The 58,489-nt window shown below is 36.5% G+C and overlaps 5 protein-coding genes across 5 annotated transcripts; 2 read left to right on the top strand and 3 right to left on the bottom strand.

The window, feature by feature from the left end:
- Nucleotides 1–2,920: 2,920 nt before the first annotated feature.
- On the bottom strand, nt 2,921–3,397 carry LOC115994562. The gene has a single exon (XM_031118767.1). It carries the CDS (start codon nt 3,395–3,397, stop codon nt 2,921–2,923), a length of 477 nt encoding a protein of 158 aa, XP_030974627.1.
- Nucleotides 3,398–11,498: 8,101 nt separating this feature from the next.
- On the bottom strand, nt 11,499–17,816 carry LOC115994627 (pyruvate kinase isozyme A, chloroplastic). Its single transcript, XM_031118836.1, has 6 exons — nt 17,014–17,816; nt 16,134–16,224; nt 15,797–15,990; nt 14,299–14,420; nt 13,224–13,702; nt 11,499–12,224 (listed from the first exon to the last, which is right to left on the bottom strand). Exons 1-6 carry the CDS (start codon nt 17,575–17,577, stop codon nt 11,923–11,925), a joined length of 1,752 nt encoding a protein of 583 aa, XP_030974696.1. The 5' UTR covers nt 17,578–17,816; the 3' UTR covers nt 11,499–11,922.
- Nucleotides 17,817–35,976: 18,160 nt separating this feature from the next.
- On the top strand, nt 35,977–40,439 carry LOC115995002 (ADP-ribosylation factor-like protein 5). The gene is made up of 3 exons (XM_031119395.1): nt 35,977–36,131; nt 36,276–36,485; nt 39,788–40,439. Exons 2-3 carry the CDS (start codon nt 36,294–36,296, stop codon nt 40,145–40,147), a joined length of 552 nt encoding a protein of 183 aa, XP_030975255.1. The 5' UTR covers nt 35,977–36,131; nt 36,276–36,293; the 3' UTR covers nt 40,148–40,439.
- A 102-nt stretch (nt 40,440–40,541) lies between these two features.
- Nucleotides 40,542–45,354, bottom strand: LOC115995003 (guanine nucleotide-binding protein subunit gamma 2). Its single transcript, XM_031119396.1, has 4 exons — nt 44,674–45,354; nt 41,089–41,141; nt 40,942–40,986; nt 40,542–40,841 (listed from the first exon to the last, which is right to left on the bottom strand). Exons 1-4 carry the CDS (start codon nt 44,806–44,808, stop codon nt 40,757–40,759), a joined length of 318 nt encoding a protein of 105 aa, XP_030975256.1. The 5' UTR covers nt 44,809–45,354; the 3' UTR covers nt 40,542–40,756.
- A 7,312-nt stretch (nt 45,355–52,666) lies between these two features.
- LOC115994563 (vegetative cell wall protein gp1-like) lies at nt 52,667–53,302 on the top strand. The gene has a single exon (XM_031118768.1). The coding sequence runs from the start codon at nt 52,667–52,669 to the stop codon at nt 53,300–53,302; it is 636 nt and encodes a 211-aa protein (XP_030974628.1).
- Nucleotides 53,303–58,489: the final 5,187 nt, after the last annotated feature.

Genomic DNA, 58,489 nt, shown 5'->3' on the forward strand with positions numbered 1-58,489 from the left:
CAGAGTTCATAGGGAGTCTTCTTGGAATCAGGTCTGAAATACACCCGGTTTAGTGTATGGCAAGCAGTGTTAACTGCTTCTCCCCAGAAAGATTTTGGCAATTTTTTATTGTGCAACATCACACGTGCCATCTCTTGAACGACCCTATTTTTCCGTTCAACTATTCCATTTAGTTGCAGTGTCTTGGGTGATGAAAATTCTTGATGTGTGCCCTGTTCATTGTAGAAAGTAGCTAGCTTGGTATTCTCAAATTCTCTTCCATGGTCACTTCTGATTCTGGCTACCACTGTATCTTTTTCAACCTGCAATTTCTTACACAGATGTATTATCTTCTCAGGAGCCTCAGCTTTATCTTTCAAGAGCACAACCCAAGTATATCTGGTAAAGTCATCCACAACCACTAGAATATATTTCTTTCCTCCCAAACTCTGAACTCGAGCAGGACCCATAAGATCAATGTGCAATAACTCCAGAGGTTTTGAAGTTTGAACACTAGCCACAGACGGGTGTTTAGATTTTATCTATTTACCTATCTGACATGGTCCACATATGCACTTATCTATCTTCTCAAACTTAGGTAAACCAACAACAGCATCACATTTTGAAATCTTTTCTAACTGCTTATGACTTGCATGCCCCAGCCGTTGATGCCACAAATCAACTTGATCAATCTTTGCACTAAAACACTTGTTGCTTATGCTTGGTGTCAATCCATAACAGTTATCTGCTGTTCGTACACCAACACACATACAGTCACCTCCACCATCAAGTATCTCACATTCATGCTTAGTGAAGAGAACATTTAGTCCATTGTCACAAATCTGACTGATGCTGAGTAAATTTGCCTTTAGCCCATCAACATACCAAACATCTTCAAAGACCGGTAACCCTGGGATGTCCACAATTCCAATGCCTTTGATGACAGATTTGCTTCCATCTCCAAAAGTGACTGTCCCAATCTTTCCTTCAAAAAGAGTCTTGAATAATCCTTTGTTTCCTGTCATATGCCTGGAACAACCACTATCCAAATACCAAAGACAAGAATCACGTGCCTTTAAGGCGGTTAAGGCAGTATAACACAAATAATTATTACCACATATGATAAGACCAAGATGTTCAAGGAAAGATTTAGCAAACTCAACAAGAGACAAATATACAAAGTAAGCAAGTTGATGAATAAGCAGAAAGAATTTCCAAAAATCCATACCAAAGGGGTCAAGGATCAGCTCAGTGATCAAAAGATCAACAACAAAAGAGCTACCCGCTCTGATACCACTTGACAGTTTTTTGACCCCTTAAAACAATTGATTTAACCTAGGTAATTAGCCAAGTTGTTACTTAGTCCAATTAAACAAGTCTAAGTTATCACAATATCAAAGATCAAATCATGCAAAGCAACGGAAAATAAATAATACAAGATATGATCACCCAAGAAACCAAACCGGTAAAAACCTAGGGAGGATTTGACCTAGCCATCCTCAAGGTAAACTTGAATCCACTATTTTGAAAGAATCGAAGTTCATACAATAAGACTTACAAGCCCCCACGCTCGACTTCTTATTGCTACCAACCAGTAGAACTTACTGACACGATCACGTGCAAGCTCCGAATCCACGGACTCCTTCTTTCTTGGATTCCCACCAGCTACAAGCACACCCGCTTGTGTATTCTTTAAACTTTAATAACAACAACTGAATTGATCATCAAGGTGTAGATAAATCTTCTTCTTGAAAATCCTAAGTTTGTGTAAAGGAAAGCTCCTCTAGATCTCACAAGAGATTTACACAAACCGCAAATATGAGCAACACTAAAACGTGGCTAGGGTTTGCCTTTTATACTTAGAACAAATAAGAAACCCTAAAACGTTTTAAAACAAATAGGGCTGAATTGGAAAAATCTGCAGAAGCATTCTGCCCGAGCTTCGATCAGTCGAGCTTGTCGTTCGATCGATCGAGCCAGGCCAAAAGGCACAATGCTTCCTGCTTTAACTCGATTCCAACTTTACATTGACATACAACTTTGAGCTAGCTTTAAACACTTCTAAACACATTGTTTTGATCATGGTTTGCCAACAATACACATTAGAGTTCTAAATACATAAAATTCTAAACTTTAGAACCTAACACATCCTGGTCATCATCCTCTGGTAGGTCAATCCGGCATTCTTCAAGCCAAAGGGCATTACCTTGTAATGGAAGTTTCCGATGAGAGTGACAAAAGTCGTTTTTTCTTGGTCCTCGGCGGCCAGGGGTATCTGATGGTAGCCTTGGAAGGCGTCCAAAAAACTCATTCGAGGGTGTCCCACAGTTGAATCCACCAATCGGTCTATCCGCGGCATAGGGAAAGGATCCTTCGGGCAGGCCTTATTCAGGTCTGTGAAGTCCATGCAAACCCGCCATTTCCCACTCTTCTTCTTCACCATGACTGTGTTGGCCAGCCATTCGGGGTAGAATGCCTCCTTGATAGCCCCTACTTTCTTTAATTTTATAACCTCCTCTCTTACCGCTTCTGCATGCTCTTTCAACGGTCGCCAAGAAGGCTGCTTCTTAGGTGTTACGGCCGAGCTAACATTAAGGTGGTGGCAAATGAAATCTGGATCGACCTCCAGAGCCTCGTAGGTGTCCCATGCAAACACGTCCACATTTTGTCTGAGGAAGTCAGTCAGTGTTTCCTTCTTTTGGGGCGGTAGTTCTGAGCCGACCTGAAAAAATCTTTCCGGGTCGGGGCCAACAAGAACTTTCTCCAATTCCTCACAACTCGCTTCCTCGGTAGGTCCCTCACTACCCGAGGCCAGGGCCAGGGTCATTAATTGCTATAAGCCATTGTCGGTTGAGGTGGAGGGCTCAGTACTCAGTCGTTGCGAGATTGCTGACACCATGCATTGCCGTGCCATGGCTTGGTTCCCTATTACTTCTTTCACTCAACCTTCCAATGGATACTTCACCTTTTGGTGTAAGGTTGATGACACAGCCCCTAAGGCATGAAGCCACGGTCTTGCCACGATGGCATTGTAGGGGGAGTATGCGTCTACCACTATGAAGTCCACCTCCACCACGTCCGAGTCTGTTTGTATAGGCAGCCTAATCATGCCTTTCGGAGTGACGGTTTTTCCCTCGAAACTCACCAAAGGGGAGTCGTATGCTGTCAAGTCCTCCGATTTCAGCTTCAACCCCTTGTACAAATCGGGATACATCACTTCCACGGCGCTGCCCTGATCGACTAGCACCCTCTTCACGTCGTATCCCCCCATCCTGAGCGTGACGACTAGGGCATCGTCGTGGGGTTGGAGGGTTCCCAATTTGTCCTTATCTGAGAATCCTATTAGGGGCATGGCCATCCCTCTAGCCCTCTTGGACTCCCTATCGTCAGCTTCAGAGGGGAGCCTGCCCACCGACATTACTCTGAAAGGATGGGAGACGGTCCGTCCTGGTGCGGCGAGAATAACATTTATCATGCCAATGGGCGGTCTCAATGTGCTTTGCCTTGTCTCGATGTTTGACTGCTCCTGCCATCCGACAAGGTGATGCAGCAGATGTCGCAGCTTCCCCTCTCAGACCAGACGGTCTAAGTGGTTTTTCAGATTCCTTCAATCATCGGTGGTGTGGCCCGACTCCTAGTGATACACACAATACAGATTCTAGTTACGTTTCGCGGGATCGCCTGCCATCCTGCTTGGCCATTGAAAGAATGGTTCGTTCTTCACTTTCTCTAGGATCTTATATAATGGTTCTCGGAATACAGCATGGACTGATTGTGCCCCTGTGGATCCAGACTACTCCGAGTAATCCCTTATCGGCCGATTACTGTTGTTAAAGCGGTCCGACCTGAAGTCCCTCCTCTCCTGAGGGACAACCTTCGCTTTGCCCTTTCCCGTCTGTTGGTCTTCTTCGACCCTCTTGTACTTGTCGATTCTTTCCATGATTTAGCGCACACTCGTGACCGGTTTCCCTATCAAGGACTTCCTTAGACCATGCTCTGTCGGCAGGCCCCTCTTGAATGTACTAATGGCGACGTCATCGTAATTCCCCTCTATCTCATTATACATTTCCCAATATCTGTCTGAGTAGGCCTTCAGGGTCTCTCCTTCTCGCATGACAAGGACAGGAGGGAATCTAAAGGCCGAGGGACTCTGCTGCTAGTTACGAAGCGAGAACCAAAAGCCTACATCAGTTGCTTAAAAGAGTTTATGGAGTTTGACTTGAGGCCATCAAACCATCTCATCGCCATGGGTCCCAAGCTGGACGAAAACACTTTGCACATTAACGCTTCATCCCTGGAATGGACGGTCATCCTCTAGTTAAACTAGCTTACATGCTCTACTAGGTCCGTCCGACCATTATATATGGCAAAAGTGGGTTGATGGAACCGCCGAGGAAGCTCAGCCCCCTCTATCCTACGCGTGAAGGGCGACTAGGAGATGCGGTCCAGGGCCTTACTTATGGCGTCATTTGCTAGGCCCTGGTAAGATGGGCTTTTGTGGCCGCATTTGTGAGGTTGCTCTTCCTCGTAGGAAAAGGTTTCACTTGGAGGGGTTCTCGATCTTCGCTTGTACTCATTATCCTCTTCATCACTAATGTCTGAGCCGGGTGAAGGACGTTTTCGCTACGCTCGGCGTAACTTCCTCTTCAAATCGTCGATTTCTTGCTGTAGAGCCCTATGATCATTTCGCTTATGGGATGCGAGACATTTCCCTCTTGAGTGACTTCTACTCGTATGGGAGGTGTTTACACTACCCTCTCGTTGCTTATCTTGATCTCTCTCCCGTTCGAGGTTTAAGAAGTTGTCTTGCCATTGTGAGTCCGCATGTCCCGCTTGGTGCAGACTCGATCCTTCCATTTCTAACGGTTTCACTTGTCGAGGCACGAGTTCTTCCCACAGACGGCGCCAATTGTAGGGTTATGTTTTGGGGCCCAGACCCAACAGGTAGGTGGTTCTGGCCCAAGGAACCCTAGACAATGAATTTGTAGAGAGCGGGTTACAGAACTAGGCCCTAACAAAGTGAGTGTTAGTTAATTTTGGACCATACAACGATTGAACATAAGAAAATCTCCTTCATGTCCATTGGATATTCGGTCCGAGGAGACGTATGGGTGCACCTCTGTTCCTGATCAAAGGCTATGGTCTATCTCTCCTTCTTCTACTCTCAGTTCCTTTTTTTTCCGGTCCCTTCTTCATGGGGATTCCCTTCTCTTATATAGCCCCCTTGAAGTCATCAGAACCTTACACTTGTTGATCATCTGGACCTTCACTTGAGTGTCCATCCTATTGAACATCTCCCCTATCTTTCTGTGAGTTGTAGTTGCCAAGGTAACACTGTTCGCCAGTCCTATCCACATTAATGCAGTCAGAAAAGTAGTTGTCTTGCATTTAATATGGCAACTGTAGTCTCTCCCTTGACATCCTATACTCTCTTCCCTCTCCCGGGCTTGTGGGACTCATCCCTGCTACTAATACTCATTGTAGTGATTCTTTATTACTGGTAGGGTGCATGTTTGAGCCATACTTGGCACTTCCGAGGAAACATTTCTCCTCGGACCGCCTTTTAAACAAGTTTGGGCCCATAAGAATTGGGCCGGGAGCCCTTTTGGTGCCCACACTTTCTCCTCAGACGTGGTCAAATTCTATATGGGGCCCAAGCCCCCTTGTTTGATCTAGGGACTTTACCCCTACAAATATCAATGCACCTAGAGTGACTCACATAGCGAAAGTAGGTCACGTGACATATAATAGTTATCTTAAACTAGAAATTGCAAGCACAACATGTAATAACCAATTATTATTATTGTTGTTGTTGTTGTTGTAGGAACTGGATTTTGAAAGCCCAAGCTCACTTAGATTAATGGTACCTTACACTTCAACCCAAGCCCAAACAATATAATTGTTTTGATGTAGAGATGGGAAGGTAATCACCATACAATTGTACATTAAGTTTCAGGCTAATAATGCAAGTCACAGTTAAGGAAAAACAAGATTCAAATCAGTAAAAAAGCTATCCTCGGTCCTACTCGAGGATGTGTTCTTATATAAGTCTTTCTTAGGTTTTCCTGGTTTGTACACTGTTCTTCCTCCTTTTTTCTTGTTTTTTTTCCAAAAAGTCCCCTCATTTCAGGACTTCTTTCTTCTTATATATCCTACTTCTTTGCATCATGACCTTTCATGTGTACGTTCCAAAACTCTCCCTTTGATATTTGTCCCATCAAGGCTCTGCTAAAGGTGGTAGAAATGGTTGCTAGCTGTGAAAACACTGTTCAAATGTCACCTCTTCATTAATGCAACGGATAAGTTTGCTATAGAGCATTCAATGCGGGGTGATAGGTATACCCTTTCAAATAACTTTCTACAACTCCACTATTCCTCCCTCACCTCATGCCTATTTCCCATCCTCTACTCATGTAGACCACCTTCTCGGATCTAAGGCACTTTACAAATGGTTTGGTGAGGAATGCCATGCTCCTTGCCCTTCTTGGTCCTCGTACACCCCATAATTATTATCTGATTGGTGATCAAAATAATTTTTTTTTTGTATATAATTTATTGAAATTTTAATATTAAATTTTCATTTATAATAAATTATGTTAATAATTTCACTACACATATAATTCGGGACATGTTAAAAGAAGAAAAATATAAAAAATATAAAAAGAAATCTACTTGGCAGTTGACACAATTGAAAATATTAATTTTATTATATCGCTTCTCATTTGCACATGCATTTCCAAATCTATTGACTTTCAAACTAGATTTATTCAGTTAGCATGTTTGGACTGTGATCAACCGTGAAGAGCTTTGTTCGTTATGGTAGACGCTCTCTGATCAGAAAGATTTTCAATTTCAGACCCAGACATGGAATAATGATAATCAAAAAGGTATTATTACCCACTTGTTTGCTTCAATTAAAACAAAGTTGGTGTCTCAAATATTATATAGCAATTAAAATGACAGATCATGTCCTCCGATGAGGACAAAGGTATTTGATAGGGAAAGCTATGTATGAAATGATGGCTATTTGCTTTGCCAATCCAACACCAAAACCCACTCTTCTCTTTGGGACTATTGTGGTTTGGATTCTTGTTTTTAGGCTTCTGGCAAAGGCAGTAGCATTCTCTGTTCTTGTCTTTTCTCCCCTCCCCCATCCCCATGACGTTATTTGTTTCTTATTAAATGGTGTTTAATTAGATCACTGTACTAAATAATTGAATGACCAAGTGTTTTGTTTTGTAATGATTTTCTTTTTTCTTTTCTAATATATAGAATATAGATACATTAATTTTAAGCGAAGAAACAAGGATTCGAGAAAACAGTCATTAAGCTATAAAATTTTTAACAACTGTCTAACATATATGGGTTGACGGAGTCTTTATTAATGGACCAATGAGCCATCCATAGGGGTTAGAGAATGGGACCCATGATGATGATGCTAACTACTAGGATATCATCAAAATATATCAAATCCATCGCCGAATTTCTCACATCACACAATAACCCATATGAAGCAAACAAGAGATTAGGTGAATTAAAAACAAATTGATTCTCAAAAAAAAAAAAATTAATTAAAAAGGAGATTAGGTGACACACTGACAATCCAGTGGTCAATTTATGATATACTTCATAGAGAAATGACCTCAACCTAGCTCACCATGATTAGAACTATTAGTTTTTCCTTGACCTTTTAAAGCTATGGTTCACCATATAATATTTGAGTAGTTTGTTTATAAAATTTTATTTTGGATTCAATTGGATGGCTGTTGGGATATGATTTATACAATGGAAGATAATTTCTCTTTTTATATATCTTAGACTCAGGTAGAATACCCTACCCCAAAAGATTTTACTGGGTAATATTCAGGTGTCTTCACTAAACTTGATGACACATTAATGGATTATGTTAGATTGCTAGCTATTTATTAACTTCCATTGTTTGGGTACCATCTTGGGATTTGGTTTGGATCTAGCGTAATTATTGCATGTGGTAATCCATGATTGTGCCATCTACTTGATTTTTGCTAGTGTAGCAGGTATAGGGTTTTTAAGTTTCATGTCATCTTCAGAAACTTTTCAAGTTGAATCAGGCAGCAATTGGGGTTGGGGGTGGGGGTGGGGGGGTGGTGGTATCATCACAAAGTCACAACGGGTCCCATGAAATTATTGGATTGCATGCATTGCAATGCAGGTGAGGTCATGGTTTGAGCCCTCCCAGTGCACACCAGTAAGCTGATGGCTAGGAGCTAGGAGTCAGGGCCGGCCCTAGGCTTTGGCCAATTACGCCATTGCCTGGGCCCCATACAAGAGAAGGCTCAAATTTGGGGGCAAATTTTTTTATTTTTTATTTATTTATAAATATTTTTAGGAGATATTAAAACATTTTAGTTTATATTTTTTTTCACTATTAAGAAGGCTCAAAGAATTAAGTAATACTAAAAATAGAGATAAGACAAATTTAAATAAATCGGTCTTACAAATAGACGTGTTACTAATCACAAGTAATTCAAATAGGAAAATATATGTTAAAAATACTATAAATTTTACTACATAACTTTTATTTATTTAATTATTTTTATACAAAATAAAAATTATACTCTAATTTAATCTAAGTGTATATGTATGCAAAACTCTCTTCTAGAGACTTAAATCTCGACCATTGCCCCCCACACCCCATAAGAACTTATACTTGTGGAGTAATCACTGCACCAATGGTGCGTGGTGGTCTCTATAACTTTTATAATTTGATGTGACAATAAATATGATAGGTAGATTTTAACAAACTATTGAATGCATTTTTGAATGAATATTTGTGATTGATAATATATCTTTGTAATTCTCATGTTGTAAATTTTATAATATTTCTAATATCTTTGTAAGCCTCATGTCATTAATCACATTCATTACAACACCTATTTATAGTAAAAATTGTTATGACTTTAGCATTTTCTCAAAAAAAAAATCATATTAAAGAGTAAAAAGAATGGATTTAAAAAAATTATTATATAAAATGCTAGTTAAATATTATTTAAGTGATAACATAAAGGTCCCATTTGAAAACTTCGCCTTAGGCCTCCGAAACGCTTAGGCCAGCCCTGCTAGGAGTGTGTGGTTACGACTTACGAGTCATCGCCTCTTTCTAGCCAATATATATCGGCTAGGAGTGTGTGGTTACGACTTACGAGTCATCGCCTCTTTCTAGCCAATATATATCCATATGTGGACCATTTTCCATTAATAAAAATCTATGCCCTTTTTTAATTATTTATTTGTATTTTTCAGAAATATTACCACTGTCAAGAGGCCAGGTGTTACTTTTATGTGTCTATAATTCTATATATTATCATTTAATTTAAAATTATAGTTTTGTTATTTCGATAAATAAATAAGAGTGAAGAAAAATTGTTAAGTTACTTTTTGAAATAAATGTTATCTAGTTATAGTAGATAAAAATATAGAATAGATTTCTTTGAATTTAAACGTTAATGTTTATTTCGTACAACCATTTGTTTATATAATTTGATGTTGTTTATCTATATATATAATTTCAAAAAATATAATTATTAAAGTTTAGAGTTTGGACTCCCTTAATTTATTTTATCAAACTTGGAGGTCTTTTAGACTCCTATTCCCCTTTAAACAATCAATAAAAAAAGTTCTATACATAACATTGGGCTTTTGCACATAAAATTACTGTGCACTCAAAGATGTCAAATAATTATTCGTCCCTCTTATTTGGAAGTTTAGAGAGAGAATACAAGAGGGAATAAGAGGATAGGAGTGGAGAGTAGAGTGAATATCTCTCCCTCTTATTTGGATACTTTAAAAATTAAGAAGAATGAGAAAGTAGATATCCCCCCCCCCCACCCCATATTTAGTTATAGGGAGGTAAGAAAAGTAAATCATATCATATCTCATATATCATATATATTATATTAAAGTTGAAGCACAATTAGAATCCAAATTAGTTTCTAATTATTGTCAAATTTTTTGCCATGTATCTGAATTTTTTTTTTTTTTACTTTTGAAATCAAGAGACTCAGTCATAGTTCTTAGCAAGAAAGTCGAAATAACTACCTCATTCACCTAAGTAAAACCATCTCATCCTAATTATTGTTGAATGTTTTTGTTATAACCTAGTGAAAATGAATACAGAAAGAGAAAAATATACCACTCTAAACTAAAGATATTAAGGGAAAATAAAAAATAAAAAAATCTATAATTATAATTCATGAAACTGGGACTTCTTCCCTTTCAAAATTTAAAGTCCCCCAAATCAAGAATCCCTTCTAAACCCTCTCAAATCCTTACCTATCTTCTTAAAAACAAATATCTAGACAGGGAAAAATTAATCCTATCTCATTCCCCACTATTCTCCTCTCCTCGCTCTTCATCCAAACAAATTGTTAAACATTTTTTTTCTCCCTCTATATGTACTTTCGATACAAATAAAAGAATAAAGGTGTAGGTACTCAAGAATTTTTGCCTTTGGCTTTGGCTTTTTTGGCTTGATTGCCTTGCCTTGGCTTGGCTTGAATTCTTTTGTCCCACATTGGAAAGATAGCTTTCCTCCTTCTACCTTATAAGGGATGAACCAATGAATTCAACCCATAGGATTTCTCTTATGGGGGAATTAGAATGAGCATAATCATATTTGAGAATTACACCTTGTTTTGACTAGTAATGTTATTGGTATTTTTATCTATATTATAGAAAATTATATATAACTTTGGCATACAACAAACTGACCAACAAAAAATAAAAATTTTTAATTTTATAAATGAGGCCAATCAAATGAGTTGGATAGGATAAAAAATAGGCATGGATAAAAAAAAGAAATCAGATTAAAATGAGTTAATATTCTTAGTATCTATACTCCGTATAAATCAAAGATGACTCTAAATCAAAGAGCTCTTTAAATCTCAGCTGATAAACAGAAATGCCCACGATGGGCCCAAAGTACTTTGCATAGCATCCGAGCTTGCAAGAATCAAGATGGAAAGATAAATGAAATCCCGAAATTAATGGTTTGAAAAGTGAATGGACCCATTCAGATCCAGAATCAAGTTCTTGACAGAGGCCCAACACGTTTGACAGCGAAAACTTGCGACGTCACCGGAATGATAATTCTGAATCTACAGCGAGTAGTGTAGTTCTCGCAACTCACCATATAGCATGTTTTGACAGACAGCAGCAGTTACCTACTGAGATGGAGGCTAAGCATTACCAACTAAAATTTTTAACTACTTTATTCTTGAAATATTTGCATTCTACAGGGTAGTTTCACGCCTAACCTAACCTAACCTAACCCAACCCAACCTAAGGTGGATCCAATTCTATCTTATAGAAAACCACACCTTAGTGGCTCAGTACGTCATCCCCCATAAGAGAAATCCTAGTCTAAAGATAATAATCCAACCAATGAGCTACATTTCAGTTATATTTCAACAGGCACCTCCTCCCCCTTAAAACTTTTATGGCTTGTTTGGATTGAGGGGCAAAAAAAAAGTAGAGGAAAGTAGTCTGGAAATTATGCTTGATTCATATTTCAAATTTTTTTTAGAGTAGCTGAAAAGGAATACAATAATACAACCACTACATTGTTTCACAAACCAGAAAGGAAAAATTGAAAGGTGCAGGAGATCTACCTCGGGCATACAGCAATGCATTTTGTGATAAATAGCCTATGCAAAATTACTCATGGGGTACAAATAGAAGAGCTCAAGTGGAATATAACTCACAGCCCTAATCAAATTCTAATGCAGCCACTGGAAAAAGCAATGTTGGAGTAAGTCAAGGAAGGAGAGCACTGGATTCATGATTACACTCTTTTTCTTTCTAGCACTAAGCAACTTGTGGACCCAATAGTGAAGGATATAGAAGTTTAGACGGATACTATGATTTAGAAGGAACAGTGCTTGCAATCCAAACAAATTCCAGTTTTCACGGAACATTCATAACTTGGATAGACTGTAACATGTCTGAGACAGCAATGACAAGGTCGCCTGATTTGATTAAGTTCCTGGCCTTGAGCAATGAAAATGTTTTGTTAAGGTTGCTTTCCATATCATCAGAGAAGCTTAAACGGAAAGGTATCAGGCCCCACTGTAAATTCAGACGCCTCCGCACAGATGTTGTGGTAGTAAACGCAAAGATTGGGCAGTCAGGTCGGCAACGTGAGAGGAGAGATGCCATGTGGCCTGTCTTTGTATAGACAAAAAGTGCATCCACCTCCAAATTATTAGCTGCAAAATCAAAAACCATGTAAGTCCACTGAATTTTTTTATAAGTATACAAATTCATTAAGAGGGCAAATCGGTGCAACCCATTACACAGGAACCATACAAGAGATGCACCAAAAATCAACAAAGAAATCAAGAAATTCTAACAAGTTTGAAAAATAAAAACAGCCAGCGGCGGCTTTCCAATTATAAAGGGCCTTCAATAGTAGTGGCTTCAACTCTGAAGTTGTTTTCTAACTTTTCTCATAATCTTCAATAGGAATGACATATGCTTGCATTATGGTGCCCACCAAAACTTCCTTTTCAACAAGTGGATAAATCTACCGAGTCATCTGGGCATGACCACTGCACCCCCAACAAACATAAGATCATATCCCAAAGTTCCTTGGCTACATCAAATGAAGGGAGCAAGTGATCCGTGGTTTCCCTGCTCTTTTTGCACATGTAGCAACAATCCACTACTGTGATGTGCCCCTACCTCAAATTATCCATCATTAGGATTTTGCCTAACACTGTAGTCCGTGCAAAGAATGCCTCTTTCAAAGGTTGACTCAGGACCTAGCTGATAGGCCCCAGATAGGCAGGGCAGGATCAGTACTACAAAGAGTATATTGGATAACAATAAAGAATCTTTAATTGTTCATTATCATCTCCAACCAAAGCAAAAAGTGTCATCATTCATCAACAAAGGTCACAAACTACAGGAAAAAATAAGGGGACACTTAGATTTTTCTGAAAATTAAATCAGCTAGTTCTGTTTTAGACAAAATTAAAGCACATAATCTACAGCTGTAACTTAAGGCCAGATCGTTACTTGGAAAAATAAATTAGAAATGGGACTGTTTAAAAAGAAGAAACAATAACAACTACTACACTACATAAAATACAGTCAAAACACAACAATTATTGTAAATTACATGCAAACACACGGACTATGCATGGACCACTTATAAGCTAAATTAATTTACCATATCCATAAACAGAAATATAAAGAGTGCTTACCCATCTTGGCAGCAGAACTACAAATCTCTTCTGAAATTTTGTCTGAAAATGAAGATCCAATGTCAGGGAGTTCCATAGCTTCATGGCGTTTCTCCTCTCTCCACCACCTCTCTATTCTCAGACTGACACTTCTCAGAACCGCCAATGCCTTCTCCGGGAACTGGCCCATGGCAGACTCACCAGAGAGCATCAAAGCATCTGCACGCTGCCTAACTGCTTCAGAAACATCAGCCACTTCAGCTCTGGTAGGTGTAGGGTATTCAATCATGGATTCCAGTAACTGAGAGGCAACAATGACTGGCTTATTGAGCTGCCTGCACACTTGAACAATCCTTTGTTGGGCCGAGGGGACCTGTTCCAGTGGTATCTGAGCACCTAGATCTCCTCTTGCTACCATAGCTCCATCTGAGGCTTGAACGATCTCTTCCAAATTTTTCAATGAGTCAATACTCTCTATCTTTGCAATGACAGCAATGTCACTGCATTATCACATAGAAAATTAGCTACTCAGCCTAAAATTTTTTTTGATAAGTAATAAGATATATTGATAAAAAAGGAACACCCTAGTGCACCGAGAGTGAACAAAGGGAACGGAAATCAAATACAAAAATTGCAAGAGTCTAGGAAACCAATAAAAGAAGGGAAAGATTTATTTTGCAAAGCAAACAACCAATCCCTTAAAGTTCTAAAAAAGAGAAGCTTGAGGTCCGGAATAGATCTCTCAGTATCTTCAAAACATCTACTCAGCCTAAAAATTGATAATATCTCAATTGTTGCGGAACTAAAGATATTGATAGAATAGAAAATATGAAACAAAAAGGACGACGTTAATCTAATTAACTTGGGACCAAGTTGTAACTTGCAATATTACTCATTATAATGAACTTAAGAGTGTATACATATGCCATATTTTACTACTATGAGAGAGCCAACAATGAGTAGTGCATCTTAAGTCAAAATTGGGGTGAAAAAGAGAGTAAAAGAGAAAAAGGAAGGGTGGAGGGATTCGGACAGTTTTCTTGATGGCATCAAAACAGTTGGGTGGAAAATACTACATGTAAATAAATGAGCTTACCCATCACGAGACCGTGCAGCAATGTAGCTTTTAAGATGTTTAATCACTTCTGCAGACTTGACAAATGATATAGCAATAAAATCAACACCCTCTGCAATCCCAAAATCAATATCCAACCAATCCTGAATATACAAAAAGCTTCAGTATAAGACCAAACCACACAAATTTTGTAGTAATGCAGATCAATTTTACAAGAAAACAAAAATGTGAAAGAGTATTCGCACAGATGAGCATGTGTGTGTCACATACAAAAAAACATGTGCCTCCTAATTGAACATGTTTTCTGTTTTCTATTTCTAAAATGGATAATAATAGCGATTGATAGATGTTTTTCCAGTTTACAGTATAATATAAACAGAACAAAAATATGTATCCCCAGTTTTGTCAAATACAAAACATAAGTGGTGCCAAACAACCCATGATGTATCTTTCCATGTATATGAGTGTGCATTTTCAAATCGAAATCATTTATTCAGCTTTCTCAAAAAAACACCAAGCCTTGAATCTCATCAAGATTGCTTCACGCATTTTAAAGTCAAAACAAGCTCCAAGGGCATATAGTGACAACTTCAACAACCTGATGCCTACAGATGTGACAGAGAAGAACTCAGATCACTCTGCATTTATCCAAAAAGCTCAGAGTAATTCCTCCAATTGCATGTGTTCAAGAAAGAACAGTTACTAAAATGACCAAAGCTTTATTCACGTTTAGACCTGTTTAAATAGTAAATACAGGAAAGGGGGCTGGTGGGGCTTTGAACCCCAGTGCCCAGGCACCACAAGAGATGCTGGAATGACTGGAGTATCTCTTGAAACCCTGATGTTTAGAGTTTAGACAGTTCACTAAATAGGAAGTTTTCCAATGATGGTTTAATGCAAATTAAGAAATGACTACAACTAATCTAAATATTTTTCTTGCACCTAGAAAACAATTCTCTGTAGGTTTTATGAAATGCATGTATCGTAGGTAAAGAATCAAAATGCCTACAGATACCAATGTTAGGGTTACAGCTGAGAAAGGAAAATTTAGTAAGTGTGGCAGTATAATATGTTAGCTGAAAAAGCTGTTTTTGTTAAGTAAAGATGGTGTGTTAGGTACTAACTCACTTAACTTGACAAATACTCAAATAAAAACCATGATAACAATTAATCCCACTTTATGCATTTCCTTGTCCCGTTTAGTACTATACAATGCTCAAAGCAATGGTGTAAAATCCAAACAATCCCAAATTTTAGGAAGTAAAATCCAAAAACCCTTAAAATATAGGGGGTAAAATAAAAATTTTGAAACATCAATGTGTAAAATCCAAACACCCCCAAACTTTAAGGGGTAAAATCCAAATTCTTAAACTTCAAGATGTAAAATCCAAACACCCCCAAACGTTAGGGGTATAATTTGCAATTTACCCTAAGATTTATATATAATATTACATTTAACTTTAGAGTTTGTGGGGAAAGAGAGAGAAAAAAAGAGAGAAGTGGGGGAGGGAGGACCAACCTTAGAAGAAATTGTGGGAAGCATGGCATTACGTTCTCGCACCAGACTCCCATCTCTCCAGAAAGTTAAATTAGCCCGAGGCAGCAACAGTCCAGGATCAGTACATCGGCACTTGACATCTGGACCAATTTTCTCTATCACCTCAAACCTCACCATTCCACCATCCACCAGGAGGTCATCCCCCACTTTCACATCTGTATCATATTAGACCACAGTTGGAAAGGGACTGATTTATTAACATGCGCGTCGATGCAATAACAAACTCATTAGAGAAGAATCATTTCTCATAAATCAAAAGGCATTCTTTTGAATCAAAAGATATTTTTCTGATAATAACCTTCAGCAAAACCATCATAGTTCACATTGATGGTGCGTTCTGGGAGAGTTGAATCGAAAGCTCTGACGCTAAAAGTCCAAATCTCACCATCCTGCCAATATTGAGTGACCAATCACAATGAGCTCCAATGTGACCAATAGAATGATGTACATATTGCACCATAGAAATCACGTAATTATTTGATCTCATTCAAAAATATTGGACAGAGACATTAGGAACACTGGTTAAGAGAGAAGTTTTATGAAAAGGTTAATGCCATCAATATAATTGGATGTTTATCATTATGTTACAATGAGAAGCAGTTTGATTGCTTCACAAGTATTAATGCAAATCTACATCCTAAGAAAGATAAATACAAGCATTTTATATGTTCACCTCAGACACATTGAATTGGCACAACAAGTAAACAAGTGCTGAAATTAGCTCACTTATCAAACAAAAAGGGTGCTGAAATTAGCTTTATTTAAGCTCACATCATAAAATTTATGACATTCTGAATTTGAATATAACGAAAGTAATAAAAATCTTGGCTGGAATATTTGCTTTCGACTGTAAAAGTTGAAGGCCCAAGCTCAACTTTTGTCTTTGAAATGTAAATATTTTGTAATTTGTTCATTGAAATATTTAAGAAGTCAAAATACATGGTTGGTCCCCAAAAGTTTAGCCCATGAGCAATTTGGCGGAGGAAGTTTAAAGTGATCACTTTTAGTCTCTAAAAAAGTTAAAGTGTTTGGTTTTGAGTTTGACTACGTAATCTAAGGGAGTCAAAGAGATCACTTTATAGTTCATGGACTGAGTAATACAATTAATTATGAGCAAAAAGAAAAGACAAAAAAATGAGAAGAAAATAAATTAAGGTGAATAAAAGAGAGAGTAAGACCTCAGCTTTGGCGGAAGAAGAGCCGCCGAGATCACCCATGTGGATTTCACTGCCCTCAGTGTCCATCATGATGGCAACGGCGTAGCCTTTCTCTTCGTTGAGCCTGCGAACGAGCTGGATGACTTGGCGGTGCCAATCACGGGTACCGTGGCACATGTTGATGCGGGCGACGTTCATTCCGCCAACGGCCAAGGACTCCAACTGGTCGAATCCACAGGTGGAGGGTCCGATGGTGCACACCAGCTTGGTCCTTCGGGTGCTCCTGAACCCGTTCTCTTTCAGCTCCGTCTCAGTGACGGCGTCCACTTCTATGGAACCCGCCGCCACCGGGTACTCCTCCTCACGAGATATTACGGCGCCTTTGCCGTTATCGGAGACAAGGAGTGGGGAAGATGAGTCGAGATCTGAGGAGGAGGAGGAGGAGGCTCTGATTGAGATGAGAGGGAAGCGGCGATTGTAGGTGGTGGAGGGTTTAGGGAGGTAAGAATAGCATTGTTTGGTGTTGGAGGGGAAAGTGAGGTTGGGTGTGGATGCATGGTTGAAGAGGTGGAGCGACTGCGACATGGCGTTTCGTGTTTTAATCCGGAAATGTGAGACAAACACAGAAATCAAAGAGAGAGAGACAGAGAGTTTGGAATTGGAAGGGAACGAAGGCAGAGTCGTGTGTGTGTGTCAGTGTCTCTGGGTAGCTAATTTAAAAGAGAGAGAGAAAAGGAGAGGCGGAGATTGCGAAGTGTTGGAACTTCGAATATGTCGCCCAGTTATGAGGAGGATTGAGGAGCAAACAGGAGTCCTATGGCTATGACTATGAGCTTGCCTGCCTCTCCCTAGTAAAGTGAACTTGATGACGTGTTTCGTGTTCATTGGCTTTGAGTTTCATCTGTGCTCAAAGAGTGTGGATCTACGGCTTCAGATTAAAATGATTGGTTCAATACCCTTACAGCATCATCAACGGATAGGACAAATGCCAAATTTAAGCTTATTTTACTATTCAATCCAAAATGCCCATCCCATTAGATGTTGTAAAATGTAACTATTGTAAAAAAAAAAAAAATACAATTGTGCTACCGTGCAATTCTAAATGTAGAATCACACTGTAGCTCAATGGTAAACGATATATTAATATTTTATGCATAAATATCAGTCCTTTCTTTCTCCACGGTCTCTCATCTCTCTCTCTCCATCGCAAAAGCTCTTTCATCACACACCAAGCCTCTCGCTTCTCTGTCATCCCCTCTCTCTCGTCATCGTTGCCAATTCACCCTCACCCATCTCCGAAGCTCTTTCACACCAATCCTCTCTCTTCTCTCTCATCAATTCACCCTCACCCATCTCCGAATTCACTCTCACCCATCGCTGAAGGTCTTTCAGACCAAGCCTCTCTCCTCTCTCATCCCCTCTCTCTATCACTCTCTCTTCTCTTTAAACCGAGATTCTTAAGGGTTTTTGGGTTTGGGTTAAGATCAAAATCAAAATCGAAATTAGCTTGTGTTTGTGTTTATGTTTCTTTTCTCTCTCTCTCTCTTTCTCTCTCTGCAAGCTTGGTGCTGAATCAAAATCAGGGTTTGGGTTAAGATCAAAATCAAAATCAAAATTAGCTTGTGTTTGTGTTTATGTTTCTTTTCTCTCTCTCTCTCTCTCTCTGTGCAAGCTTGGTGCTGAATCAAAATCAAGATCAAAGCGATATACTAGATGGGTTTTGATCAATGTATTCAAGTTTTTGTGTTTGTATTTCTCTTCTCTCTCTGCAAGAAAAAGGGGGACTCAGCTTGTGTTTGTGTTTGGGTTTTGATCAAAGAATTGTTGTTGATGTTTGCAGATGTCGGATTCAGCTTCATCACAAGGAGTTTTCATTCTCTGTCACGGGATTAGCATCTTCAAAAAGTTTGCTCAGATTCAACTTCAATTACCAGTAAGTTTCACTCTTTATCTAACTTTTTTTTTTTAGTTTTTTCCAAGTAGATTTTGTTAGGAGGGAAATGGATGTTAGAGGGTGTCGTCTTGCTTGTCTTGTTCGGTTCATGTTTCTGGTGTTGGTTACTCATGTGGCGATTTGGGAAGAAAATTCACATTCCATAGTTTCATGTAGGGCTTCCTTTGTATTGTGAACTTTACTAGTTGAATTTACTGGAGAGTTGTAGGTTTGGGTGCTTGCTGATATTTGTGACTTTCTGATGAATCATGTGTTAAGGTGATGTTTGTTTGATCTTAAGATTTGTACGCGTTACTTGGTACCTTGTTTGAGTTTTGGTTGTTTAACACAATGTGGGTAACATAAGATAAACAAATGTGGAAAGATTGATGTTTTTGTTGGATGTGGTTCTTGAAAATGTGAGTTAATGATGTGGAAAGTTCTTCAGAAATGGAAAATGATGCTAATGAAGGATGGATTCCATGATGGAGTTATCCTATCTATTGTCATTTTCTGCTTGTTTCTTCTGTAGATTTGTTATATACCTGTATTCTGCATTTAGTTAAACTTATAAGATGCATTACCATGGTCCAAGGGGCTGAGCCCACCTGAAATGAATAATAGTGATGGCTCTAGGAATGTTCCAATGATTGAAGGGGATCTTATCCCCATTTGTTGTGTCACTTTCTATTCCTGTCAAATCTGCTATTACCTTCTTCTCAATATTTGGCTGTGTAGGGCTAGTATTTCTATAACAAAAAATTACTGTAGTATATATGGTCGAAATACATTGATTAGGAGCTGTCAACATATATTGTTTTGATTAGGAGTTGTCAACATATAGTGTAGGATGTTGCTATACACTTACTGTTTTAAGTTCCCTATTTAAAAGGGATGGATACTTATCACGGAGACATATCACGATATGCTAATATCTTACAAAAGGATTTCGATTTTGTGGCACCATTTTTAAGTGGGTCTCAAAATACTGAAATGCCCATCCAAGAGTTTGTACTGGAAGTTGAAATTGTCACCTTTAATCCAACAAAACGTGGTGGCAACTTTAGTGTAGATGAGGACAACCTCCTCGTCTCTACATGGCTTAACATTAGCATGGATGCCGTGCATGGTATTGACCAAAAGGCTAACAAATTTTGAGAGAAAATTTGGCAATACTTTTGCGAGAACAATACTTATGGAACCACACGTTCTACTTCCTCCCTAACAAGTCGATGGGGAACAATTAATAGGGAGACAAGTAAGTTTGCTGGGTTCCTAGCTAAAATTGAAGCCCGAAATCCAAGTGGTGCGACTAACCAAATGAAGGTATAAATTATATTGCAATGGTGTCACAATATTATTTTCCGAATAGTTTCAAGACACTAATTATTATTATTATTATTTTTTTCAAAAAAAAATTAGTTGGAAGATGCAAAAGTTCTATATATTTCATGCACAGGCATGTTTCATACTTAATTAATTATTTTCCTGTTCAATAATAGTGATAATTTCCTAACACTATTGTTTTCAAGGTTGTCTCTATGGGTCACTCTCTTTTTCGCAAATTGCTTTTTGACGACTCAAATGAGGATGAAATAACGAGGTGAGTTCTTAAGGGTTCAACATCACAACGTAAACATCGTCGGTATATCGAATGTGATCGTTCGACAGGCCATAAAAGACTTTATCTCGACTATTTTGCCAACACACCAGTATATCCTCCTAATTTATTTCGGAGGAGATTTCAGATGAGTCGGTCTCTTTTTCTCCATATTCAATCTAAGGTAGAAACTTATGAACCTTTCTTTATCGAAAAAAGAGATAGTGCCCAAAGACTCGGTTTATCTTCTCTTCAAAAGATAACATCTGCACTTAGGATGCTTGCATATGGAGTTGCAGCTGATTTTATGGATGAGTATGTGCGGATTGGAAAATCCACTACAATAGAAAGTCTAAAAAAATTTGTTAAAGCGGTGGTTGATATTTTCTCCAAGGAATACTTGAGATCCCCAAACAACGAAGACATTGCTAGAATTTTAGTCAATAGGGAAAGACGTGGATTTCCAGAGATGCTAGGGAGCATTGATTGCATGCATTAGAAATAGAAAAATTGTCTGGCTGCATGGAAAGGTCAGTACTCTGGTCATATTCATGAGCCAACCATTGTTTTGGAAGCAGTGGCATCATTTGATCTTTGGATATAGCATGCATTTTTTGGGTTACCTGGGTCAAATAATGACATTAATGTATTAGAACTGTCTCCTCTATTTTCTGAGCTCGAATAAGGACGTGCTCTTGTAGTTAATTACTCAATCAATGGTCATGAGTATACAATGGGATACTTCCTTACCGATGGCATATATCCGAAGTGGTCAACATTTGTTAAAACAATTCCATCTCCATAAGGAGAAAAAAGAAAATTATTTGCAAAAGCCTAAGAAGCGAATAGGAAGGATGTAAAGTGTGCATTTGGAGTGCTTCAAGCAAGATTCGCAATTGTGCGTGGACTTGCAAGATTTTTCTATAGTGAAACACTCCAAGACATCATGAAAGCATACATAATTCTTCATAACATGATCGATGAGGATGAGCGAGATGTAAATAAAGTGGTGGAATTGGATTATGAGCAAATTGATGACAACCCTACTATACAACTGTCACGAGAGCACACAAATGAATTTACAGAGTTCATTGAAACCCATCAATATATTCGAGACCATGAAATTCATTCTCAACTCCAAACAGACCTCGTTGAGCATCTATGGCAATTACAAGGGGAGTTGTAGGAACTTAAGTGTGTAAGTTATGCATGTGGGGTTTTATTGTAATTTGATATGTGTACAAGTCTTCTAAAGACAACATTGATAGTTATATATGTGGATTGCATCTATATATATGTATGTGGATTTTTAAAGTTGGCAAGTTGAGTACATTAATATTTGGCAGGTTACATGTATATATATATATATATATGCATGTGGAATTTAAAAATTGGCAGGTTGAATACAATGATATTTGCCAGGTTGCATGTATATATATGTGTGTGGATTTTTTAAGTTGGCAGGTTGAGTACATTGATATTTGGCAGGTAGTATATATATATATACCAACCAGTGTTTAGGAGTCATAGGTAAATAGCTTGATAGAATCGAAGATCGGATAGATAACAAGGTCATCCTTTAGCCAGGAAGCCCTAGCAAACCTATCCAAACATTAGAAAAACCTTTAGTCAAGCTCTCCACAACTAGACAAGCCAGTCTTAGATCTAAGGACCAAACAGCCTTAGAAATAGTTGCCAAGAAGCTTGAGGAACTTGTGAAGAAGGAACCAGTCACCCTTTCACCAAACACCACCTCAACCAGTAGGGAACAAACCAAAGATAACCGGCTTATCACTTTAAGAGCCCATAAAGCCTCTAGCAGTTTTAGTAGAATCTCCTCAAAAACTGAAAATGAGATAGAACACCTAGAAGACCAATTTCGAGGTTTACAGGTAAATAGGCTTTACTAACCTAAGGTAAACCCAACCAGCCTAACCAAGAACTGGTATCCCAGACTACACCTCCTGACCTCCAGTATGAGGAAAGGAATACCCAGTTCACAGTATTCACTGGTAAACTCTATGAATGAAACATAGATGGTTTATCAGAATAAGAAATCCTAAACAAGATTCAGCATATGACCATGGTAGCCAATAACTACCTAAATGATGGACATCAGCACACAGAGGTCATAGAGCTCATGATTTTAGGATTCACAGGAAAACTGTTAGATTGGTGGAATAACTGTCTAACAGGGGAGTCTAAAGAAGACATTAAGCATGTTGTCCAAAAAGATGAGAATGAGAACCCCATCTTTGACGAACGCATAGGATGAGGTGTTCCCGACAGAGTCAATACCCTGATCTATACGATCATGAAACACTTCGTAGGTAAACCCAGCAACATCACATCTAGGATTTACGACCAGTTGAGTAACCTTAGATGTAAGAACCTTGGAGAATACAGGTGGTATGAAGATGTGTTCACCACCAGAGTCATGCATAAAAGCGATTGTAACTCTCCATTTTGGAAGGAGAAGTTCATCAATGGCTTACCCACATTATTTGGACAGAAGGTCAAAGAAACCCTTGCCGAACCCTTAGGTGTCATAAATTATGATAACCTAACCTATGGAGATATCTCTAGCAAAATCCGAAGTGAAGGAATAAAGATGTGTAGAGATTTGAAAATCCAAAGTCAAACCAGCAAGAGCAAACCCAAGTACGAAGTAGGAAACTTCTGTACACAGTACGGCTTACCTTCAGTCAATCCCAAGAGAAAATCCAAATACAAAGGAAAAGAACCCTCTGAGAAATTCCACAGAAAGAGAACAGCCTCCAAGTATTATAGAAAACAGAAGTTCAAAATTGATGATTTCTATAAGAAAGGTTCAATTGATTCCAGTTTAGGAAAACTACTTCAGAAACCTCCCTTCTCTTTACTTTGTAAACAGATGGTTGTCTCAGTTTATTTTCTAGTTTACACCTGTAACGCCATAGTCATGGCCTTCACACTTGTAACCTTTTATTTATGCTTCTGCACCCAGACGGCCTCAATCGGCCCTCTCCCCCTCTATAACCTATATATATATATATATATATGTATGTATGTATGTATGTATGTATGTATGTATGTGGATTTTTAAAGTTAGCAAGTTTGAGTAAATTGATATTTGGCAGGTTCTTTCTAAAATTACAAAAAAAAAAAAAAAAAAAAAAAAAATTGGCAGGTTCTCTGTGTGTGTGTGTGTGTGTGTGTGTGTGTGTGTGTTGTGTGTGTGTGTGTGTGTGTTGTGTGTGTGTGTGTGTGTGTGTGTGTGTGTGTGTGTGTGTGTGTGTGTGTGTGTGTGTGTGTGTGTGTGTGTGTGTGTGTGTGTGTGTGTGTGGATTATTAAAGTTAGCAAGTTGAATACATTGATATTTGGTAGGATGCATCTATAAATATGTATGTGGATTTTATATTGATATTTGGCAGGTTTGATGGAATATATATGTATGTGGATTTTTAAAGTTGACAAGTTTGAGTACATTGATATTTGGCAGATTCTTTCTCAAACAAAAAAAAAAAAAAAAAAAATGCAAGTAGTTGAAAATATATATGATTGTTGGAAAGAAATATATATGATTGCTGGAAAGAAAATGTGTTTGTTGGAATAGTGCTTGAATTTGAAAAAAGTGACTGTTGGAATAGTGCTTAAATTTGAAAAAAATGAATGTTGGAAAGAAATAATAAAGAAAGATTAAAAAATAATATTTTAATAAAATGATAAAATAATATAGTTTTGGAATGTTGAGGGTATTGTAAAATGGTATGGTATAATTGATAAAGTGGCTTTTTGGGATGGTAAAATAGGATAGGATTGAAAAAACAATTGTGAATGCTCTTATGCATTTTGTAATTTGGGTCCCACTTTTTTATAGATATTTTTTTCAATTACATTTTTACTATTTTGCATTTGCTATCGTGGAAATTGAAAGAGATCATATACAGATATACCCTTTTTTTTTCTTTTTTCTTTTTTAATTTAAGGAGTGGGAGAGTATATACCTGAACACTAGTGTAGCATCTAATAATAATAAACAAAATGCGCAAATACTTCCCATACAAAGCCCTTTTCTGCTACAAGTCTTGAACACACACTTCTTGCTTATTTTTGAACTCTTGTCAAATACGGTGATAATTGACTAGAGTATAAAATTTCTATAATTTATTAAATTTACCTTATAAAACTTTCTGTTTTTCTTTTTTGAGAAAAAGATATGCGAAATTAAGAAAAACCAACAAAAAACAACACAAACTCAAGGCAAATCCAAATGGAAAACATCTTCCACATTCTCAGGTAAAGATTCTACCCATACATCAGTGTCTGCAAATAAAACTTACTTTTTAGCTAAACTATGAGCTAACCTATTTCCTTCTCGCCGAACATGTTGGAACAGACAGCTCCTCAACATTCCTCCAAGTCTCTTAGATTCATCAATGATGTGACTAAACAAAGTACGGCAGCGACCAGATCCCTTCAGAGCATCAATAACCTGACTGCAATCACCTTCAATAATATCTTGAAACAAACACAACTCCTTAGCAAACAGCACAGCCCTTCGAGTCGCCATAGCTTCGACCATTTCTACGGACTAAATCGAGCCAATATTCAATTGCAAAGTTCCAATGATCTGCCCTGTATGATCACGAAAAACTACACCAACGCCTGCTGAACCAAATTCTTCAAAGAAGGCTGCGTCAAAGTTTGCTTTGTAATGATCTTCAGGCGAAGGAGACCAACGCACCTGTGCACGACGCAAGGGCTCGCGCTGCTCCTAAGGATTAACCTTCTAAAACTCAGCAAATAACGCCTTTGCTCTTTCCCCCATTTCATGCAACGGCCATACCAATTGGCATTCCTTCACCCTATTGCAATACTTCCATAAACTCCACGCCACGGTAGCAAAAAGCGTAATGCGGAAGCATGACCCATAACTGAAAAGAACCTCCAAAAGCTCCATAAAAGACCTGCACTTCGCCTGAACCAAAAAAAGAAATCCCAGATCCGACATCAAAGCATGCAATACCGACTCCGAGTGATCACTATAGCCATCACATACAATACCAATTGGGATGTGCCAAGCCTCCAAATTCTATTTAGAGAGCAAAGAATCCTTAGCAGCACGCCACAAGAAGTGCTTAATTTTATTAGGAACCCAAACCTTCCATATTTTCTTCCACACCAAACCAACACCAGTGGGAGTGGAAGAACTTGGCAGAGGCAGATTCTCATTGTCAACAAGCATTCGATACGCACCCCTCACACTATATAATCACCATCAGAGGTTAAAGGCCAGATCAAAATATCCTCCTCCCAATCCTCACAGACCTAGATTTTTCTCACCATATCTGCTTCCCATGGTAAAAAACAACTCGCAAGGCGGCCTGGATCCAAATCCTCATACCCGATAGAAACAAATCACACACCCGAACAACAAATGAATTAACATTTAGGGATATGATTTTACTGTGGTGCAGGTCAAGCAGTCACCTATGATGCCACACATCTATCATTTGTCCACTACCCACCTTCCATATCGCACCTTTCTCAATAACCCCTTGTGCTTTCAAAATACTCCTCCATGTATAATGTTAGAACATATGTGAATCATGTTAGGAACATATGTCAATATAGAATTTGTTAATCCTTTGACAAAACGCACTTTACTTGTAATTGGGTAGATCTAGAATGTGTTTAATACTTTAAGGTACAAGATTTCAAGTTCAAGTGTTAAAACCATGCAAGTCTATCCAAGAATCAAGTGAAGAAGTGCTGGATTTTAAAACTCGACAACTAGTATCTATCAAGATTTAAAAGGCTGTTTAAGCCCAATGCTCGATAGATAGGATATCTATAAAGATTTAAGAAAATCAGTTTTTCAGATCTGATTTCACTTCAATCCGTGTATACATATTTGGGCTTTCTTTTCTCACAGCCCTAAACATATATAAGGATTGTTTCAAAGGCCATCACAGCTGATGCACCTTAATGCAAAAGTTTTTCACAAGCATATTGTGAACCAGAAACATATGCCCTAGTTTATCTTTCTCTTTAAAAAGCCATTGCATTTGTACGCCATAAGATTTTATAACCAAGGAGTATCGTGATCTTCATCGTGTTGATGAACTGAAGAATTTTGTAGTCGACATCCTTCTCAAGTTGGTGTGTAAGTCGCGTACTTGGATCCGTGTATCGAATTGGTTGGTCATGTACTAGGAGCCGTGCATTGAAATGAGAGATTGTCACTACAGAACAAATCCAATTAGGTATTGGGGTAAGGATTCAACTGTAGGTTGGTATAAAGTACTGGGATTCCTTTACTTGTAACCGCTTGTTGTGATAATAATGGATTCTCAGGAGTGGTGACCTTAAAATCACCCGATGGGGTTTTTGTCGTGTAGGTTTTCCTCATTCGTAAACAAATCACTGTGTCAATTTATTTTCCACTGCATATTAACTTAGTTGGTGATTTGTTTGCGCTACCATGCTTATTGCATGCTAATTGAATTAATTAATTAACTTATCTAATTAATTTGTTTATTCATCACAAAGGGTCAATACATTCTTAACCTATCACATAAGAGCACTTAGGGTGAACTGGGGCCTCAAAAATATTACCATTTGGGAAATACTTTGCACTAAAGACTTTAAAGAGGAGTGTGTCACGGTGATGAAGAAAACGCCAAACCTGTTTAGCCAATAAAGCATGATTGAACTTCTGAAAGACCCGAAACCTTATACCACCAATTGATTTAGAAGAACATAAAGAGCTCTATTTAACCCAATGAATTTTTCTTGCATCACCACTACCCCACCAAAACTTTTGAATCATGGCTTCAATATCTTTACAAAGGCCCATCGGTAACTTGAAGACACTCATGGAGTAGATCGGGATAGATTGAACCACTGCCTTAATCATGACTTCCCTACCAGCTTGAGACAACAACTTTTCCTTTCAACCTTGCATTCGAGCCCAAATCCTTTCTTTAATCTAAATAAAACACGCTTTCCTGTTCCTACCTACAAAAGAAGGCAATATTTCTCATAATGTCTAATGACCGGAACACTGAGGGCCACTTTTAGAGCATCCTAAGTAGCTCATCTGTATTTCTGCTAAAAAAGACAGTAGTCTTCTCCTTATTGATCATTTGACCTGAAGCAGTCTCATAAAAAGCAAGCAACTCTTGAATTTTATTACACTCTTCAACATTAGATCGGCAAAAAATTAAACAATCATCTGCAAAAAATAAATAAGTTAGTTTAGGCCCATTTCTACAAATAGAGAAACCGTGAATCACTCCCTTAGCTGTAGCATTTCGTAAGAGAGCATTCAACCTTTCAGCACAAAAGATGAACAAATAAGGGGAAAGAGGATCTCTTTGTCTTTAACCATGAGAGGGAACAATCACACCCTTTGGTTCATCATTCACAAGAATAGAATATGACACAGTAGTGATGAGAATGCAAAATGTCATATTTTTCTCCTTTAATGTTTAGCCTTTTATATTTATTTGGTGCCTAAATGTACTCATTATTCTTATATTTTGATTTAGGATGCAAACGGAGTCATTAAGTGTAAAACGTAGCTAATTGGGCGATTCTGGACAGCTTTGACATTGTTTCGTAATCTGGGCATAAATCTCTCATCTGAGCTCCGATTGAGATGATTCAAGATGCTATGGAACACCAAGACAAAGCTCTACAACTTTCATGTTTTGAGAGATACAGGCTACATCAAGGTCGAAATCGGGCTTGAAGTTGCTACACCTACACTGTTGACATTCTGGAATGTTCCTTTGCCTGCAATTCTAATACGTAGATTTGATGCGGTTTATTTTTGGAAGCTTCCAGCTCTGATGCACGAAAATTCCAGCTGAAAAACTCCACTTTCGTAGTTATATTAGGACTTTGTTTTATTTTTAATTTTTTTCCTTAATTAGTCAGATTTGAATATTATTATTGAGAATTTTTTTAGGAGATTTTGTAGACTTGGGAAATGGGGAATTAACGTGTAAAAGGGGGAGGAGAAATCAAAATTGAAGACACACACCTCTCTCTCCCTTCTTCTCTAATTTTCTCCTTTGAGTTTCTGTAATGGCCCTGCGACAACACACCAAGTAGTAATACACTCCATAATCAAAGCCACCCATGTATCTGAGAAACCCATCTTGAGGAGAATTTTTTCAAGAAAACTTACTCCACCCTATCATAAGCCTTGCTCATATCCAATTTCATAGCCATAAACCCTTTCTTGCCTATACAACTAGTCTTCATATGATGTAAAGACTCAAAAGCAATTAAAATATTATCAATAATCAATCTATCAACAATAAAAACACTTTGGGTCTCAGAAATAATAGAATTAAGCATAGGCTTGAGACGGTTCGCAATCGCCTTGCTAATAATCTTATAAATCACATTGCAAAGGCTTATAGGTCTAAAATCAGAAACCCTTTCAGGATTATGAACTTTAGGGATCAAAGTGATAAAGGTATGGTTTATAGACCTAAGGATAGATCTCGAATTTAAACAAGATAGAACAGCCTGAGAAACATCCATATCAATATCAGTCCAGTAAGTTTGAAAAAAATAAAGGCAGCAAACCTTCCGGACCAGGGGCTTTAAGTGGTGCCATCCCCTTAAATACTTCTCCCCCCCTCCTCACTTATGAAAGGTCTATCAAGTTCTGCTCTTATTGTCTCAGTTACTACAACATTCACCCCATTCAACACAATATCTAAATCCTGTGGATTTGAGGAAGTAAAGAGATTAGTATAAAAGTCATTAAGAAGAGCTGAAAATACCTCCTCATCCTCTTTCCATACCCCATTCCCATCACGTAGCCCCTTAATGAAATTCTTCCTCATCCTTTGAGTAGCAGTCCCATGAAAAAACTTAGTATTCTGGTCCCTATTCTTCAACCACTGAACCCTGGATCATTGTTGCCACATTTTCTCCTCTTTGTCATATAACACATTCAATTCCTTTTTTAATCGAACCACCTCCTCATGATCCCTAGATCTGGCTGAAACCTCTTTAGCATGCCACAATTGCTCCTTCACTTGCTTTATATGTTTTTTAACATTGCCAAAGTGATCCCGACTCCAAAATTTCAACCTTTTCTTACATCTTTTTAGTTTTGTTGCAGCAACAAACATAGGTGTGCCATTAGGGGCACAATCCCAAGCTCTTGTTATCACCTCTTTACACTCAGGATCCGAAATCCACATAGCTTCAAACCAGAAAGGCTTCCTACTCCATTTTTGTTGCTCTCCATTACCATCCAAATATAGAAGAATCGGCCTATGATCGGAGGTAAAGCAATTCAAGTGTTTCACCCTACTTGTAGGAAACTAAGTTAACCACTCATAATTTGCAACACCCCTATCCAACCTTTCCCATATCCACTCTCCCCTTCACCTCCCATGCCAAGTATAATCCGGTCCTGAAAAGCTTAGATCAACAAACCCACAATGGTCCAAACACGTCTCTAAAATTTTGCATCAAAAAATGAGCCCGCGAAATTCCACCTCTCTTATCTCCCACCTCTAAAAGCTCATTAAAATCACCCAAACAGCACCAAGGAAGCTTCAGCTTTAAGCTAAGAATTCTTAGCATGTTCCAACCTTCACTTCTACGATTTGTATCAGGCTCCCCATAGAATCTGGTCAATCTCCAAGCATTCTCCGAGCCACCATGCATAATAGAATCAATGTGGTAATTCGAAAAACTATCCACCCACACATCCACATCCTTTTTCCATAAAAGAGCTAAACCACCACCCCTGTCATTACTAGGAACTGAAAAACACCCATCAAACAAAATCCTATCTCGAACCCATTTCATATGCTCCTTAGATGACCATGTTTTAGATAAAAACACAATCATGGGATCTTGTGCTTGCATAATTTCGACAAGCTCTTAAACTGCACGCCGGTTCCCAAGCCCCTTGCAGTTCCAAGCTAAGGTTTTCATGGCTGTCGACGGGGCTGAATATCAACCTCCACCATTAAGTTCTTAAGCTCAACAACCTGTTTTTTCCTACCACCACTCACAAGTTTCAGTTCCTCACTCAATTCCTTTCTTGGACGCTTCAAAGGGGTCGAATCCATCATAAAACTCTATGTTAAACTCTTTTAATATAATATAATATGGGCAGGACTTAGGTATAGTATTTAAGTGTTGTTGTTTAAGTTCTTTTCTTAAAATTTTGTTATGTAGATTTTTTCTCACTGGATGGAATTGTATTTTTTAGTTAAGTAGCCACATTGCCGAATTTTAAGAAGGAAATTTAAGGAACAGTACCTAAGGTATTATACCTAATTTTTGTCCATATAATATATAAGTATAAAAAAGGTGAGAGAGCAGTTTGAAAACAAGGTGAGAGAACCTGCCATTATGTTCAAGAACTCAACTAAGGAAAAAAAAAAAAAAAAAACTTGTACTTTAAAAAAAATTGAGTTTTTAGCACCCAAAAAACTAATTTATTTATTTTAACTCACTGTTTCACAATTTATCCTACATCTCATCTCTTTTTTCCACATCGCAACTAAATATTATTCATTTTTTAATTCATCTCTCTCTCTCTCAAGCAGCCACCCCTCACAACCAACCACCAAAATCACAACCAAGCACCATCCAACCACCATCACCACAAGCCATCATAAAACCCAAATCAAATAAAAAACACAAAAACCACAATCAAAGCAACCACCCACCACCACAAACACCAGCAACCACAACTAGCCATCATAAATAGGGGTGTGCGCGATTCGGTCAATGTGGTTTTTTCTCAAATTTATCACCGAACTGATGGGGATTGGTATTCACATAATTGGAACCGATGCACACCGGTTAAAGTCTGTTTTTTGACCTATAGCGGTGCGGTTTTTTGCAGTTGGTTCAATCGGTTTATTCGGTTTGAAACATTAAAATAACAGTATATTTTTTTATAAAAAAAAAAAAAAAAAAATTGGGCTGTTAGGCCCAATATTATCAATACACAACATTTTCAAGATTCCAAGAAAAATGTACAAACTTTTCACACAAACGACTAACCTGTTCACACATCAACCAAAATATCCACTTGATATGTTTTTTAAGAGGAAAAAAAAAAAATCAACAGCACCCTATGAACGCATATCTATTGTTACATTGTTTTCTTCTTCAACAACCAAAAACACTAACACATTCAAAAAGCTAAAGCAAACTTTATGCTTTGGTGGAGCTACTGACTCACAAAGCATTTCTACGACTTCAATTACCCAGAAATAAAATAATTATTATTATAAATTCATAATCACTTACTAACATGGGTCGAGAATAACAAGATGGGCTAGAGTTAAGGACTGTCTAACTTACCTGGTGTGGTGTTTGCTGTTTGGTGTGGAGAGTGATTGAGTGCAAGACTTGAGAGAGAGGCGAGAGAGTTTTAAGGTGATAATAGAGGAAAAGAAAGAATATATAGGAGCCTTGACCTAGCACAAAACGACAGCATTTGGTTCCTTTTTTTTTCTTTTTCTTTTTTCTTTTTTTTTCAAAACCAATAGAAACAACATCGTTTCACACATTTAAAAAAAAAAAAAAATCTGTTGCTACAGCCATATATCGATCGGTTTGGAAATATCGGTTTTGGAGTTTCAATTTCCATTGGCTTTATCGCACCAAAGTTAGATTGCCTTTCGCCCTCCGTTCACCAGCCTCGAGTCAATCAGTCAGTCCTACCAACGATGTGGCTACATCAGTGCCGGTCAGTCTTGTCGGCTTCGATAGTGGTTTGCACAACCCTAATCACAAATACCCATGGCCCACTACAGCTTTATTAAACCAAAAAAAAAAAAAAAAAACCACCACAATCGACTATGGTCACATGAAAGGTGTAGTTTAATACCGTATATCATGATGCAATTTGGTTGGTTTTAGACTATAAAATTTTCAAAATTCTATGCTGATTTTTCCTTTATTTTTGGCCCATTTTTAAAATGTTGAGTTAGTTTTTCTTTATTTTGAACTAAATAATAGTAGCCCAACAAGTTCTTAGATGTAAAAAACCTCATCTTTTATATTTAAAAGATTTAGTGATCAACATCTAGTTCATAATATATATATAAATATAAAATAAAACACACACACACACAAATAAGGGTGCAATTTGGTGCAATTTTGTATGGTTTTATTTTTTAAGCAGTTTTGGTTAGTTTAAGTGCAATTGTGTGGTTTCATGAATACTCCTATCCTTAACTCATTCATAACATTATCTGATGGTGAACCAAAAAATTGGACTATCTCCAGTTCGTCCATCGTGTCATCCAAGACTAGAAAGGTCGTCCACTTGATATATTAAATGTTCAGAATTGCAATAGAGATTTAACCTATGAGTGCCTCCGAAGGAGGTCATCTAAGTGCAAGAAGGTCGTCCAGCATGGAGTCACCTAGACAACTGCCCAACACTTAGAAATTTTCAGAGTAAATCTCTATCTAAAAGCTTATAATTCGAACCACGTTCTACTATTCTGAAGTGGGAGCGAAATCCTTATTCATCGCTCTAACTTCCCACTAAGTTCTTAACTTCCAATAGTAGTTGTAGAAGTTAAGTCTAAACCTTTTAACTTTCACCCATGTTGGGGAAGTTACTAAACAAGTAATCACTCCAAAACTCACTATAAAAGGACTCAGCCATATCAAATTAAGGTAAGTTTTCACCACTTATAGAGTTGGAATTCCTTAGTTCAAGAGAGAAAACTAACTTAAGTATCGGAGGGTTTTTGGCTGGTTTACCCCGGTCACCTTTGATCTTGTGCTTCTTTCTTTTCAAGTCTTCCAAGCAACCTCAAGCTCATTGAAGCCTGGAGCATTTAGCCTACTGATTTTCTGTGTATCATCATTATCCATTCTAGTAGTGAAAACTCTTAGTATGCTTAGAACACGAGCTTTATTATTACCAAACAACCAAGTTGTATTTCCTTTGATCCTTTCCCCAGTTGAGAGAGAAAATCTTGGTCCTTGGAAGGTTGGTGGTATCCTATTCCTAAGAGACCATTTAGGACATTGGATTGTTGGTTTTTCTATCAACATGGGATTCTCAACAAGCCTGACAATGGAATTATAGGCCGTAAGAGCATTCACATTGGGAATGCCATATGCCATGTGTAGGGAAAATTTAGCATAAAAGCCCAAAACCCCTTACACATCTGGACTTGTAAAAACCAACTATTGCAAAAAATTTTGCAATTGTGCTATAGTATAATTCTAAAGGTAGAATTGCACTGTAGCTCAATTAAAAAAAAAAAAAAACTAATAATTTATTCACTTTCATTGTTTACTTTATCAATTCATCTCTCTCTCTCTCTCTCACCAGTCACACTCTCATCTCCTCTCTCTCTCTCTCTTTTTTCTTCTTTTTCAGTTCACTCATTCAATCCCTCCCCCTCTCTCGTCCCTTTCTTCCCTTTCATTTTTTTTCTTCTCTTTATTTTCCCTTGAATCAAGGGTTTGATGTGGTGGAGCTCATGGGTTTGATGTGGTGGAGGGTTTCAGTGGTGGTGGGGATGGGTGATTAAGGGTCTCGGTGTCTCTTCTCAGTCTTCTGCTCTCCCTCTCTCCACAACAATCCAATCCAAACTCCTTTCTCTCATCACATCTCTCTTTAGCTCACGGTGGTGGGTATTATAAGGCATGGGCTTCGGCGTGGGTCAGGTGATAGTGTGGGTCATGGGTTTGGTGGTGTGGGAGTGGGTCGTGGCAAGGTCGTGCGTGGTGAGCTAGGTCACGGACTTACAACATAGATTCTGACGAGGTGGGTCACGGACTCACGGTAGAGGTGAGTGGGTTTTGATTTTGGTGGTCAGCATGGATGGTGTGTGGTTGACGGGTCTCACAGTGATCGGCCTGGAGTGGAGATTTGTTGATGGGTTGTTTGTGGGTTTAGTTAGATTTCGGGTTTGATGGGTCGTGGGTTGTGCGTGGGTGCAAGGTGGAGATTGGCGAGGTCATGCGTGGTGGTCAGGGGCAAAGCCAAGGGGGGTCGAGGGAGGGCACTTGCCCCTCTAGCCCCACCAAAAAAATCTATTAATATTTCTTCTATTATATTATATAATACAATAAATGCATTTAAAAATTATACAAATAAATGGTTAATAAATAGGATGGTTTTTTAAACCAAAACCAAAACCCTCCTGATGTAACATTTTTATAATTACAATTTCAAAATGATTTTTTATGTAAATAAAACCCTAATAGATAAATAATATAATGAATATGTTATTTTATTTTGAATTTTCTTGTATTCAAATATTGCTTAATATACACATGAATGAATTATTATTTTGAAAATTGATCTCAAATACCATATATATATATATATATATATATATGTTCACTTGCACATACGTAAATGTGATGTCAAATGTAATTTTTGCCCCCCTTAAGTCAGATCTTGGCTCCGCCACTGGTGGTGGTTCCAATGGGGTTCGTGTAGCGGTGGAGATCTGTGGGTTACTGTGAGTTGTGGTTGATTAGTGAGTTTGCTAAAGATCTGTGGGTTGCTGTGAGTTGTGGTTATCAGTGGATTTGCTTGTGGTTGAATGAGCATGGTTTCTGTGAGAGAGAAGTGAGAATATTTTTATATTATTTTAATGTGTAGAATGGTAAAATAAAAGTTGGGATGTTAGGTGTGTTGAAAAATGGTATGGTATATAAATGATAAAGTAGCTTTTGAGATGGTAAAATATAATTTTTTGTAAATTTCGGATGTGAATGCTCTAAGAGGTTTACTATTAACATGGAGCCTAGGATTGACAAACCTTCTTAAAATTGATTTCCTCACATGTTTACAACTTCTTAAATTATATTCACTTAAAGCATATATGTTGGGTATCTTGTGTGTTCTAAGTTAAATCAACTTACAAAGTTTTATGTTTGACATATGAATGATTTGTAGTTTAAATCTTGTATACACTAAAACTTAATTAATTTTTTGATTTGATAATAAATATCAATTAACGTTTTATATTTTTGGAACCTTTATTTTTATTTTTATTTTTTAGAATACTAAGTATTTTTAACACACACACAAAGAGAGGAGAAAGTTTTACTATCATCAGACCAAGACACCAATCAGTTTTTGATGTAGGCGGGGATTGAACCCTAGATCTCTTATACAACTATCAGAAATTTTACCAGTTGAGCTAACTGGAACCCACTATATTTTTGGAACCTTGAATGGGTGTAGACTAGTCTAATATATATATTTTTTTTATGAAAAAAAAAAAAAAAATGTAGTATCATGTATTTACTTTTAAATATATATCCAAATTTCCCATTTGTTTAGGTGTAGTGCAGTGGACCGACTCGACTTACCACTTAAGTTGTAGCGCAGAGGTACACGTCATCTGCCATGGTGGCACCGACAGCATCATCATCATCCACCTCTTTTCATCTTAACTAGTCTAACTTTTTGTCGCTTACAAATTACAAATACTAAATACTAATATTAGAATTTAGATCGAAATCTCTCTCTCTCTCTGGACTCTGATTCTTTCAGCCTAAATTTAGGGTTTTCCTTTTCTCTGCTGCGTTCCCCAACTTCTAATTCCAATTCCAATCCCATAATATCTCTCACTCAGGTTTGATTCCTTTTCATCTCATAATTTTGATCTGATCTGATCAATTTTGCACCTCACAATCGTTTCGATTTGTTTCTTTATTTCTCTTAATCTTCTTCATTCAATCACAAACTCATAAATTTATTTACTTTGGATCTTTTATAGGTTAGTAGTATTATAATAATGGGGGCGATGATATCGAGATTTTGGTTCATGTTGTTTCCTGCAAAGGAATACAAGATTGTGGTGGTTGGGTTAGATAATGCAGGGAAGACCACCACCCTTTACAAATTACACCTGGGTGAGGTTGTCACTACGCACCCTACTGTTGGGAGCAACGTTGAAGAGCTTGTCTACAAGAATATACGCTTCGAGGTTTGCTACCAACTTTTCTACTCTTATTTTGTTACCCTTTGGCTTTGGGAAAGTTTTTGTTTTTCGTTTATTTTTACTAAATGTTTGTGTTCTGTCTTTGGGTTGTTTAACTTTAATTTTATTTTATGTTCATAATCATATTGTAGTTGGAAAGTGATTGTAACTTAAGGAAATAAAGAACTGGGGGGAAGTGAGTTACTTTTAGTTGGGTGATGCTTGTTTTATTTTAGTGTGTGGTAGAAATGGGTTTGATTGAGACAGGGAGAGAGTCTAGTAATATACGGTTAAAAGTGATTTGATTACAAAACAGATTTTGGTACAAGTAGAACATAACCCTAGGATTCAGCCTTAAGTTGATGCCAAATACATGATAAAGAGGCTGCATATACGACAAAGTTCATGGATAAATTCATCCCTCCATTGCTAAAATATCTGCACAGTGGTTGTCCTCTGTGTATGCTTCAGTTGGAATTCCCCAAAGTGGTTTGCAAGGGACCTGCAATCAAGAAGAATGGAACTTAGTGGGTGAGAGTTTGCTTGTAATTGGTTGAGTTGAAGTATGGCATAATTGGTCCTTTTTTTCCTATTATTGATCTAGTATTGTTTCGTTGGCACATTTTGAAATCTGACTTTGCGTATGTTGTGGCTTCTGTTTATGTATGTGGAAAAAAGAAAAGGTAATATTGAAAAGTTGTATTTAAGTGGAACAAAGAAATTTATGCCAAGGATATCTAACATGGGATGTCTCATAAAGATTTCCATGTGGTTTCTATTGACCTGGAGAAAGCATATGATACCTAGAGAGGTTATGTGGTACTTAGAAAAAGAATGGAGTTCCACTAAAGTATATCAAGTAGATTGAGGATATGTATGACAGAGCTGTAATTAGTGTGAGAATGAGTGCAGGATCAACACTAAGTTCATATCACTTTTTATGCTAGCGGTGGATAAGTTCACTAGATCAATTCAATATGAAGTCTCTTGGTGTATACTTTTTGCAAATAGTATGGTTTTAGTGGATGAAACTAGACGTGAAATTAATGTTAAGTTGGAAATTTGGAGAGAGAATTTAAAATCTAAAGGTTGAACTAAAACATAGTACATGGAATGTAAGTTTGGTAAAAGCAGAAACAATGATGTATGGGTTGTAAGACTTGATGGTCAAGAGATACCAAATAATGAGAGCTTTTGATGTATTGGATCACTAGAATGGAGAGATTGAAGAGCATGTGAATTATAGAATAAGACCAAGATGGATGAAGTGCAAAGTGCATCAAGAATATTGTTATGAGCTATTAAATTAGGAAATCCCCTAAAAGTTATGGGTGACCTCTATATAAAAAGATGAGGAGAGTCACTTGAGAGAGGAAAACGATTATTGTACTAGTGAGAAAGAGTTAGTTGATTCAAGTTAGAATCCATAGCCGACCCCAATATTTTTGGGATTGAGGCTTCGTTGTTTTTTCTTCATCTTCTTCTCTTTTTATTTTTGGATTCTTTTTTAAAAGCTATTCAATCCACATGTATAGATGTCTTCTATGTTCTGTTCTCGTTGTTTTCTCAGGCATTAAATGAACAAAAAAATCTTATGCTGGTTTACTTCTTTGGCAGCCAAAAAATGCATTTGTATTTTATCTTTAGGTTTTTGAAAATCTTTGGTTGTACCCACTTTTGCAATCTTACATGTTCAAAATCATTTTCCATATTCCCTTCTCCTTCCTGTTTTCTCCCTATGAAAATCTTTTTGCTGTGAGAAAGATTCAAGTTGGATCTCTCTTTTTTCATACACTTCAACTTGGCTAGATGTACATCTTATTGTGACATGTAATATATTTGTTATTTCTATATTCCTATTTTATGTTTGTCTGCATGTGCAGGAAGGTCTGGTCATATAGAGTTGTCTCAAGTAGTTAAGTTAAAATATATTAGACCTATAAGCAGTACATATATACTTGAGAACTAGGTTGTAACTAATTGACACATTTGTTAGCTCCTAAAGCTTGTGCAAAGACTTGTTTAGAAACGCCATTACAATTGTTGTTTGTTGGGGGAGTTGAACCCATTGTTAGGATATATTTGGATGGAAGGAGAGGATAGAAATGAGAGAGCAAGGGCACCCTTTTTTTCTTTTTCTTTTTTTGTTTGGGGGGGGGGGGGGGGTTTGGACGATCATGTCAGGAGATGTGAAATGATATCTTATCCCCTTACAGCCCCTTTTCCCAATTCTCTCAAATCGGGAGAATATGAAAGAAGATGATACGTCTACCCTTTTGTTAGGGAGAGGAGGGTAAATGATCAAGAGAGGGAGGGAGAAGAGAGAGAATAATTATCTATTTCCTTTATTTGGATGTTCTGAAAAGTAAAATGGAGGAGAGGGGTATATATCCTTCAACCTACTTTGGTTGTTGGGTGGAACAAAAGGAAGATGATAAGATATTTTAATTTGAAAATAGTGTGACAAGTGATCAGGATTTGTTTAGACATTATTGATACTTAAATCGTTAAGGGTAAAAGGGCAGCATAGAAAAAAATTATCAAACAAGGTATCTTCTCCAACCAAATTCCCCCAATTTGAGTGAACCAAAAGGAGGAGGTAAATCCAAATGGGAAGGAATGGAATTCCTACCTCTTCTTCTCTCCCATCCAAAGATACTGTTAGATTGGAGAATATTTTATTGCCCCCATTCTTCTAACTATAGTTTTATTCTTTATTTTACAAGTAAATTAGAATCAACTCAAAGAAATTGTGAACCTCTTATTCCTTGATACTGCATCCAATTTTCTAATCAACATACAAAGAAATAATGGAACTTTTAATTATGCCTTCTATTACAGTATGCGTGAATGTTTAAAATACAAAAAACTAAAAGTTGGACATTGTCAAGATGATCAACAGCTTGATTTTTTTGTAATGAATATTCATGGTAATGCAACCAGAAAAGAAATTGAATTATCATAGACCAATGGTTCTAAAAATTTGTTAGTGATTTTCCTGTATCGATAAAGGTTATGATAGTTGAGGCTTGTCATCTTAACTTGTGAAACTCTTTTAGGTTTTCTATTCCATCTGGAAAATGAATATATTGTTTGTGCCTATGTTGTTTTGAATGGTTAACTTGATCATGTGCGTGAGAAGTTGTATAATTGCTTTGTAGCATCAATCTTGGTTTCATTTTAGACATAATAGATAGGGGATTGAACATGCCTGGCTAAATGGCTGAGAGTTGTTGAAAAAATGACATTTATCCGTCTGAAATGTAAAGCAGCTAAACATGATTATTTGCCAATGTTGTTCATGTCAGGTTTGGGATCTTGGTGGACAAGAAAGACTCAGGACATCATGGGCAACATACTATCGTGGAACGCATGCCATTATAGCGGTGATAGACAGCACTGATAGGGCGAGGATCTCAATTATGAAGGATGAACTCTTCAGGTTGCTGGGACATGAGGATCTACAACATTCTGTTATACTAGTTTTTGCAAACAAACAAGACCTTAAGGATGCCATGACCCCAGCTGAAATCACTGATGCCCTTTCTCTTCACAGCATCAAGAATCATGATTGGCACATTCAAGCCTGCTGTGCCCTCACAGGAGAAGGGCTGTATGACGGCCTGGGCTGGATTGCCCAGCGGGTCACTGGGAAAACTCCAAGTTGATTAAGGAATGGAAGAAATGTATAAAACAGAAGAAAGTAAAATTTATGTATCCATTCATTCATGGGTTTGAAGGATGAGTGATATAAAAGCCTCTTTTATGTATCATCTAAACTGTATGGGAGCTACTCCCAAACAAATTTGTAGATCATTCAGTTTTTATTTGCTCTAAGAAATTGTGTTCTACTCAATGAAGTATTCAGTAACACATTCATGTTGAACCATGCTGTACAACAAAAGAGATTTTCATGTTATGCGTTTTAGAGCATATAATTGAAAACTGTTTTTGCTTTTTCGGTGGGGGGTTTGCTGTGAATTAAAAACATCTCGATGGTAAGAAGGTAATGCAATGCAATTGTCATCTGTACCATTGAGCCTTTCATGAATCATTTACCAATGAGAAAGTTTTGCTATAAAATCCTCATATGCACAATGAAGCATTCCACCAAATGATTGCCAATTGACACAGAAAATCTACTCAAGCTGTAAGAAACTAATTTAAAGGTTTTTCTTTTCTTTTCTTTTTTCCCCTATGGCTGTTACATGTCTGTAAGTTAAAGCGTCTGCCAAAATATGATCATGGAAGTTGGTTCTTGAATTTCACTATAATCATCACAATATCCAGCATCTGCAACCTTTTGAATCTTGTGGGCCTTCAAACCATCGGTCCCAAAATGGATTTATTGGGCCAGTTGTTCTGCCAAACCAAAAGAAATATGATTTTATATAAAAGGTCAAAATGAAGCAGGGGAAAATTTTAAAGCATTGAAAGAATATGTTAGGCAGGGAAGTATTACACTGAGAGCAAAGGATCAGGCCTTGATTCCACTTTGCTTAGCATTCTGGCATGCAGAATAGAAACTCAAGCTTGTGAATTGACATAGTAAAAACTAAAGGTTAGATAAATGTTAAATTAAGTACTCTATATATTTTCTCATTCTTACTCCTTGCTTGCAGCTGAGGCCTTTTCCATCTTTTCAAGCTGTTCCAGCTCTTCCTGCACGTGCAGCAAATCCAGTCAGTCCAATAGCCAAAAATATAAACAATGCTAAAATTACATCTAGAATATGTAGCAAGAAGGAAAGTTATCTAATCTAATACTAATTACAGAAAACACTCACATTGAACTGTGAGGTTATTCAGAAACAGAAATGTGTCCAAAACCATCACATCTCAGTAGGTCAGTTCCTCTGGATGTTCTTTGCCTCTCCAATTACCAGATTGATTAAACTATATTTACCAGAAATACTTTCCCATGACAAATTTATTGCAATAGGCTATCTAAACCTCCCATAAAATTCCCAAAACTATACACAAAATAGATGCCACAAAATAACTATGGGAAGCACTGGGAACTATCAAGATAGCCAATATGGGAGGCACATACAATAGAATCAAGCAACAGAGGCAGAAATCAACCCAAAAAAGTTGGATATAAGATAAGAAACTGATCAAATATACCCAATTACCAGAAGCAACTAGACATGAGGATGAAGTTCTCTAGAAACATAGTCATACCTAGTGCACAAAGCTTCCACTTTTGCGGGCTCTGGCTGAGGTGATTGGTAAGCAGCTTTACACCCAATTTTTCGGGAGAGGTTGATTCCCAAATATGAGAAAACCCCTCTTTTCCTTTTTATTTTTTATTTCTTTTAAAAAATTATTTGGTTTGACATACTGTGTCAAATATTCACACATGAAACTATCAACTTCCTAGATGTTTTGATTATTCAGACAGACTCAAACAAAATTACCAGAAAAGTTCTCCATAGGGTTTGGATGTGAATAATGGAAAGTAGTTTCCCTACTGAGATACTGCTATATTATACATGAAAAACTTTTCAGATGTAGATCTGACATAACTTCTAAGCTTCCTACCAACTCCCAACAGCCAAATATAGTCTATGTAGCCATCCTTCACATTGGAAGTGTTCCAAAAAGCAACATGACAGTACCTAATTCCTTCCTTAATTTGAATTACACATTTCACTGCTGGTGGAAGTCTGAGTTACAAACTCCAACGCTGTTAGTAGCACATCAAGGCAGAGGACCCTGCTGCATGCCTATGGAAACTTGTTATCTCAATGGAGCTTTCCTCAAGCTCGGTGCTAGTTGACAGCAGTGAAATAAACTGAAGGAAATGAGAAGGTAGCTGGATTAGCCAACTCTACTGATTTTTATGACCCGATTTATTTAAAAGAGAAAATGGCTTGCCTACTGGGGCAACCTGTCAATTAGGATTAACAGTGACCAAAGGTGAGAAGATTTTTTAATTTTTGTTTGGGGAAGGGAAGGGCCGGGGGGGGGTGGGGGAGGCACAGAGGAAAGGGTAATAGGATTTGAAAGTACAACTTGTTTGAGAAGAGAAGGTAATTCCAGGTTTGAGCAATGTACCTAATTTGTCAAACTTGTTGAGATGCTAACATTCTCTTTTAGATAATTTATACTATAACTTTTAAGGTGTACAAGCATAAACCCCAGGGTGATTTCTGGGCACACAAAAATTTGCAGCAACTGCAAAAACAGTTCCCAGATATATTGAATACATAATAAACTAGGGTTTCAATAACATATGCTAGTCCGTTGAGGCCTTGAGCATTGTACCAGAAACCTGATTAGCTGCATAGCCAAGTCGTTTACACAATTTGTCCACAATAATGAAGACCTTTCCATAAGTTCTCAAACTTCCAAGGATCTCTTAGGAGAAACTGTAGCTCACCCACTGTATATGAGGCAAAGTGTACAATATAATTTCCATGCCAAGATGTTTAAGCTTTTTCCCAATTATGTATACTTAAATCTGACTCTGAACCTAAAAACAGAAAATCAAGAATTTTCTTCTCCCTCTGACTTCACTTGTATATCTTCAGTAACCCAAAATTTCCAACAACAGCAAGTCTCTAACTTCCTCTATCTCCTATGCAATTAAATTGTACCGACACAACTCAAGTCTCAATCAATTGATTCAAAAAGGATTTTTTTTTAAAAAATGAATGAAATAAATTACAGCTCAAAAATGTAAGGAATGAGGATACGAAAATTTATTCACTTGGATTTTCAACATACTGATTGCATGTATCAAGTCATTGTTATACCTTCCACAGAGAGATATGTTAGAACAGTGATAGATCAGTTCAAGCATTTGAAGGAATTATCCAACCATAAATGTTATGCAAGATTCTCCAGAGGATCTAAGTCTAACACCATTTAAATAAGTGTGCGTAAGGTTATGTAGCCCCTTTTTTTTAACAACAAGAATTACTATGGGTCGATGCAAAATCATAGTTAAGTATTTGTGCATCATACATTGTTTATCAAAATCATAGTACGGTATTTTTTCTTCATACATTGTTCATATGTAAATAGTCAAACCTAAGAATTATCCAAATTCAAAAAACCAGGTTGCCCAATATTAACTTTAAAATAAGAAAAACAAAAACAAAAACCTACACTCTAAATGGCAAGACCTACATCTCACCTTCCAAGATGGAAGAAAACAAATTGCCTACGAATTCCAACAAATCTAGCTGCTTGACACTTATGAGAGACAACAGCAATCAAGTTTAGTTGCATCAAAAGGAATACGGAATGCAGATAGAGTGAGGGGACAATAAAATACACTCACACAATCAACTATTTCTCAGATTTGAAATTTCTATCATCCTATCTACTGCAATTGGAATTGAGTTTCCTCACTATGCATTATAAACTACATTGACTAAGGAAAATCAAGTGTCCACACCTCTTTTCCCAAGAGTACCAAAAATTCACTTGCTCAAAAACCTAATCACTGCAATCTAATGTAAAATATTTTAAGTTTGTAAAGGATAGGGTCGTAAGGATAAATCTAGAAAATACTTTTCTGAAAACAGACCATTCACAGTCAATGAAACAGTAAGTCACTACCGTTTTTGAGACCAATGCACATTTGGCAACAAGAAACATAACACATCGCAAGGATACCCATAAACTGATAAAGGGATCTGCATTGAACTTCCTGAACTCTGTTGTGATCAGAAAACATCAGAAACCGTACCCCCTAATTCAGCACACAGAATCAGAAGTAGCAATCTTTTAACATGACCCAACTGCGTTCCACAAGGTCTTTATGTTTCTTAAAAACCATGAAGATAATTGCAAACTGCTCAAAGCCTCAAGTTCTGCACCATTTCAACATATTCACCAATTGGACGAAGAATCCAGGTCCATTCCCAACTCAACAAAAGTAGTGGCTTATCAAGAATATCTGTTATGTTAAAGATAATAATATTTCAACTAGGTTCCTATCTCAAAATTCCGGCATTTGTTATATCAAGTTTGAAATATGAAACTAACGACCTATTAGGCGACTTTACACTTTACAGAGACAACAAATAAGTAAATTCAAAACTGCCCAGATTACCATTTATTCGTTTATAAACACAAACACACACAATCAGATAAAAGGAAACAATAGAGGACTAAACATTCAATAACTCAAGAAAACAACATCATAGGCCAGAAACAATTTATTAAGAATAAGAAGTTACCTCTAAGAATCTAGCTTCCTGTTCAAGCCGCTTCAGCTCTGCTTGTATCCGATGCTTCCCTCTCGTATCAGGGGTTGACAAAGACTGGACCCGCTCGGTTCTCGGGCTCGCGGATTCGGAACTACCCGATTGCATCTCAGCATACAACAACCAAAAAAGGAATATAAAAGCCCTAGCTTTACGGAAGAAAAAACACACCACTTATATATGGACCCAACTCAAAAACAAGGGAAGTAAAATCAACAGAAAGACCCCATTAGACAACAAAAGAAGGAAGACCCAGAGATCTTAATGGACCCCACAAGCGCTCCTTCATTGATTAAAAGAAAAGACGCGGATCTAATAGAAAGACAGAGAGTTTTTATCGCCTTTTACCAAAAAAAAGACAGAGAGTTGGGTTGGAAGGGATTCTTGTTTGGCCGTTTTAGCCTGAGCTTTTCAAGGGAATGAATGAAAATAAATAATAATAAAAAAATGAAAACTTTGTTGTTGATGTTTTTGCGTAGTGTATAGTCATTAGTCAGTAGTGCTCGTGTGAAAGCTGGTGGTCTCTATTGTGATTCTCATTTTCTGTGTCTTTTTTGTCTCTCTACGGTCTCTTTGGCGTTCACTTACCAAAAAGGGTCTCTGTCTCTCTCTGCTTTTCGACTTTGTGCAGCTCCACGCGATGTTCCCCTGTGCGGTGACTGTGACAGTGGACTCTGTCAAAAACAATCTTACTTTTCCCTTAACTATAATAAGAGACTTCCCTAAATAAATAAAATAAGAGTTGGGATCAAGTTTTTATAGTTAAAAATAAGCATAAAAATGAGGAATGGTAAATAAAATTTGATTAATTAATTACAAAAAATATCATAAATATTTGTTAATAAGATAAATCTCCTTTTTTTGGACAGGAAAATGGATCTCATTTTGATAAAACATCAATCTTGAAATTATAAGTTGATGCATAGTTGTCAAAACGTGAATCGTATCGTGAATCGATTTTTAATTTTTCTGTATCATATATCATATCGTACCGCATCGTATATCATAAGATACATAAACACTTAATAAAATTTATAAAAAATTATAAATATACATATAATTTATAAAAAAATTATAAATATACATATATATATATAAAAGGTATATTCATTATAAATTTTGAATATATTCAACTAATGACTAATTTATTCATCACTTATGTAACGATATTTAACAAACTTACTAAATAAATTAAATTAGCATGTGTTTATAACATTAGCATTCAAATTTCCTAAATTCAAAGGTGATAGTATATTACAAATGAGCCAAAATAATAATTTATTTTCATCATATTCATCATATTGCCCAATCAACCCCCTTTAAGTCAATACTATCATCATGTTTATAATTTTGCAAACTTATTTCTTCATTAAAATTTTCGTCATCGTCATTTGTCATCAACATTTACAATCTCTTCTTGTTCTTTTTATTTTAATAATATTTTTATAAATTTTTTTTTGGCATTCTAGTTTCTTGGACTTATAACAATAATGATAAAAATAAAAAATTTATATTGTCAATTAATATTTTATTCGTAGTATATAAAATAAATTTGTAAATATTAAAGTGAAGGGTAAGTGTGTACTATGTAGTCTAATTGTAGGAGAGAGCAAAAAAAACTTATTAATATGTTATTTTAGTAAGGTAAACTAAGTAAACTAATAATTTTTTGTTAAAAACAAGTCTAACAACTTGTTAGATTCAAATAAAAGTACAAATTTTAACAAAAAATCTCATTTTAAAGCATTTGTCCATGTATCGTATGATACGTACGATTTTACGATATGATACGATTCATATGATATGCATATCGTACAATTCATGAGCACTTACGATACGCTGATACGATATAAAACTTTTTACGCACAATACGATACATATCACGTATCGTACGATACTAACAACTATGAGTTGATGTACGAAACTCATCCCATGTAAGTTATCTTACATAAAATTTTAAGAAAGATTATAAATAAATATAAGGAATGGATATCTAACATCAATAAGCTCATTGTGAGATAGAGGACTGTGAATTTCAAGGTAAATTACAAAAACTACTTGTTTGGTATTGTAAGGACACAATTTGGTTCCTTAACCCAAAAGGTAAAAGGATCTAGGTCCAAAGAGTTCAATATAAAGAATTTGTAGAGAGTGGATTAGAAAATTAGGCTCTAATGAGTTGGATCACAATTATAATGGATCCAGATGACAATAAAGTAAAGATAGACTAGTTTTATCTAAAGAAAATAGTCATCAGCACAGTCCGAGGAAATCAGTTCTTGAATATATCTCTTAAATTTGATTACAAGCACAATTCTTGTTGCTACATAATTTTTTCTCTTAATCCTCCAGTCCCTTTCCCTTAGAATCTTCTTTCTATTTTATACTATCTTCCTTCTTTCATCTCTACCCTCCATGTGTAGATTAGATTGCTGGTATTGATCTTTATCCCATTAGTACCTTCCTAAAGTTTTTGGGAAGTAGCTATAAGGCTGAAAATTACTGTTTCAGGTATCACTTCCTCATTAATGCGATCAGAGAATTAGTTACAGAGCATTCAATGCGATGGTAGCAGTTTTCTCTTAGATATTATATGGCTTCCCCCTATCTTGTACTTCTAGGATACTTGTCCTTATCAATAGAACCTCCTTGAACGTTGCCCTGGATGGCAGACAACACCATCGGATCTCGGCTTTGCTCAACCGAGGAGGCATTCATTCTCGGACCACCTTCTTGGACTCTTACGACCAAACCTTACCTCTTCATTCACTAACATGGATTCCCATAATAGTGTTTTACCCGTCCTTGGACTATTTAATGTCCTTGGATTGGGCCCTTGGCCCAATATATATATATATATATATATATATATATATATAGATACATACTATTGGGTCTATCACCCCTACAGGTATAATCTTATAAGATGTGATTGATTCGAATTAATCAGTTGAGGATTCATAATAACTCAAAAAAAAATTATATTAAGGTTTCTTGTTATTGTACTTATCTCTCATGTTGTTTTCTTTATAATGCATTTCCTATAACTTTAATGGCATTCGATGATGTGGCAAATGACAACAATAACATTTAAGAAAGAATAGATTCTCAAAAAAAAAAAAAAAAATTTAAGAAAGAATTAAAGAAAAAATATGTTCAAGGTGGAGTAAGGATTTAACTCCAAGGTGAAACTTTTATATACACATGTATGTATTACACTAATATATATATATATATATATATTAATGATATATTTTAATGTAACAAAATTCACAAAATGATATTGTATTAGTTATATTTTGTTTCTCTCAAATTATTTATCTACTAAGGATTTTTGGTATGAATAAGTTGTATTTTGATCTTTTTTTTCAAAGTCAAAATTTCATGTTTGGGTGAAAATATTTTTAATAGTTTTTTTTTAGAAACTACATTTTTAATAGTTAGATAGACACCAAGTACAACTTACATAAATTTATGTTATATGTAATTATCCCAAAATTTAAAGGAGGCTAAATTATTAAATAAATAATTTGTGTTCCTATTAATTTTAATTTATATATAATTAAAAAAATACAATAATGTTCTATAAAAATTTAGTTTTGTTATAATTTTTTTCTCTTACCTTCCTTTTCTATTCATAGGTATTGAACTTTAAAAGACAAAGATTTTCTTCCTTTTTATTTAATGAATTTTTAAAAATAAAAAACTTAAGAGATTGTTGATTATAAGTATGATATTTTCAATAAACTCACCCAAAAAAAAAAAAAAAAATGGAAGAGGAAGGGTAAAAGTCGTAAGTTAAATATTGTCTTTTTAAATTTTAGGTAGGCTGGCAATTCCAACCCCCATTCTATCCGGTTTCATCTATAGACTATAGTCGAAGGAGTTAAAGAGACAACTAAATATATGAGGGTCGAACAACATCTTTTTTCAATTGACATTATTGACACTTGCCACATTATTACAAACTAAATTAATGGAGATACCTCACAAAGTAAATCATAGGAAAAATAATTGTTACAAAAAAATCTCATGATAACTCCATGATCTAAGGATATACAACATGGATGTGATATTTATAATTTACTCTATTTAAAAAAAAAAAAAAAAATTGATGTGATAATATGCGATTGGGTATAAGGTATAAGTATCGTATGTTGTGTAAATCAAAGCAAAAAAGAAAAAAGAAAAAGAAAGAAGAAGATATAGCATACAAGCAGTTTAATAATTCAAAAAACACAACCAATTTGTGACAAAATATAAGTAAATTAAATTTATAATGTCCAAGAATTGTTCATAGGAGAGCAACTAATTATATTATATTTATTAGAGATATCTTGGTCCAAGACATATTATTTTGAGTTAGTCTTGGATAAGTCTAGCATTCTATAATGGTTTGAACTTTGAACCAATATTATGACAAGAATTATCTAAGGAAAAATTAAGAAAAATATAATGATTAAAAACCCCAGAAATTTATCATAGCAAATTACGGAAAGCTCTCTCATAAAAATAAGTGATTTTTTTTTTTTAATGCAAAAAAAAGAAGAGTGATTTTTGAATTTTGTCTATCTTTTTAGAGAGCGTATTAGGACGGGACGATTATGCGCGTGACAGTAGCGGCGGCGGCGGCGCCACGGTGCTTAAGAAATGGAAGTCCACTAGCTAGGGAAGTGGCACGTCGTTGTCCTTGTTCCTCTGTGTTGTGCACGCGATTACTATAAAATACACAAGCGCGTGTTGTTGGCTCATGTTTGTTAAACTGTGTTGGGTATTTGCTCTGTTGTACAGTAATTTGCAGTTGCACTGCCTGTTTCTCTTTGTCACCTTTGCTTTGTCTTTATTGGCCATGAGCCATGACTTGAAGATGAAATTGTGGGAATTCAAACTCAAAATGGTTTTCTTTTAATTTAACCCGACCCTCCCACGGGCCCTCCCTCCTACTCCTATATTTGTTTAGTTTGAGGTTGTATCAATCAATAACCTTTTTTCTTTTTCTTTTTCGGTTTTGTACCACTTTCATATTCAAGTCTACAACCCGTAAGTAGTTGCAAAAATTTACAAAATATAAAAAATACTTAATTTTATATATTTTAATAAAAAAAACACCTATATTAGTATTTGTAAAAATGTGCAAATATACACCATTATTTTGCAAATGAACAATAACCGTGCATATATACACGATTACTGTTCATATGCAAGTGAAATTTTTTTTTTTCTCTTTTCTATCAAACTACTTCTCTTCCTCTATGTCTACAATAACCCGCAACTTCCCCAATGTCTATAACAACCCAGCGCGGCATAATAAGAAGAAAGAAGAAGAAAATAACCACCCAACCACCAACCGAATCTGCCGCCCGATCTACTGCCACTGCTACTGCCTAATCTGTTGCCGTCGGGTCTTCCACCGTTGCTGTTCCCAGATTTACTGCTGTATATGAGTGTTGAGGGAGACGGTCCAGACAGTTTGGGATATGGGTTTGGAATTGATATTTGATAGATAGGTATTAATAAATAATAATAAAAGAATAAATAATATTATTTAAGTAGAATAGATTTGTAAAATAGATAAACTGATATGGGTGTTTTGGAAATGTGGTAGTGTAAAATAAATAAAAAAAAGTAAAATTTTAGTGTAAAATAGACGGAAAAATTTGATTAGACTGATGTGAATGCTCTAATTTCTAACCATATATACAAAATGACACAACGATATGGGGCTGTTAAAAATTTAGCCAAGAATTTGTCTTACATACGTTAGAAGGAGATGCACACACGGAATGAATTCTGGACATTTTTATACATAGATATATAATTGCTCTTTTTTATTATTATATTAAGATATCAATCATACTAGTGTAGGCCAATTCGGTAATTACATTTTTGTGAATGATTCAAATATATTAGATCTCATGTTGTTAGCATTTTAGGAAAAACAATCTTGACATTTTTCAAAATTAGAAGCTCATAAAAATATGGTTGATAATTAAATTTAATAATAATAACAATAAAAGACATCTGGTTTGTAAAACTAAAATTACGTAAATGAGCTTCTTTTTTTTTTTTTAATTGTATAAACACAATAGTAACAACACCTACTATTATTTATGTACCAAATTTATACACATAATTTATCAATTTTTATTCAAATATTTATGATTCACAACTAGAAATCAGTAGGCAAAAAAAGTTACTAGTGTGAATATTCACATTATTCATAACCTTTCCTTTATGTTAAACAAACCATAGAAAATTGCCTCATGCTAACGAATGCGTTTAAAGTATTGGTTAACAATCCTTTTAAATAAATTTTTGATTGGAAAAGAAAAAAAAATGTTTTGACAACATTTTCATTTTTCATAAAAGTGATGTTAAAACTTTTCTAAAATGAATTGTTAACTAATACCATAAAAACACTTGTTAGCATTTCCCTTACTTGAAATATCCTTAGGGCATTAGTTAACAAACCTTTTTAAGAAAGTTTTTATTGGAAAAAAAAAATGTTTTAACAAGTTTTTCATTTCCCATAAAAGTGATGTCAAAACTTTCCTAAAATAGATTATTAACTAATACCCTAAGAGCATCAACACCAGCTCGTGGATACTCATCTAAAATACAAAAAGTGCTCCAATTTACACATTTTATCCCAAAATCTTTCCACATCAATTCTTGTAAAAATGTCTAAATATACATGATATCTTGCAAAATGAACAATAACCGTGCATATATACACGGTTACTGTTCACCGTGTAAACGATTTTTTAATTCTTTTTTCTCAACAAACCGGCGCGCCAGAATAACCACCCAACCCAGCACAGAGAATTAACCCAAAATCAACAGAAGACAAACCCACTGAAAACCTAACTTAAAATCAATCAAAACTCACCGGTAAACCCAACCCAAAAACAATCCAACCCTACCGGAAAACTCAGCCCAAACCATACTCAATGGAAAACTCACGTGAAATGCCCAACGGAACCGGATCTACTGCCACTGCTGCCGTCCGATAGTCTTCCATTACTGCCGCCAGATCTTCCATTGCTGTCATCAGTTGGGGGTGGGAGGCGAAGGGTCGGTGGTGAAGGAAGAGAGGGAGGGGCGAAGGAAAGAGGGAGGGCAAAAGCGAGCTGGATTGGTGGAGAGCTGGATCGGGGGCAAGCTGGATCAGCGGCGACGACGGGCTGTGATGCAACTGTGAGGAAGAGAGTGAGGGAAAGAGAGGAATGTGTGAGAGAACTGTGATGTTTTGGGTGTTTATGAGAGAGAAGGTATTAATAGATAATAATAAAAAAAAACAATAAATAATATTATTTAATTAGAATAAATGTGTAAAATAGATTAACTGATGTGGGTATTTTGGAAATGTAGTAGTGTAAAATAGAAAAGATAGATTTTTAATGTAAAATATATGGAAAATTTTAAACGGACTGATGTGGTTACTCTAATAGCATTCGCTAGGACTTCTCTTCCTTGAATTTTATTAGAGATTTTTTAAAATTTTTTTTTTTTAAATCCACTCTAATTCATAATGTTGAAATTAACGGTTAACGATGTAAATGAAAAAGAAAGGCTGACATAGAATTCAAGAAAAAAAAAAAAAAAAAAAGCATTAAATAATTGCTATTAATTTGTGTGATCCTCTCCAATCTTCCTGTCCGCATTAAATGGAGGTTAAGTAGCTTAACAGTTGGACACCTGGAAATAGTAAATACAAACATGATTGACAGGCAATTAAAGAGTGGAGATTGCACTATCTAAGTTTGAACTCCAAAAAGAAAGCAGAGAGATACACCAAAGCTGCGAAGGATACGTGTTAAAGTTTGGGAATGAGTACGTAAATAGTCGTACCCTTTTGCATGACACACATATGTCGTTCTCACTGCCACATGTATGTCCAAGTGTCACATTCTCTGACACATGTTATCCGTCCATCCTCTGTTCTCTTTATAATATAATAATATAAATGCTGCCTCCTGGTCCCGATCTACCATTTTCAACACAGATCTTTTACGTACCAAAACATGTCCTCTCTCTCTCTGCAATTTCTTCCACCCTCATCAAAAGGACCTGGACCCCATTTTACTCCTTCAACTCCACCACCACCGCTAAAGCCCCACCATTGCTACTTATTTCCCAGTACAGTTCAATCATAATCTCACTCAGAAACCAAAATCCCACTTCCCTCTCTGCTCTTTTGCTACCTAATAATGATCCTTTCAAGAGTCCCCCTGAGCTTCCCAAGCTACCTAATCATCAACCTTTACCTACTGTTCCATTGGAGGTCCCTCAGATTTCCACTACTCCTGAGATTGACCCCGCTAATCCTCCACCCTATGGTCCAGACCCTGTACCCGTGCCTGGACCCGAATTCCCAAAACCGGCGATACCACCACAACCGGATCCCGGACCGGAACTCCCTAAACCACCAATACCGCCACGTCCAAACACACAGCTGGACCCCGGACCGGAACTCCCAATACCGTCACGCCCGGATCCCGATATCCCACTTCCAAAACCGGATGTAGTGCCCCTGGATTATATTCCACAGAGGCCACAGGCAGGAACGGAACAGAATTTGAACTTGAGGGCCAAAGCATGAACCAAAAAAATTTCTTATGACATGGTTTATTAAAAAAAAAAAAAATCATGGTAGATAAAAAATTACACTTTATTACCTAAATATTTAAGTAAAAAAAGAATATAATATGTACAAAAAAAGTTAAAAGTTATAACATGATATTTTAACATTCTTCAAAGAAGTAGAAAACTTCAGTTCTCCAGATTTTGAATAATTGGAATAATATGTTGATTTTATTATGTTAACCAACTCACTACTATGATAATACCAGGGCCGGAGATAGTGCCTCCGCCATTTTCGGATATCAGTCCACTGACTGGGCCCTATGTTTTGTAGGAGCTAGGTGAATTAATGTATGGATTGGTTCTTGATTAGCTTCCAAATTCCAACCTTTTGATTTATATATATATTTGCTTGGTTTTTTTTTTTTTAATTAGTGCTTGAAAATTAAATTCTTAGCATCCAACGTTGCTGGTAAATAAAAAATGTTACAGAAGCTATGAAACCTATCCAATTCCAGTAGGTCAGAGTTTTGAGCTGGGGTCTGCTCGTTCTTGATTAAATTTTGTACTTCAAATTATTATTATTATCATTTTTTTTTTTTTGGGGTGACTTCTCGTTATATATGTACAACTCTAAAATATATATATATATATATATATATTAAAATTAAATTTACATACTCGTATCGAGATCCTTATCCTTTCCTCTGTGTGTTTGTGACAACTTCACAATTCAAACTTATGTGTTGGGTATTTTTAGGAGTGATTGTTTTTATTGTGATCACACAAATAAATCTGGGAAGTCTATCCATTCATTCTTAGTGGATATTTCTTCTAAATTGAACATAGCAAGTTCACCTGCCCTATTCACCTATGATAGGCCTAAAACTTATTGGCCACTTGTAATAAATTAACCAATTAATTTAGTCAAATGAAATTAATTAGATTCAATTACATGCAATGAGCATGGTAGTACAAACAAATCACCAAATAACTAAATGTAGTGGAAATTAAATTTAACACAGGTGATTTGTTTACGAATGAGGAGAACCACCGAGATAAAATCTCACCGGGTGATTTTAAGATCTACCATTTTCCAAATTCTGTTTTTGTAAACCTCGACAGATAGAAACTATCGAGCATCTGTCGAGCTAGCTGTCGAGCCATGGGGCTAAAACAACTTCTTAAACCTCGACACATGCTAGCTGTCGAGTTTTAGTAACTCTGCACTTTCAGCTTGTTTTCTTGGATAGATTTGAAGGTTTCAACATTTGATCTTGAAACATGGTTTTTTGAAGTATTTAAATACATCCTAAATCTACCTAAATACAAGTAAAGTGCATTTTGTTAAAGGATTAGTCAATTACATAAAATATTGACAAATGTTCCTAACAAGTGAATCACATATGTCCTAACAATCTCTCCCTTTGGCAATCCGTGACAAAACCACAACAAACAAATGAACATATGAGAGAAGTCATAAATCACTCAACTTATATTCACTTGTTGAATACAATAAAATCTATCCTAACACAAACTTTTGAAAAACTTTGCAAGAAGAGAGTTTATGGCAAGAAGAGAGTTTATGGTAAGTAGACTTTGACAACCTGTATTTCTGAAACACTTTAGACAAAACTCATCAAGACATCTTTGTGTGAAACAGAAATAATAGATTGCATACACGTAATAAGAAGCATGTGCATAAAGAGAAAAAAGAAACAACACATGTAAGGGGTAGGTGAAAGAAAAACATACATCAACATATATAAAGAAGATAAGTACAATGTATGTCAAAAAAAATGGTCATAAGACCTAAAGTACAAGAACAATGTATCTATAAAAGAAAGAAAAGAAAAGATACATAAAATCCTCACTACATCCCTTATATCAACACTCCCACTAACAAAATGTCCTATACTAACTCTCCCCCTAAGTATGAATACTCTCATAACAAAACTACTCCCCCTTTTTGTCACGAGTGACAAAGGGTAAGAGGGTCAAGTAGACATCTCATCGGTAGAGCTAGCATCTCCATCATCATCATCCTCAAAAGCATCATCATCATCATCACCATCATCATCATCAGAATCAAAATCAACAAAAGGTGGTGAAGGAGTAGCCTCGGGAGAAAATCCGCCCATGGTTGCCTGCCGTCGAGCAATACGGCCAACACGGACGTTCATCTGATACATCTCTGTAGAGAGGGTATCTAGACGAGCATCCATGTGCTGAAGCTGCGCCATGATGTCTTATAGTGACACATCGCTTGTAGAAGAGGTGGGAGCGGATGTGGATTGAGCAAATCGAGATGGAGTCGGACGGGTGGAAGGTACTGAATCCGTCTGTTACGACCTAAATTGAGCCTTACTACGTTTAACGGTAGCATAATCTATGGTACACATGAAGGTGAAAGGGTTGGACGCTGGAAGAGGGATGGAAAAATGGCGTAAGATCCTCGCAGTAGCAGAAGGAAAGATGAGCTTATCACGAGATGCCGAATCTAGATGAACATCTATGATGGAAAGAATAAAATGAAAAGGGAAATCAATAATAAGATGCTCAAGAAGGGATAACAAAAATCGAGCACGAGGCTCGGTGATAGAGTTATAATGAGAGAGTGGATGGAGTATAAAGGCCGTCACCATGTTCAAAAATCGTGAACCTTTTGTAAAGGCCGAACAGTAAGTGAACTGGCGCTCACCCCACTTGGAAGGACGCTCACAAAAAGCTAATTTGAGCTCATCATTGGACATAGTCCACAGACGCTCACAACTAGGATAGTCAGGAAACTCTACCCTAGGAACCCTAAACACATCCGCAATAAGCTATGGTGTGACAGGAATACGCATACCTCGAACGCGAGTAAAGAAAAGAGGTACTGAACGATCAATCCAGTGCATGTTGGAGTAAAACTCCTAGATAAGCATGAGAGGATATGTGATCAGGACGTCACATAGTGACTCCCATTCCCGACTGTGAATAACAGTAGGAAGGTCGGTGTTGGCAAAGTCCGCCAAAATGACTTGGCATTCAAAATGAATGCCGCGTCTAGAAAAGTTCTCCGAGAATGCCTTGTGGGCATCATCATCACAGAACCGAAGAGAGAGAGGAGCAGAATCAGAAGACGAAAAGGCACCAGAACGAAGAGGGTTCCGAGCCAGAGTGGACTTCCGTTTAGGTGCCATAGACACAACTAACGTAAACAGAATAGAGAAGGGGAAGAAAGAAACAATCAAAAAAGCTCCAAAACAGTTCAAATATAACAAGTATATTGAAAAGTAGAGAACGTATACATGGGAAATGCATGAACATGTGACATGCAAAAGATATTGCATCATGGGCTCAGCCCAATCCAATCCTACCAGCACACAATCAATTACACACATCTAAAATGCGTAATAATACTGTTATTATGCTAATGTGATGCAATGCATGAGATTTTAAGATCAAATCTTTGAAACCTATCCCAAAATTACAACAAAAACTCAACAATTTTGAAAAATCCCAAATCCTAGGTTTCAAAACATGAAATGCATGAATATGAGAGATTAGAAGCTTACCAAGTGAAGAAAAACTTGAAAAGGCTTGAAGAAACCTTGAGGAAGAAGATTGGAGTGAGTGAGAGAGGTTTTGGGAGAAGAAAAGACAGAGGTATCGAGAGAGAGATCGACAGAAAAGAGTTGCGGATCGCACGAGGAGAATATATAGGCCATCAGTAAATCTCGACAGATGAAGGTGTTGAGAGGTATCGAGCAATCTATCGAGGTAGGTGTTGAGAAAAAGGCCATCGACAGATGCAGGTGTCGAGCATGCGTTGAGGAACAAACCACCATATTCAGAACAGAAGCTCAATCGATCGACCTAGCTGTCGAGAAGCTATCGAGGAGACATGAACTTTCTCAATCGATCCACCAAGTGTCGAGGAGGTGTCGAGATTGCGATAAGAAAAAAAAACTTGGAAGCTCGACAGATAGCCAGGTGTCGAGGAAGTGTGGAGCAAGCTTTTAAAAACAGTTTTTCGAGAAGAGAAAAACACAGATATGAATGCAATCAAACATGCAACACAACCAATGATCCAAACACCATATAAACCTCTCAAAATCATCTCTCAACAGCAATTTTAAGCACATGGATCTAAAAAACACACACACACACACTAAACAAGTTTAACTGATTTTATTTTTCAAAAACAAGTTAAGACAGTTTAGTGAGCATACATTAACACATGTAAAACCTTGTGATGACCAAATCACATTGTATTTGCACATGTATCAAGAGTAGCAAAGAATATTGCGTGTTGTGTGTGAAAAATATCGTAAGTTTGCATAAGTGTATATATGTTATGACGATTTAAAATATGAGAAAATCACTTTAACTCACACACAATCATAACTGTTTGATAGGGACTATCACCTTCGAGGTACATCCTATAATTCCCACATATTCTAGAATATACGCTTGCAATCATATTTAAAGCATTTTTGATCTTTTTGCCTTTTATTTTCTTTGCATATTTTTCTTTTAAGCAAATCATGCATGAACATATAAGAGATAGAAAAGAAATACCCAATGATGGTAAGCATTTGACATTCCAATTTTGCTATGTCGAAGCACACAAATATCATTAACACTGCACTTTTGCTAAGCTGAAGTATACAGATGTCATATTATAATTGACGGGCAACAGTGGTGAGATAGTTATTTATGCCTTTCTCTTAGGATTTTCTAGTCCTTCTCGTTAAAAAGAATGATACAAGTGTTAAGAATAAGAGATAACTTAATCTTACTCATCACAAATAAGAGCCGCAAAGCTCACTTAGTTAGTTGTGTATAGAGATGCTCATCTAAGTTACAAGAGATACAAAATTTAGAAAATTTTGTTTCAATGGCCATCCAAGGTACACCAATACCAATGTACACAAAACACACACTATTTTTGTATTTTTCTGATTTTTGATTTTTTTATTTTTATATTAAAAACAAAAATAAATAAAAATGAAAACAAACAAAAATATGTTAAACAAATAAAAAGAATTCATAAAACAAGATGCATATGCATGAAAGCGTGATTCCAAAAAGAAATAAGAAATCAAGAAAGAAATAAGAAATCAAGAAAGAAATAAGAAATCAAGAAAGAAAGTCCAACTTTAGATAGAAAGAATTAAAGCAAAGGATAAACAGAAAGACAATTAAGTCTTAGGATCCC

Source organism: Quercus lobata, chromosome 6 (assembly GCF_001633185.2).
Source record: "Quercus lobata isolate SW786 chromosome 6, ValleyOak3.0 Primary Assembly, whole genome shotgun sequence".
In the NCBI taxonomy this organism is placed as follows: domain Eukaryota; kingdom Viridiplantae; phylum Streptophyta; class Magnoliopsida; order Fagales; family Fagaceae; genus Quercus; species Quercus lobata.

What these genes read in the sequence shown, in the direction of transcription:
- LOC115994562 (XM_031118767.1), bottom strand. Translation starts at nt 3,397, where the DNA reads ATGTCGGTGGGCAGGCTCCCCTCTGAAGCTGACGATAGGGAGTCCAAG.
- LOC115994627 (XM_031118836.1), bottom strand. Translation starts at nt 17,577, where the DNA reads ATGTCGCAGTCGCTCCACCTCTTCAACCATGCATCCACACCCAACCTC. An exon ending in CTATGATGGTTTTGCTGAAG is followed by an intron (nt 15,991 to 16,133) that starts GTTATTATCAGA and finishes AATATGATACAG; the next exon opens with ATGTGAAAGTGGGGGATGAC. An exon ending in TTCCCACAATTTCTTCTAAG is followed by an intron (nt 14,421 to 15,796) that starts GTTGGTCCTCCC and finishes TTGTATATTCAG; the next exon opens with GATTGGTTGGATATTGATTT.
- LOC115995002 (XM_031119395.1), top strand. Translation starts at nt 36,294, where the DNA reads ATGGGGGCGATGATATCGAGATTTTGGTTCATGTTGTTTCCTGCAAAG. An exon ending in ACAAGAATATACGCTTCGAG is followed by an intron (nt 36,486 to 39,787) that starts GTTTGCTACCAA and finishes TGTTCATGTCAG; the next exon opens with GTTTGGGATCTTGGTGGACA.
- LOC115995003 (XM_031119396.1), bottom strand. Translation starts at nt 44,808, where the DNA reads ATGCAATCGGGTAGTTCCGAATCCGCGAGCCCGAGAACCGAGCGGGTC. An exon ending in AGGAAGCTAGATTCTTAGAG is followed by an intron (nt 41,142 to 44,673) that starts GTAACTTCTTAT and finishes CTGCACGTGCAG; the next exon opens with GAAGAGCTGGAACAGCTTGA. An exon ending in GCCTCAGCTGCAAGCAAGGA is followed by an intron (nt 40,987 to 41,088) that starts GTAAGAATGAGA and finishes TCTGCATGCCAG; the next exon opens with AATGCTAAGCAAAGTGGAAT.
- LOC115994563 (XM_031118768.1), top strand. Translation starts at nt 52,667, where the DNA reads ATGCTGCCTCCTGGTCCCGATCTACCATTTTCAACACAGATCTTTTAC.